The sequence below is a fragment of the Moschus berezovskii genome, chromosome 21 (assembly GCF_049115385.1).
Source record: "Moschus berezovskii isolate FMDL1 chromosome 21, NW_MosBer_1.0, whole genome shotgun sequence".
NCBI classification, from domain to species: Eukaryota; Metazoa; Chordata; class Mammalia; order Artiodactyla; family Moschidae; genus Moschus; species Moschus berezovskii.
The window spans coordinates 46,675,871-46,747,788 of record NC_142480.1 but is presented as its reverse complement, the minus strand read 5'-3'; the positions used below and the strand labels follow the sequence as shown (position 1 = coordinate 46,747,788).

At 42.5% G+C, this 71,918-nt stretch overlaps 2 protein-coding genes and 1 non-coding gene across 5 annotated transcripts; 1 reads left to right on the top strand and 2 right to left on the bottom strand.

Moving 5' to 3' along the window:
- Positions 1–4,246: 4,246 nt before the first annotated feature.
- Positions 4,247–4,319, bottom strand: TRNAG-CCC (transfer RNA glycine (anticodon CCC)). The gene has a single exon. It is a non-coding gene; the product is annotated as a tRNA-Gly (tRNA).
- A 20,992-nt stretch (positions 4,320–25,311) lies between these two features.
- On the top strand, positions 25,312–31,293 carry RAMAC (RNA guanine-7 methyltransferase activating subunit). 2 transcript variants are annotated; one of them, XM_088829601.1, is made up of 4 exons: positions 25,312–25,458; positions 26,181–26,215; positions 29,564–29,742; positions 30,464–31,293. In XM_088829601.1, exons 3-4 carry the CDS (start codon positions 29,573–29,575, stop codon positions 30,648–30,650), a joined length of 357 nt encoding a protein of 118 aa, XP_088685727.1. In that variant the 5' UTR covers positions 25,312–25,458; positions 26,181–26,215; positions 29,564–29,572; the 3' UTR covers positions 30,651–31,293. The 2 variants fall into 2 exon arrangements, with proteins under 2 accessions (XP_088685727.1, XP_088685726.1); XM_088829600.1 differs by lacking the exon at positions 26,181–26,215.
- A 6,241-nt stretch (positions 31,294–37,534) lies between these two features.
- C21H15orf40 (chromosome 21 C15orf40 homolog) lies at positions 37,535–49,039 on the bottom strand. Of its 2 annotated transcripts, XM_088829599.1 has the most exons (5): positions 48,882–49,019; positions 48,319–48,473; positions 46,855–46,981; positions 44,424–44,551; positions 37,535–43,092 (listed from the first exon to the last, which is right to left on the bottom strand). In XM_088829599.1, exons 2-5 carry the CDS (start codon positions 48,367–48,369, stop codon positions 42,997–42,999), a joined length of 402 nt encoding a protein of 133 aa, XP_088685725.1. In that variant the 5' UTR covers positions 48,370–48,473; positions 48,882–49,019; the 3' UTR covers positions 37,535–42,996. The 2 variants fall into 2 exon arrangements, with proteins under 2 accessions (XP_088685725.1, XP_055273875.2); XM_055417900.2 differs by lacking the exon at positions 48,319–48,473 and having other exon boundaries at positions 48,882–49,039.
- Positions 49,040–71,918: the final 22,879 nt, after the last annotated feature.

Here is a 71,918-nt window from a genome sequence, read left to right as displayed (position 1 = left end):
CACATGCTGCAACTAAGGATCCCGCATACTGCAATGAAGATTAAAGATCCTCTGTGCTGCAACTAACATCCGGCAATCCAAATAAACTAACTCACTCAAAGGACAGTCACCAGCCACCTGCGGAGATTTCTTTCACTGCTTTCTTTGCAATTTCTTATCACTGCATCCCCGCAGAGGACACTTCCCATGCCCAGGGTGGTCGGTAGTGTGAGGGCTGCCTCTGTGACAGACCCTTCCCTTTAGACACTTGATTTCTACTAGATCTGATCTATTGTTCTCTTTGCACATGCCACGTCTTTCATTGTTGTTAAGTCTCCAATCTACCAATTCTTGTACCTCCTTCAAAACTAACACAAAAGCTGTTTCAGTATTTGGTCTACTTCAGGCCAGTATCCCTTTAAATTACATGCTCCTTCACATTTACTGGCTTATCATTTCGTAAATATCTTCCTCAGTTGGTTTTAGGGTGTACTGTCTGAATAAGATTTTTTTACCCAATTATGATAAAATATACACAACATAAAATTTACCATTTTCATAATTTTTTATTGAAGTATAGTTGATTTACAATATTCTGTTTATTTCAGGTATACAGCAAAGTGATTCAGTGATACATGTTTATATATGTATATGTACATATATATATTTTTTCTTTTCCATTATAGGTTATTACAACATATTGAATATAGTTCCCCGTGCTATACAGTAAATCCTTGTTACTTATCTATTTTATATATGGTAATGTATATGTTAATCCCATGCTCCTAATTTATCCCCACTCTTCCCCTTTGGTAACCGTTAAGTTTGTTTTCTATGTCTGTGAGTCTGTTTTAATGTGAGTCTGTAAATAAGTTTATCTGTACAATTATTTATATTCCACATATAAGTGATATCATGTAATATTTGTCTTTCTCTGACTTAGTATGATAATCTCTAGATTCATCCATTCTGCTACTAATGGCATTATTTAACCCTTTTATGGCTGAGTAATACTCCACTGTGTGTGTATATATATATCCACACACACACACGCATATACATACACACATATATACACACATATACCACATCCTCTTTATCCATTCATCTGTTTATGGACATTTAGTTTCCATGTTTTGGTTATTATAAATAGTGCTGATGAACATTGAGTGTCTGTATCTTTTCATCTTAGAGTTTTCGTCTTCTCCAGATATATGCCCAAAAGTGGGACTTCTGGTCACATGGAAACTCTATTTTTAGTTTTTTAAGAAATGTCCATACTGTTTTCCATAGTGGCTATACCCATTTGCATTCCCACCAGCAGTACAAGAGGGTTCCTTTTCCTCCATACCTTCTCCAGCATTTGTTATTTGGAGACTTCTTGGTGATGGCCATTCTGACTGGTGTGAGTGGATGCCTCATTGTAGCATTTTCATAATTTTTAAGTGTAGAATTACGTACAGTAGAATTTTAAAGTTCAGTAGAATTACGTACATTAACACTGCTGTGCAACCATCACCACCATCCATTTCCAGCATTTTTTTCTTTATCCCAAATCCAAACATGTCCCACAAAGTTGAGACATTTTGAACTCATTTTTTATTCCTAGTTCTGCACATAGTATGTGTTCCAAAAATCCCCTTGGCTAATTAGAGATAATATAAAAGAATAGATTTAATATAAAAGTCACCAAAAGGGCACCAATAGTCCACCCAATCACCTCTTCTAAAATGATTCTTATTAAAACAAGCAGGGGAACAATAACCCAAGAAAAGGGAGAAAACATGAACTTATTCTAGCTGGAGGCCAAGCCACAGGCCTCAGTCAGAGGGGCTAGAAGTCCAAAGCCCCTGAAGAAGATGAGGATGAGGAGGGTAAGATCCTCGCCATCTCTTCTGGGATAACACAAGACCCTAGTGGGGTCCCAAGACAGACCAAACAATGAATTGACAGTATAGGGACAGAAAGTTTTTCCCTTCTTCCCCTCTAGGTTCTTTGACTGGTCTAATGTTTGTTGTTGTTCAGTCACTCAGTCATGTCTGACTCTTTGCGACCCCAAGGACTGCAGCATGCCAGGCTTCCCTGACCTTCACCGTCTCCTGGAGCTTGCTCAAACTCATGTCCATTGAGTTGGTGATGCCATCCAACCATCTCATCCTCTATTGCCCCCTTCTCCTCCTGCCTTCAATCTTTCCCAGAATCAGGGTCTTTTCTAATGAGTTGGCTCTTTGCATCAGGTGGCCAAAGAATTGGAGCTTCAGCAATAGTCCTTCCAATGAATATTCAGGGTTGATTTCCTTTAGGGTTGACTGGTTTTATCTCCTTGCTGTCCAAGGGGCTCTCAAGAGTCTTCTCCAGCACCACAATTTGAAAGCACCAATTTTTTAGTGCTCAGCATTCTTTATGGTTCAAGTCTCATATACGTACATACTACTGGAAAAACTATAGCTTTGACTACATGGATCTTTCTTGACAAAGTGAGGCTCTGCTTTTTAATATGTTGTCTAGGTTTATCTTCCTGGTACATGCCCTCTATTTAAATTCTTTTAGTCAGGTAAGGGAAGGTGAAAAGCTCTTTGTGAGTCTGTTGGATCCTGACTGTTCTCAGCCCAAAATAATCCACATGCCAAAGTGGAATATTTGGGGTGGCATCTTCTGTTCCTCCAAGGAAACAAAATTACTTGAAGGAATGGACTGAGCCTGGAATAACTAGGGTAGTGTTTCCCAAACTCATCATATAGATCACTCAGGGTATAGATTAAATGGACCAATTTAATATTTCGGGGGTGGGGTGTGGAAAGCTGCATGTTTAGTGCCTGGAGTAGTTCCTATGAAAGGCAAATTTGGGAAGAGAATTCCATCAGCAAGGGTTGTGGTGGGGGGACGAGGAAACTCCTGCCTGCAACTGTGTAGGTGAAGGCTTTCAGCCAGACTGACTTCCTGTTTCTAGAAGCTACTCAGACTACTTTCTCAAACCCTTGCCAAGTCCGGTGGGCCCCAGGACCCCCATAGGCCTTCTATACACGAGGCCCATATGCTGCCTCTTACTTCTATTCTACTGCCGAAGACCTCGGATGACCCCAAATTTCTGGCAGCACTGGCCCTATGCCCTGCTTGGTTCCCCAGAGTTGAGGGATAACAGTGACATGCAGTCCCAATTTAGAACAAAGAGTCAGGTAGTCACTGGCCAGGTATTAATTAGGGAGTGACTATAGATAGCTGGCGACATCATAGCCTATCTTTAGAGCCAGCTGGGTCATTGTATGGAAATAAGTTGGGACGTTTATATCTACCAAATCCAAGTCAGGGTTTACAGAGGGAGACACTGGATACTAACTACACTGTGTGAGCTGAAATTTCACCTTGAGGCCCTTGTGATACAAGCCTGGGAGGCTCATGCACATTCAGGTGGCTCCAATGGGCCCCTGCTTACATAATATGACGCCCCCCACCCCCAACAACTACCCCATGGCACAAGGAATCATTACAAAGGTTGGTATAGTCAAAGCTATGGTTTTTCCAGTAGTCATGTACGGATGTGGGAGTTGGACTACAAAGAAAGCTGAGTGCCAAAGAATTGATGCTTTCGAATTGTGGTGCTGAAGAAGACTCTTGAGAGTCCCATGGACTGCAAGGAGATCAAATGAGTCAATCCTAAAGGAAATCAACCCTGAATATTCACTGGAAGGATTGATGCTGAAGCTGAAACTCCAATACTTTGGCCACCTGATGCGAAGAGCTGACTCACTGGAAAAAGACCCTGAGGCTGGGAAAGATTGAGGGCAAGAGGAGAAGGGGCTGACAGAAAATGAGATGGTTGGATGGCATCACCAACTGAATGCACAGGAGTCTGAGCAAACTCTGGGAGGCAGTGAAGGACAGGGAAGCCTGGCGTGCCAACCCCAGTTCATGGGGTCACAAAGACTTGGACACGACTTAAGAGACTGAACAACAACAAAAACGAGCCAGAGATGTTTTGATGAAAAACAGGCTAGAAACTCAGAGGTGTCATTCTCTTAATGAAGCCAGTGAAGCTGTAACGAAAATACAGTGTCTGAGACAGCTCCTTGTTATCATCCCTTCAGACAGTTACATATAGCAGTGTCTCCACGGGATATCAACAGGTGTGAAGCATCAGAAAAAGGTTCCATATTCCATAGGTTTGGGAAATACTTGGCTAACCAAACTGAAATAGGTTTCTTTACTGGTGCTTTTTAAAATATTTACTTGGCTGCACTGGGTCTTAGTCATGGCATGAAGGATTTAGTTCCCTGACCAGGGATCAAACCTGGGCCCCCTGCATTGGGAGTGCAGAATCTTAGCCACTGGACCACCAGGGATATCCCTGGCTTTTTTTTTTTAAAGAACTTTTAATATTTTAATGTAGACTCAGGAAACTCTAATAAGTGAATACAGTGCACTGTACTTCCTAAATTAAAGGAACTTAACAATGAAACTTTAAGTAGTTTTCCAAAGGACACATTTTGGGGAAATGTTAAAATAAAGGATCATGTCAGAATACACAGAAAACAAACTTATGGTTACCAAAAGGGAAAAGGGGTGGAGAGGAATAAATTAGGAGTTTGGGACTTACATACACACACTACTATACATAAAATAGATAACCAACAAGAACCTACTGTATAGCACAGGGAACTCTACTCAATATTTTATAATAACCTATTAGGAAAAATAATCTGAAAAATATGTATATGTATATATATAACTGAATCACTGTGCTATACACCTGAAACACAATACTGTAAATCAACTATACTTCAATAAAAAAATTAGAAAAAAGAAAAAAATTAAGAAAAAATAATAAAATAAAGGATACAACTTGACCTGTAAGAAATAAGCAGTTGCTACTTTTTTCATCTCAGGTGAATCTCTCCTCCCTCTGAGGTACTGTTCCACATAACCACAAAAATCTTGTCTTGGAGTTCAGCAGCAGAGCACAGCGGTTAGGTGAGCACGTGACTGGAGTTGAATCTGGACCCCTCCACTTATTAACTTGAGGCGCCTTGGAGTAGGAAATGGCAACCCGGTTCCAGTATGCTTGCTTGCAAAATCCCATGGATAGAGGAGCCTGGTGGGCTACAGTTCACGGGGTCGCAAAAGAGTTGGACATGACTGAGCAAATCAACAACAACAATAAACCAGTGGTCACTTTAGAGGGTACAGCACTTGTGGTATTAGGAGTATGGGAGAATTGAGGAGGCAAATGAAAAGATGGGAGTAAACTGAAGAGAGCAATTATGCTAAAATATCATAATATATTATGCCTCATTTGGAAGGCAACATAGGGGAACAGGTTGGGGTGATGTGCCCGGGATGAAGGGGAGGGTCCACTGAAATGTAGGGCAAAGGAAAATTAAAAAATCAAATCACTTGTCTACAAAACAGAAATAGAGTCACAGATGCAGAAAACAAACTTATGGTTACCAGGAGGTAAGGAGGGGGAGGGATAAATCGAGAGATTGGGACTGACATACACATGCTGCTGCTGCTGCGTCACGTCAGTCGTGTCCGACTCTGTGTGACCCCATAGACGGAAGCCCACCAGGCTCCCCCATCCCTGGGATTCTCCAGGCAAGAACACTGGAGTGGGTTGCCATTTCCTTCTCCAATGTGTGAAAGTGAAAAGTGAAAGTGAAGTCGCTCAGTCGTGTCCGACCCTTAGCGACCCCACAGATTGCAGCCTACCAGGCTCTTCCATCCATGGGATTTTCTAGGCAAGAGTACTGGAGTGGCTTCCCATTGCCTTCTCATACACATGCTACTATATATAAAATAGATAACTAATGAGGATCTACTGTATAGCACAGGGAACTCTGCTCAGTGATCTGTGATGACCAGTATGGAAGAGAATCTTCAAAAGAGTGGCTATAGGTATATGAATAAATGATTCACTTTGCTGTACACCTGAAACTAACACAACATTGTAAATAAACTATACGCCCAAAAAAATTATTTAAAAAATCAAATAAACCTTCAAACAGGTCATATAGAAATATGTACTTCTGTGGGTTAATCAATACATTATAAATATACACAAAAAGAGAAGACAGTGGAGGAGGAGAACGAAAACAGTCAAACCTCAGTTTCCTTTAAGACAGTGCTGGCTGTAACCTGTGATCCCCTAGGGGAGGTACCCCATCAGCACTTGACCCTCTGATACTAGTTTGGACAATGTGGAAAACTAAAGGAGTCTCCAGAGCGAGAAGGAGGGTCACCCAGAATTCTATTAAATAAAGATATGAACGGGCTTCCCTGATAGCTCAGTTTGTAAAGAATCTGCCTGCGATGCAGGAGACCCTGGTTCGATTCCTGGGTCAGGACAATCTGCTGGAGAAGGGATAGGCTACCTACTCCAGTATTCTTGGGCTTCCCTTGTGGCTCAGCCTTTCCCTTCTTCAGGGGATCTTTCACCTAGGGATCGAACCCAGGTCTCCCACAGATTCCTTAGCAGGCAGATTGTAGGCAGATTCTTTACTGGCTGAGCCACAAGGGAAACCCAACAACACTTGAGTGGGTAGCCTAGCCCCTCTCCAGTGAATCTTCCTGACCCAGGAATCGAACCAGGGTCTCTGGCATTGCAGGAGGATTCTTTACAACTGAGCTATCAGGGAAGCCCATGATATCAGGTCATAGTGGAGAGTTCTGACAAAACGTGGTCCACTGGGGAAGGGAATGACAAATCACTTCAGTATTCTTGCCTTGAGAACCCCATGAAAAGTATGAAAAGGCAGAGAGATGACAGTGAAAAATGGACTTCCCAGGTCAGTAGGTGCCCAATATGCTACTGGAGAAGAGTGGAAAAATAGGTCCAGAAAGAATGAAGAGGCTGAGCCAAAATGAAAACAATACCTAGTTGTGGATGTGACTGGTGATAGAAATCAAGTCCTATGCTATAAAGACCAAGACTGCATACCAACCTGGAATGTTAGGTCCATGAATCAAGGTAAATTGGAAGTGGTCAAACAGGAGATGGCAAGAATGAACATTGACATTTTAGGAATCAGTGAACTAAAATGGACTAGAATGGGTGAATTTAATTCACATGACCATTATATCTATGACTGTGGGCAAAAATCCCTCAGAAGAAATGGAGTAGCCCTCGTAGTCAACAAAAGAGTCCAGAATGTAGTACTTGGGTGCAATATCAAAAGTGACAGAATGATCTCTTTTTGTTTCCAAGGCAAACCATTCAATATAACAGTAATCCAAGTCTATGCCCCAACCATTAATACCAAAGAAGTTGAAGTTGAACAGTTCTATGATGACCTACAAGACCTTCTAGGACTAACACCAAAAAAAGATGTCCTTTTCATCATAAGGTACTGGAATGCAAGAGTAGGAAGTCAAGAGATACCTTGAGTAACTAGCAAATTTGGCTTTGGAGTACAAAATGAAGCAGGGGAAAGGCTAACAGAGTTTTGCAAGAGAACACACTGATCATAACAAACACCCTCTTCCAACAACACAAGAGAAGACTCTACATGTGGACATCACCAGATGGTCAATACCAAAATCAGACTGATTATATTTTTTGCAGACAAAGATGGAGAAACTCTATACAGTCAGCAAAAACAAGACCCGGAGCTGACTGTGGCTCCAATCATGAACACCTTATTGCCGAATTCAGACTTAAATTGAAGAAAGTAGGGAAAACCACTAGACCATTCGGGTATGACCTAAAGTAAATCCCTTACGATTGTACAGTGGAAGTGACAAATAGATTCAAGGGATTAGATCTGATAGACAGAGTGCCTGAAGAACTATGGACAGAGGTTTGTGATATTGTACAGGATTCAGGGATCAAGACCATCCCCAAGAAATACAAATGCAAAAAGGCAAAATGGTTGTCTGAGGAGGCCTTACAAATAGCTGAGAAAAGGAGGGAAGCAAAAGGCAAAGACGAAAAGGAAAGATACACCCATCTGAATGCAGAGTTCCAAAGAAAAGCAAGGAAAATAAGAAAGCCTTCCTCAGTGATCAATGAAAAGATGTAGGGGAAAACAATAGAATGGGAAAGACTAGAAATCTCTTCAAGAAAATTAGAGATACTAAGGGAATATTGCATGCAAAGATGGGCACAATAAAAGGCAGAAATGGTATGGACCTAACAGAAGCAGAAGATATTAAGAAGAGGTGGCAAGAATACACAGAAGAACTGTACAGAAAAGATCTTCATGACCCAGATAACCACAATGGTGTGATCACTCACCTAGAGCCAGACATCCTGGAGTTTGAAGTCAAGTGGGCCTTAGGAAGCATCACAATGAACAAAACTAGTGGATGTGATGGAATTCCAACTTAGCTATTTCAAATCCTAAAAGATGATGTTGTGAAAGTGCTGCACTCAATATGCCAGTGGCCACAGGACTGGAAAAGGTCAGTTTTCATTCCAATACCAAAGAAAGGCAATATCAGAGAATGTTCAAACTATCGCACAATTGTACTCATCTCCCACACTAGCAAAGTAATGCTCAAAATTCTCCAAGTGAAGCATCAACAGTAACTGAACTTAGAACTTCCAGATGTTCAAGCTGGATTTAGAAAAGGGAAAGGAACCAGAGATCAAATTACCAATATCCACTGGATCATAGAAAGCAAGAGAGTTCCAGAAAAACATCTACTTCTGCTTTATTGACTATGCCAAAGCCTTTGATTGTGTGCATCACAACAAACTGTGGAAAATTCTTAAAGAGATGGGAATACCAGACCACCTGACCTGCCTCTTGAGAAACCTGTATGCAGGTAAGGAAGCAACAGTTAAAACTGGACATGGAACAAAGGACTGGTTCCAAATTGGGAAAGGAGTATGTCAAGGCTGTAAATTGTCACCCAGCTTATTTAACTTATATGCAGAGTACACAATGCAAAATGCCGGGCTGGATGAAGCACAAGTGGAATCAAGATTGCTGGGAGAAATATCAATAACCTCAGATATGCAGATGACACCATCTTTATGGCAGAAAGCAAAGAGGAACTGAGGAGCCCCATGATGAAAGTGAAAGAGGAGAGTGTAAAAGCTGGCTTAAAACTCAACATTCAAAAAATGAAGATCATGGCATCCAGTCCAGACTTCCTGGCAAAACAGATGGGGAAACAATGGAAACAGTGACAGTCTTTATTTTCTTCGACTCTAAAAATCACTGCAGATGGTGACTGCAGCCATGAAATTAAAAGACGTTTGCTCCTTGGAAGAAAAGCTATGACCAAACTAGACTGAATGTTAAAAAGCAGACATTACTTTGCCGACAAAGGTCCATCTAGTCAAAGCTATGGTTTTTCCAGTAGTCATGTATGGATATGAGAGTTGGACCATAAAGAAAGCTGAGTGCCGAAGACTTGATGGTTTTGAAGTATGGTGTTGGAGAAGACTCTTGAGAGTTCCTTGGACTGCAAGGAGATCAAGTCAGTCAATCCTAAAGGAAATCAGTCCTGAATATTCATTGGAAGGACATGCTGAACTTGAAACTCCAATACTTTGGCCACCTGATGCGAAGAACTGACTCATTAGAAAAGACCCTGATGCTGGGAAAGATTGAAGGCAGGAGGAGAAGGGGATGACAGAGAATAAGTTGGTTGGATGGCATCACCAACCTGATGGACATGAGTTTGAGCAAGCTCTGGGAGTTGGTGATGAACAGGGAAGCCTGGCATGCTGCAGTCCGTGGGGTTGCAAAGAGTCGGATACTACTGAGTCACTGAACTGAAATGTGGCTCAGCTGGTAAAGAATCCATGTGCAATGCAAGAGACCTGGGTTTGATGCCTGGTTTGGGAAGATTCCCTGGAGAAGGGAACAGTTACACACTCCAGTATTCTGGCCTGGAGAATTCCATGGTCTGTATAGTCCATGTGGTCGCAAAGTGTCAGACACAATTGAGCAACTTTCACTTGCACTTTCAGTTCAGTTCAGTTCAGTCTCTCAGTCGTGTCCGACTCATTGCAACCCCATGAACTGCAGCACGCCAGGCTTCCCTGTTCATCACCAACTCCTGGAGTCCACCAAAACCCATGTCCATCGAGTCAGTGATACCATCTAACCATCTCATCCTCTGTTGTCCCCTTTTCTTTCTGCCCTCAATCTTTCCCAGCATCAAGGTCTTTTCAAATGAGTCAGCTCTTCGCATCAGGTGGCCAAAGGATCAGAGTTTCAGCTTCAACATCAGTCCTACCAATGAACACCCAGGACTGATCTCTTTTAGGATGGACTGGTTGGATCTCCTTACAGTCCAAGGGACTCTCAAGAGTTTTCTCCAACACCACAGTTCAAAAGCATCAATTCTTCAGAATTCAGCTTTCTTTGCAGTTCAACTCTAACATCCATACATGACTACTGGAAAAACCATAGCCTTGACTAGACGGACCTTTGTTGACAAAGTAATGTCTCTGCTTGTTAATATGCTGTCTAGGTTGGTCACAACTTTTCTTCCAAGGAGCAAGTGTCTTTTAATTTCATGGTTGCAGTCACCATCTGCAGTGATTTTGGAGCCCCCCAAAATAAAGTCAGCCACTGTTTCCCCATCTATTTGCCATGAAGTGATGGGACAGGATGCCATGATCTTTGTTTTCTGAATGTTGAGCTTCAAGCCAACTTTTTCACTCTCCTCTTTTACTTTCATCAAGAGGCTCTTTGGTTCTTCTTCACTTTCTGCCATAAGGGTGGTGTCATCTGCATATCTGAGGTTATTGATATTTCTCCTGGCAATCTTGTTCCAGCTTGTGCTTCCTCCAGCCCAGCATTTCTAATGATATACTCCACATATAAGTTAAACAAGAACCACAGCCTTGTGTAATTCAATGAAACTAAGCCATGCCATGTGTGGCCACCCAAGATGGACAGGTCATGGTGGAGAGGTCTGACAGAAGGCGGTCCACTGGAGAAGGAAATGGCAAACCACTTCAGTATTCTTGCCTTGAGAACCCCATGAACAGTATGAAAAGGCAAAAAGATAGGACACTGAAAGGTGAACTCCTCAGGCTGGTAGGTGCCCAATATGCTACTGGTGATCAGTGGAGAAATAACTCCAGAAAGAATGAAGGGATGCAGCCAAAGACAAAACAACACCCAGTTGTGGATGGGACTGGTGATAGAAGCAAGGTTCGATGCTGTAAAGAGCAATATTGCACAGGAACCTGAAATGTTAGGTCCATGAATCAAGGCAAATTGGAAGTGGTCCAACAGGAGATGACAAGAGTCAACATCGACATTCTAGGAATCAGCAAATTAAGATGGACTGGAATGGGTGAATTTAACTCAGATGACCATTATATCTACTACTGTCGGCAGGAATCCCTTAGAAGAAATGGAGTAGCCATCATAGTCAACAAAAGAGTCCGAAATGCAGTACTTGGATGCAATCTCAAAAATGACAGAAAGATCTCTGGATGTTTCCAAGGCAAACCATTCAATATCACAGTAATCCAAGTCTATGCCCTGACCAGTAATGCTGAAGAAGCTGAAATTGAACACATGAAGACCTACAAGAACTTCTAGAACTAACACCCAAAACAGATGTCCTTTTCATTATAGGGGACTGGAATGCAAAAGTAGGAAGTCAAGAAACACCTAGAGTAACAGGCAAATTTGGCCTTGGAGTACAGAATGAAGCAGGACAAAGGCTAATAGAGTTCTGCCAAGAGAACACACTGGTCATAGGAAACTTGCACTTTCAGGAATGGTTAAGTTACTAATCAAGAGCGAGAATAAAGAGGTTCTTGCTGGTGAGTTCCAGTGCCCAACTGGGGCCTCTCAAATTCGGATTTCAGTCATTACATTGGCATTTCATGACTGACATCTGCTGCCATATAGCACTGTGGGCCCTAACAGGCAAAAGAGCTCATCAGAAACTCTTTAGAAAATGTTTGTGTAGAAATAGAACTTTAATAGCATTTTGTCCAACTTCAAGATGTACGGATAAGAAACTTTAAATTCCTCCAGATCTCATTATGGCTAAGAATGAACTGACCCGGTCAGTTCTGGGAAAAGGAGATTGATCACTTTAAAACCACAGAGCAACAAGTCAGCCCTAAGGAGGATGTTTGTGAGGCAATCAGGAAAATATAAATACTGCTCTTTGATGACCTTAGGGAATAACTTAATTTTTTTAGGTTGATAAGGCACTGTAAGCTTTTTTTTTTTTTAAAGAGTCAATAGCTTTTATGAGATGCATACTGAAATATGTACAATTTACTTCAAAATAATCCAGTAGGTATGGAGGACAAGTGTTCAGGTATAAATGGAGTCAGATTTGCCATGAATTGCTAACTGTTGAAGCTGAGTGCTAGGTAAGTGGGGTCCATGACACTGTCCTACTTTTGTATACATTTGGAATTTTCCACTGAAAACTTCACAAAACAGAGATACCTCATCACACAGATATCTCATTGATATCTAATATAAATCTGTAAATAGGCATTTTATTCATTCATTCACTCATTAAGAATATATATACACACACACATATATATTGGCTGAAGCGACTTAAGTGACTTAGTATATATATAAAATTACGGTAAAATTCCTGTAACAAAATTCACCACTTTAATCACTTTAAAGTGTACAATTCATTTTGTACATTCATAATGTTGTGCAACTATGACCACAATTCAGTTTCAGAGGTATTTTATTATTCTGAAAGGACCCAACGAAGCCATCCCTCTCTATTCCCTCTTCCTCCTAGCCTGCCATTAATCTGCTTTCTTTCTGCATATTTGCTTATTCTGGATACTTCAAATACATTCAACATATTTTTTTAAAATTAAATTTTACTTATTTTTTATCATGAAAAATTCAACAGGGTTAGATTTCAAAAGGTACAGAAGGGTTTGCAGTGAAAAGTTTCCCTCCCACCATTCTTCCTCCAGCACACAGTCCCCTCTTCGGAGGCATTCCGGTTCTCATACATCCTTTCAAAGAGTGAAAGTTCCTTTTCCCCGTCTTTACTTAAATGGAGTACTCTATACTCGCTGATTTGCAGTCAGCCTTTTTTTTGTCCTATAACAGAACAGAAAGACCTTCCTCCTTTCTACAACTGCATGCTCTTCTACTATTTGGGGTTATAGAAGTGAATGGTTCTTTTCTCAGGCAGCTCACAGTCTTAAAAGTACTCTGTTTGGAGAAGGGCAGAAAGGCAAATTAAAGGTTCAACTTCAAGGCAGCTCTCATCACAGTCGTGCACTTGGAAGGGAGAGGAGAGAACGAAACTGAAGGGTTCTGAGAAATCTTTGGGGATTCACTAGGTGTGGTTGCAAGGTGACAGCAAACTGTTGTCTCTCTTCCACCTTCCCCTGCGAGACATAACTGATCATCTCACTCCCTTACTTCTTTTCTGATTAGAAAACAAAGGGATTCTCCTTGAGGGAGTTAAGAAAGTGAATAGAGAAGCAGTAATTATCCATAGTTGTTTGTAAGCATTTTAAATAGAGGCGAAAAGCTGCACTGCACTGACACGTTGCAACTTACTAAATTATCTCCCCATTCACTTCTGCATTTTAGAGATTCAGAAATCAAAGCCACAACAGGTGTTTAAGGACCCAAAGGGACATCTAAGTGCATACATTAAATGAGACAGGTAAGATAGCTGGAATCAGATATGGATATTTGAAAATTATCTCTATGAAATTGAAACTGTACTAACAAATAATCTTAGGGAGGATGCAGGGAGTAAAAGAAAACAGTAGCTGATAGTTAAGACTTCAGGCATTACTACAGTGACTGACAGTTAAAATAAAGAACCCTGCAAATTAATGAGACGAATATTCACTTAAATAGAAAGGAACCTCGGTATCCTCGACAACTACAGAAGAACTCCGCCAAACATACGCAGTAAATGTTGAACTGAACTGAACAGGCAGCCTAATGAAAAGGGATATGGGATATCCAATGAGGGATGGAAGAGGATTCGTGCACAGAAGATACTGATGTCTAAATACAGTCAGAACCGTACACCATAACCGAGGGTCAAGGGTACCAGCAATACAACTGGCAGTGGAAGCCACAGGAATAAATACAATTCACATGAAGAGCATGCATGGAGAATGAGAAGAGGTCAAGGGCTGAGTCCTAGACACACTGACCTCAGAGAGAGGTCATGGCAGCCAACAGTTTTGAACAAAACCTCCTAAACTTCAGATCAGAAACTCTACCTGCCATGACCTCTGTGGATAGAGCTGTCACATGGGTATGGAAACCTTTAGGAGTACTTATTAATATATCAGGGGCTTCCCTGATGGCTGACAGTATATAATCTGCCTATAATGCAGGAAACCCGGGTTCAATCCCTCAGTCAGGAAGATCCCTTGGAAAAGGAAATGGCAACTCACTCCAGTATTCTTGCCTAGAGAATTTCATGGACAGAGGAGCCTGGTGGGCTATAGTTCATGGGGTCTGTAGAACCAAGAAAAGGGAAAGCCTGTTTGGGGGTCTGAGAAGAGGTCCTTATCCCCAGGGACCTTAGTGACAGGGCTTGACAAATGGACAGGACTCTTCTTTACAACAATATAATTTTCCCTGAAAATGGATCTAATAATGTGCCTTGTGCTTCCATCAAGACTAAATTGGACTCCACTGACTCATAAGTCTTTTTGTGTCTTCGGCTCCAATCCTTGCTTCCTGTAGCACTCACTAAATGACAGTGCTGTTGTTCCTTCTACCCGAGAATCTATTTCAGGGACACAGTGGACAGTCTATAGTTGCCTGTGCTATTATTACCTGGGGCACAGTGGGATCCTTTATTGCATTCACTTCTGGATGTAAAGGAAAAGAGGAAACGCAAAATGAAGTAGAATGATATCTTGCTAGGTAAATCCCCTGAGATGAATGTTCTTTATGATGAAGTCAGCTGTGTGGAAAAAAAAAATTTAAAAATGGCTACTTCATAAATCTTGCCTTGAAGTGTTTGCAAGAATCTTTGTGGCTCAGAAACATTTGACTAAACTAATATGTGGGGTAAAAATATCTCCAGGTTCTGTTTGACTAAAAATGGCTTAAGATACACACATCTTATACCTGGCAAAATTCAATTCAGTCTGGCAAATATTTATGGAGCACCAACTGTGTTCCAGGGATGCAGAGGCGCAAGGCCAGAGTCCATGGCCCCAGGTGGTGCCCAGATACTGAGACACCGGGGAATGGGCACCCTGAGTAACTGATGGAAAGGAAGGTGTATTTCTCATTGTGAATTAACAAGCTGGTATCTGATCTAATGAGAAACCAGTATGGTGGTTTGGTTAAATAAGCTTGGTTAGCAGAGCCAATCCTTGGTAACAAGCAACTCTGATTTCTGGATTTTTTGGCTGAGGCCTGGGCTCAGGATCACACTGCAGGTGTAGGTAATTAAAATCATTCTGGGAGGGGAGAGGGCACTCGAGTGCTTCCTCCTGCTGTGCCAGCTTCCTAAAGGGCACCAGGGCACGGTTTCCTGTTTCTAATGCTGGGGACTCCTGTCCTTCCTCTCTTAAGAATTCTGAACTAGGTGAGGGAAGAAGTGGTGGTCAGAGGCAGGAGGGACAAGGGAGGGGGGTGGAGGAGAGAAAGTGGGAGACAGAGACAAGCAGACACACATACACATAACAGAGAGAAAGAGAGCGGGAGGGGATGGGGAGAGGCTGTTGGGAAGGCAAAACCACTAAAGGTATCTTTTTGTTTTACTTTGACACCATTTTTAAATAAATGTCAGTAATTCTGGCACTGAGAACTCTGAGCCTGGGTGGCTAGCCAGCCCACACCTGACAGTTTAAATGCAACAACTTGCTGTGAGGAATTGATTTTAAAATTCCAATAGACTGTAAAGTGTTCCTGGAATAAAAAACTGATGGCTCTTGCTGTTAAACTCTAACTCTGTCAGTGCAGGTCTGAACCAGTGCCTGAAAACTCACTCTCTTCTGCCGAAGAGGACGACTGATACAAGGGCGACAGAGAACCAGCTGTTTCTGCACAGCCATTATTCATGTCAGGATTGTCACCTTTCCCAGGGGTATGTCAAGCAGGCAGATTACCCAGAGTTAGGTGTTTGAACATAGAGATTTTAATTATTCACCCCTACTCTTCACATTTTCTAGGCTGAAATCTTCTCTTCTGTGATCCATGGCCAGTTACCCCAGGTCTTCACTGAAATGCTAGCCATATATTCAAGCAGGTTCAAAGCTGGTTTCATCATTTCTCTTCCCCCCACTCCCCTACATAATTGACATATCACAAGAGTCACTTTTTGTAAGAGTACGATTCATGACTGTTAGCAACGATTCACGACTTTTAGCAACTTTTGGTGCCACTGAACATCTGCATTCTATTCTCTCCTCACAGAGCTTGTCACACAGCTACTTCTCAAAAAAAACTCCAGCTCAAATATGTTGTTCTTCAGGTTCTCTGGCGTCCCTTCTATGGAAATAGGAGAGTTGAGGTCAAACTTCATTTCTTGTTTGCTTGTGTAGCCTTGGACAAATTACCTGTCATCTCTAAGCCTTGCTTTTTTAAAAAAAAAAAAAAAAAGAAGATAGGGTCTTCTCTGGTTCCACTGGTTAAGACATTGTTCTTCCACTGAAGGGAGCACAGGTTCAATTCCTGGTAAGGGAACTAAGATCTCACAAGCTACACAGCAAAAAAATAAATATGTAATAAACATTTTTAAAAAAGAGTATCTACCTTGGTATGTTATTGTGAGGATAAAATGAGGTAACATAAAAGGGTTGCCCAGCTGGTTGACCTGTAGTAAACACTCAATAAATAGTAGCAGTAGAGGTGTCCACATTTTGACAGGGCTGTTTTCACAGGACTATTGTGAAATGTTTGCATCAGAACATTTGCACTCCTACTATTCAAATCAGCCAAGTCAGAGTGTTCTCCTTTGGTCTGGAAAAGTGACGAAAAAATGACATTTGTTCATTCTTACATTGTAGGTGTAGAAATGATTATCATAACTGTATTTTAGAAATTAGGAAACTGATCCTCTCTCTTGGCTAAAGTCTCCCCACCTGCAGATGCTGACAACCTGTGGGTGGGGGCCAACTCCTGTTTGCCCTGGGGAAACCGGAGTCGGTCCTTGACAATGTCTAACTGGAACATGCAAAATTCTGAAGGGAGACGTGCATTTCCCCAAGTAAGCCAGGATCACAACTCATACCCCAAATATGACAGTGGGTCAGGGGTCCCCTGAGGGGACTTGGGAGAGAGGAGTAGTACGAGGTGGACTGAAGGGGAAGATGGAGCAGTCTCACAGAAAGACGGCCAGTCTCCATCCTCTCTACCCCTCAACTCCAAATTACACACAGGTGCTACTGCTAGCAATCTATGTACTGTGTGTTTATGTGCTTACTGGAGATTCACCACCTTCAGTAAATTTCTCCTGGTTGATTTCCCTTTGAGCTGATACTGTCTCCACTCTGAGGCCTCTCGTACTTGGATATCCAGTTGGAATTACCTTTTCCTGCACTCCATCAGGTTACCATGCACTCTTTTACATTATGCATATCTACATCCATATCCTCTGCTTGATTTTTCAATTAGATCTTAAGATTTGTATTTTACATTTAAAAAAAATCTTTTCATTCCCCCAACATTGAGCCTAGAAATATATATTGGGTGTTAATAAATGCTTGTGGAGTGAAAAAATAAGTCGCAAATCTTAAGAGTCTTTAGGGATTTTTCCTAGAGTTCTAACTGAACAGAAACAAATATTAAATAAGTAAAGTTTGAGTTTAGTTTACAAAAATGAGCAAATTAAAATGCTGAAGAAAAAAATTAATTTTGTTCCAGAGAAATAACACACTTTCAGCTCATTTCTAGCCAGTGGGGGTTTAGTCATCAGTAGGTTGTCGCCCACCCTCCTGAGAAGCTCTCAAGGCGTATGTGTCACATGCCTCGAGAGTAACATATGGAACCCACCATCAGATGCAAAGGGGGTGCCTGTGACTACATGGAGACACTGTTTTGCCAATGTTCTCACTCCTTTTGGAGGATTCACCTTCATTCTGACTCACTTTCTTAAATGTTTGCCTTTGTATTTGCCAACTGTTTGAATTGGTGTTTTGAGTGTTCTGACCATCTGTTGGGAGAAAACTTTGAGATTATGTCAGTTTTTGTGTCAAACCGTGTAGGTTTGGAGTTGGAGAACCTGAAGCTCAGCAAGTCTAACTCCTTCATTCATATAGTTGCACGGCTTCTTCACTGCCCTGTGTGTGTCAGTCCTGGGGCTAGGTGTTGGCAAGGCAGAGACTCCTGGCACTGATACTCACCGGGAAGATGGACATGAAAACAGACTCAATGAGGTGATGCAGGTACCGTGATAAACGGGTGTTTGGGGAACATGTGCTATGCTCAGGAGGTGAGCTGAATCTTTACCTAGGTAGAGTGTGCACTAAGAGGGGAGGAAGTAGGAAAAGATTAGTCTAACATACAATGGAGAAGAAAGTAGGGGCTAGATCAATAAACATTTATTGAACATTATTCATATAATGTTCATATATATGGGCTGCCAGACTCTATTAATTGCTAAAGGCATGAAAGATACAGCCTTCCTCTCAAGGAGCTTATCATTAAGTGCACATAAACAAATTACAATACACTGTGATAAATGCACTGACTATATGTGGGGACCAGTTAGAGGCCATCACCTGGTCTGCATGAGAAGGGATGAGGGTCAGAACTAAGAGAATGATGGAAGAAAAGAGGAGTGAATAAACAGAAGAGATGTCAGGAGCTGAAGTCCACAGGACTTGGGAGGGCCTGGGTGGGTAGGATGGGAGAGGAGGAGTCCTGGGTGACTTCCAGGTTTCTGATGTTGGTAACTGGAAAGAATCATTCTCTGAAAACAGAGATAGAGGCACATGAACAGGTTCAGGAAGAAAGATGAATTCACATTAAGATATGTGCTGGAGATGTCTGCTGGACATCCAGATAGAAATTTCTAGCATGCGGCAATACTTTCAAGTCTAGAGCTCAGATATGATGGATATGGGAATATCCATTATTGAGTCATCAGCACAGAGCAGGAACCTGAAGTCATACAAGAGTCTGAGTCTCCAAGGGCAACACTAGGAGAGTAGAGTCAGGGCCATGGGTAGGGGAATGAAGGGGCAGCCAAGAAGAAAGAAACAGCAATCCAGGGCAGAGAAGAATCATGAGAGATCTGAAAACAGAGTGAGAAGAAGGTTTAAGGGAGGGAGGAGATAAAAGTGTCAAATGCTTCCCAGATATTAAACAAACTGAAGATTTTAAACCAACAGCAGCTGAATTTGGCTCTAGGTCAACTTTGTCTGGGGAACTTGGCCAGTGTGGTTTCAGTGGTGTGTCTGTGGGCAGAAACCTGACTGCAGTGGACAGAAAAGAGGGGAGAGTAGAATGCTAAGGCTGTGGGCACTCTTTGTAAGATGTGAGGGGGAAAGGAGATCCGAGATCTTTATAGGAGGACACAGGATTGAGTCAGGGTATCAGTTTTGTTTTGAGACTGGAGAAACTTGAGCAAGTTTACACAGTGTGGTGGGGGTGGGAGGAGCCATTACAGAAGGAGAGTTGAAAACAGAGAAGGGAAGGAATAACTACAGGAGTGATGCTCAGCAGAGCTGAGGGGACACTGATCAAAGACACAGCAGCAAGAGACTGGAAGACAAAAGGTGAAACGGGGCAGAAAGAGGTCACCCGGCAGCAGAGGTCTTTCCCTGTGAGATCTGAAAATCAAGGGAATTGATATTGAAGCTTCAATATTATCTGCAAAATAAGAAAATGAGAAAACCAAGGCCCAGAGAGGTGGTGATCTGCATGATAATCCACAGAGAGTAATAGTTTGATTTAGTCAAGTTTCTTGACTCCTTGCCTGGTCCTCTTTCTACTCCCTAGAATATACTCACTTGTTTTGAAGATATTTGCATTGCCTGAACATCTGTTTGAAAATGGGGCTTTTTCTGTACTTTTCTTTTGAAAGACGACCAGGCAAGGCTGGCTTCACAAAATGGAAGATTATGTCACCTGTCACCAAGGACAGTGAGCCTACCAAAACCCCAAGGGACCTAGAGATTTTCCCTCTTGAAATGAGTAAGGGACTTTCCGGGTGGTCCCGTGGCTAGGACTCCACACTCCCGAAGCAGGGGGCCTGGGTTCAGTCCCTGGTCAGGGAGACAGATCCCATATTATGCAATTAAAAAATCTGTATGCCACAACTAAAGATCCCATGTGCTGCAATGAAGACCCGGCACAGCCAAATAAATAAATATTTAAAAATAACTTTTTAAATGGGTAAGATAGCAGCAGTTCACCCTCGAACAGAGATCCTGACTTACTCATGCCTCTTTCCAGTGCTTGGAAAGTGCACTGAACACTCAAACTGTGAGCAACACTTCACTGGAAAACATTCTAGAAAAGTACCTGGAGGGAGAGTATGGTGTTACGGGGGAAGGAGTGGCTGAGAGTAAACTATGGACAAGCCTCTTGGCCTCTCCACACACTTCCAAGGTCCTTTCTAAGGGTAACACACACATCTGAGGAAGAGGTGGACAGGACCAAGCACTGATGACTAGAGCTAGCCAGTGGAGCACACAGAGAAAACAATCACCAAAAATACAAAGGAAGGATAACGAAGATTAGAGCCATCACTTAGCCATGGATGGGCCTGTCAAATGGAATAGAAATAGGCAGATACTAAGCAACTTTTCCAAATTATGTCTACTTGGAAAACATAGCTTGTGTCCTTAACTCATATAACATTAGGGAAAAGGAGAAAAAAACACCTTCATATCACAACCACACACTTTAGAATTGGAAAAGACTTAAATCCAATCTATTAAGACCAATTCATAGTTCTGTCATCCCCAAGATTGCTTATCTCTCCTGTGATTTAACAATATCAACTGGCTTCTAGGGTAAAGAGAAATACTCAGATAGCAAACAAACTTGCAACAAGCACTGGCTTGCTTTCTGCAGTGTCCTGAATAAAGGCACCTAGACAAAGAACTCTGGACACGGGAGGATGACCCTGAGGTGGAGAATTGGATGAAGATCCTATAATCTCTGATCAAAACCATTCCATGTAATTAAAGCCACAGGAGTACAAATGTGGCTCTAAACCAATGCCTCCTATAACTTGAAATGTTTCCCTCTTGGAGATTAAACATTATTTAATATTTATGTTAAACATTATTTAACATTATTTTATATTTATGTAACATATAATAACTTTATCATTAAAATTTACATAGCATTTTTCTTCATTGGCACCTAAAGTGCTTTATACATGCAATGATTAATTCTTACAAGAATCTTATAAAGCAGACAATCAGCAAGGATTATTATTCCCATTTTGCAGAAGATAAAATCAGAGCAGGGAAACATGATGAGATTTTTTGCAGGTCAGAAAAAATGAGTGGAAGATTATCATTTTTAAATTCTCTTTTAGGAACTTATTTATTGAGTTCAACCCTCGTGCTCTGGTGTGTTTATGATGCAGTAGAGTGGGTGGGGTGGAAAGGGGGAAATGGTTTGAATAACACAATATAAAGATGAAAGAAGATTTAGGAGCCCGTAATTCCAACTCAAGCTATAGAAACAGAAGTTAAATTGTGCCACTGGGCACAGTCTATGAAACTACAAACTCACCAAATCTGCCTTGTCCCAGAAATGAGAGATTTTTTTACTCCCTTGTGAATGGTATGGATGTCAAAAATTGTTCAATTTTTACATTCACGATAGGAGAGAAAAGAGGGACTCCACCATATAAGGAAATGGGCTGAGATGAAAACTATCATGCACACATTCCCTGACCATGCTAACCAAAGCGGCAGCCTGTTACCCTCTGTTTTCTTACTCTGCTTAATTACTCTTCATGGTACATACATATTCATTTTTTAAATTGTCTATCTCCCCGACTAGAAATAGAAGCTCCATGAGGGCAGGGCTTTTATCCTGATTCATTGATGTTTTCAGGGCCTAAAACAGTACCTGGCATCTAACACTCAAAAGGATGTCAAACTAATGAAGAATGCCTGTAGGTTATAGGTCTAGTTCTGTCACTGATCAATTCTGTGATCTTGGAGAAGTCATTTAATCTCTTAGGGGTGTTTATTAAGAGGAAAAAAAAAAGCATTCAACCAGATGATCCTTTCACCATTTCAATATTGTGATTTTATATATATAATGAACCATAATACAAAGCAAAGTGTGATTAAGCTAAAGTGGAAAATGTCATATTTCTGGGCTGCCCAGCGTCTTTTGAATATCTTTCTGTTCAGACAATTTACTACCTAATGAGCACTCTCTCTCCAAGGGTGATACCAGAAGTTCACTGGTCCAGTCTTCCTCTAAGCCAGGGACAAGCCATTTGACTTGGGTTCTGCTTATGAAATACAACTTCAAGAGATTTTTTTTTTTTAAGGTAAGCAATGTGAGAAAACAGGTACCATGTGGAGTTCACTTTTTGGTGGGGAGGTTGCAAGAGTTCCAGTTTCCTGGAGCCCCACATCAACTGTGGAGAGGAAGAGTCTGGGTTGTGTTGCAGCAGCAAAGTTGTTTAATGTGGCTCAAGACTTGTACAGTAGAGAATGAAAAGGTGAAAACAGTGTTTCACTGAGGAAAAAGCAAGGCCTTCTTAAGTATCACAGACTTGATCCAAATCCTGTTCTGCCACTAACTGGCTGTTCCTTTGAATAAATTATATAGCCTCTTCAGTTCCAGTTTAATCATTTTACAAATGATTATTGTCTTAAATTCACTCACAGCCACAGAAAACTCTTTGCTGCTACGATTCCCCCGGGACTTCTGCTAGAGTGTTTACCTCTAGATCTCTGGGTCAAAGTGAGGCTTCAAATCAGGTCAATCTATAAAGCTATGAGAAGATAAAACACTGAGCTACAACAACAGAAACAGCAAAGTCAACTAATAAAAGGTAATTTTTTCCGTATGTATTAACAGGCCCAAAACACATTACTACCCAGCAGAACAGAATTGTTATTACTGTGGTTATTTAATTGTTAAGTCATGTCTGACTCTGTGACCCCACAGACTATAGTCAGGCTCCTCTGACCACTGGGATTTTCGAGGCAATACTGGAGTGGGTTGCTATTTCCTTCTACATAGGATCTTCCATGACTCAGGGATTAAACTCTTACCTCTTGCATTGGTAGGTGGATTCTTTACCACTGAGCCACTGGGCAAGCAGCTGATACTGTAACAATTATCCTTAATTGCCAAGCAAAGATTAAATTATGGCCCACTTACTCTGGTTACGGTACAGAAGTAAGTACTATATTTTACGTATATTTCTAGAAAAGTGGTTCCAGTGAACAAGTTTTGGTGCTTAAAGGCTGTCAGTTATCTGGAAAATTCCCTCTCATGGAACAGATTATTTCTCAGTGATGCCAGAAAGTGAAATATAGTAACTGACAAGATAGCAGAATATGAGAAAATATTATGTGCATAAATAGTTTCATTTGAAAATTGGTTGGCATCCCCAGTTTTTCATAGAAACTCTCTGAAGCCTAGGAACTCCTCAGTGCAGTTCTGGAATTTAAAGAAAAGAAATATACTTTTTTTATGTAAGCTCTCATTACCTAGAAATAACACTATAATAAAGTCACAAGGAAATCAGAAAGCTGGACTCAAAAACTGATTTCCCAAATAAGGTCTCTGACTGCTGATACCAACCAGGCAAGAATTTGCCTGAGTTTTTCAACTGTTACATTGCTACCCATCTTTATTCCAATTTCCCCTTCAAGTTTATTTTTTCCTATTCCCCCTTCCTAAATATGAGTTATTTCCTGAGCTGTAGGTTTTGGCCTTCTGCTTTTCTCTATAAATACTTTCTCCTTCGGAAAGATCATATACACTGATGTTTTCAACTGTTGTTTCTTCACGGATGACTCACACATTTACCTATTTAGGTATAGCCTCTCTTTCATCAACTTTAGTCCTGTATTTCTAAAATGCCCCTAAGATTTTTCTTCTGAATATTTCACTACTATCTCAAATTAAAAAAAATTTTTTTGAGCTCTGAGCTTATTTTTGTTTTAAAACCAACACATGCTATGCGCATCCCTTCCTTTACAATTTCCAAGACTTAAAGAATTGAAGTCTTTTCTGATTCCTCCTGATCCTTTTCTCCCATCATCCACTTGGCTACTATACCACTCAATTATTGTAATCTTGATCTTTCTGCTCTCACCTGTATTACCCAACAACAAGATTATCCTATCTTCCCATCCATACTATCTTTCACACTTGAGCTAGGATAATGTCTCCAAAACGTGGATTGGAACACTCACAGTTCATCATTCATTCCACAAACACTTACTGAGTGCTTATTTTATACAAAGCACTACAGTACAAACTCAGGACGCAGAAATGAATGATTATGGTCTAGTAGGGAGAAAAGATGGAGAAGGCAATGGCAACCCACTCCAGTACTCTCGCCTGGAAAATCCCATGGAAGGAGGAGCCTGGTAGGGTGCAGTCCATAGGGTCGCTAAGAGTCGGACACGACTGAGCGACTTCACTTTCACTTTTCCTTTCATGCACTGGAGAAGGAAATGGCAACCCACTCCAGTATTCTTGCCTGGAGAATCCCAGGGACGGGGGAGCCTGGTGGGCTGCCGTCTATGGGGTCGCACAGAGTCGGACACGACTGAAGCGACTTAGCAGCAGCAGCAGCAGTCGATTTCTATTGACTGAGAAAGGCCAAAAACGCTGGTCAGTATCAATGGGGAAAACAGAAATGGTATCAAATAAAAATATTGATGTTTCCAAGCTGGAAACTCATGAAAGTATTAACGAAATGAGGGAGCCACTCTGGAAAGCAGTTCTGGAGGAAGAAGGCCAAAATACACTGCGGAATAGTCAGCGTTTACACATCTACGAACATTCCAGAAAAAACAGACAAGACTCCTGAAGGGAGCTGGGTACTGACGACTTAAGCTGGAGCAGAGCGGGGCCGTGTTTCGGCAAAAACAGGTACAAAACGGACTAGAGAAATCTTACTACTGAGGTTCGCCCGAGCAGGAGTGAAGGGTGTAGTATCGCTGAAGGGATCCCCTCGCGCCTACTCGACCGGCAACCGCCTCAAGTTCCTCACGCAGACTCGGCGCAAGCGGCCGAAAGCAGCTTTTCCCGCCCTTCTCAGCTGAGAAGTTTCAGAACTTTCGTCCCTGCCCGTCGCCGGCACCAAATCAAGAGGGCTCAAGATACAGCGATGCGTCTCTTCCTGCCAGTCACCAGGCCGGTTGGAAGCGCACGGAAAGAGCATCAACACTTTCAGCCCGACCTGACTACTCTCGCAGAGCCCAGCCCGAGCCAGCAGCATTGAGAAAACTGGGGAAAATGTACAGGGAGAGCTGGAGATCCCGCGAGACTTCACAGGCCTGCCTCGGCCTTAGCGCGCCGGAAGCGGAAATCAGGAGGCGGTGGGATTCTGGCCGAAGTGGCTCTGTTACCTGGAGGAGCTGAAGGAGTGTACACAGAAGTCCCGTGCCAGCGCCCTGAACCGAAGGTAGGTTTCCCTGCGCATCCGGATCCCCGAGCGGGATAGACACAGTCCTGGACGGAGGAGTCCATTCGGGCCGCAGGGAGGAGGGAGTCGGGCGGGCAGGCCGAACTGAGTGGCCGGCGAGGTGTCTTCGGGCTCTGCAGTTCTGGGACCGGACGTTTTGGCGAAACCAGAAGCAGCTTCCCCCTCACGGCCTCTAATTTCCCTCGCGCCTGGGGCCGAGGTGTTTTAGAAGGAGCCCAACAGTCAAAGCTGCGAGAGAGAACAGAAACGCAGCGGTTCTCAGTCGGTTTCTTCGTCGGTTAATTCTCTGGGTTCATCTCTCGGGGCATGACTCCCATTCTGTATAGTCCTTTCCGATGTTGGTGACCCACAACGAAAATTCCGTGTGGTTTTTTTTAGGGCCTAAAAACTAGCCGTCTTCGAGCACACATCTGTACCTTGTTTGTTGTGGTGGTTGTTTTTAACAGAAAAGAACATACTTTGTCAAGTTATTATTCACGCTCGAATTGATTATGAAGGCCCAGAGGACAAGTCTTGTAGCATCTTCTAGCTAGCTCTTTGGTAGCACTTTCAGCTCCAATTTCCTCTTTCAAATTAGCGTCGGAAGTCTTTTAATCCTACCAGTTAATTAACTTAAGACCCTTACGGTTCCCGACCCCGCGGCACACACCTTTTGAGGGTTTCTTTCAAGGGGGTCAAGTTTTTTGTTTTTCTTCCCACAGATCTACACAATCTAAACATTAATCAAATCCCTGAGGTGAGTAAAGCATGGATCAATGAAAATCCTATTTAAGTTTCATCCTCACCAGTAATGGTAAAGGTGATAAACATTTGCTTACTTGTGGCAGGGGGATCCTGGGAGAACATAAAAATACAGTAGCACATTTGCCTTGCCTTATGACTTTTATCACCCCTCTGGTTAGGTATGGGTCATCTTTCTGGTGATTCCAGTGATTCCTATAGAAATTAAGGCACGGTTTTAATTTGCTTAATCTAAACTATACCTTGGATTTGAGAATTTGACAGCTGTTTGCCAATCTCAGACACATTGGTATTTAATAAGACATACTCTAATGTCTAGAAATTAAAACATCTAGATACTGTTTCTTTAATCCAAATAATAATCTGTTTAATTTCGTTGGGACAACAGTAGTATTATAAATATTCGCATGAGTTTTGAGGAGTTTGGAGGAAAGACAAACTAATGAAAAAGCTGTCTTCTAATATCACATCTCTTTGACAAAAGCTTTTTATTATAAATTGAATTCATACAGGAAGAAAAATAATTCTAGGATGTCAAGAGAGATTTGGTTTTAAAGTTTTAACATGATGTCACATATGCCCCACATCATAAAACAAGTCTTGAGGCAAAGAACAGAAAGATAGGGTTTACGTTAGGAAAGGCAGGGGATGGGACTGCATCAAGGAAGGACTGGGCATTGGGTGAAGTGAAAGTCGCTCAGTCCTCTCCGACTCTTTGCAACCCCATGGACTATACAGTCCATGGAATTCTCCAGGCTGGAATATTGGAGTGGGTAGCCTTTCCCTTCTCCAAGGGATCTTCCTGACCCAGGAATTGAACTGGGGTCTCCTGCATTGCAGGTGGACTCTTTACCAGCTTAGCTATCAGGGAAGCCCCAAGGCACTGGGGGCTACCTCCAAAATACTTCTAGGGCTGGCTTCCAGATCTTGGTTAGTTCCTCAAGGATTAGGCTTTCTGCAGCCTAAGTCAAATCTTTTCTCAGAGGTAGGGGGCTCTCTGAAAATTTGGGTAAATACTGCTTCAAATGTGAATCCATAATTGCCCTGGAAAACTCAGCTGAAAAAAAATTCTGTTTTCATAGCCATTAGATAATATTTATAGTACTTCTTTTCATGTGTCAGAACACCTAGAAAAAGAATGTATTAGAGAAAAAAAGAAAATATATTAGATACCATTCTATAGTAATTACCCTCAACTTTAATAGCAGTGTGTTTAAAGGCCTTTTTGTCTTTCCATTTTTATGTCTTTATTGTATTTTCAGTCTTTTTCTTTCTTTGTTGGCTTTTTTATTTTCCTATCACCAACCTTCAGGTGTTTAAGTCTGGGGAAAAAAAGAGATTATCTTCCAGTAAGCCCTTAGCTACTGCCCTTTGGGTTTCCTCCAGCCAGGCCTCTTGAAAGCTTAGTATAGACTAATCGGTGTAGATTTCTATTTCCTTACCTTCCAATTACTTCTTAATTAATTGTAGTCCTGCTTTAATCCCTGCTAATCAGCTCCTAATGGCTAAATCAAATTAATTTTCTCTTCTTGGATCTAGAAGATCCAAGTAACTATTCCAGTTACTACTCAACACTGATGACCTTTCACTCTTTAATCTTTTGCTTTCTGTGATAATCTCTTTTGGTTCTCTTATCCCTTCTTTATCTTCTTTATATGCTGATGTTCTCTAGGATTCTGTTTTTTGATAATCTTTCTTTTTCCATAGGCTTCCTGAGGAGTCTCATTCTTTCTCACAGCATTCAGTTCAGTCGCTCAGTCGTGTCCGACTCTCCACGACCCCATGAATCACAGCACGCCAGGCCTCCCTATCCATCACCAACTCCCGGAGTTCACTCAAACTCATGTCCACAGAGTCGGTGATGCCATCCAGCCATCTCATTCTCTGTCGTCCCCTTCTCCTTCCGCCCCCAACCTTTCCCAGCATCAGAGTCTTTTCCAGTGAGTCAACTCGTCACATGAGGTGGCCAAAGTATTGCAGTTTCAGCTTTAGTATCAGTCCTTCCAATGAACACCCAGCATTGATCTCCTTTAGAATGGACTGGTTGGATCTCCTTGCAGTACAAGGGACTCTCAAGAGTCTTCTCCAACACCACAGTTCAAAAGCATCGATTCTTTGGCGATCAGCTTTCTTCACAGTCCAACTCTCACATCCATACATGACCACGGGAAAAACCATTGCCTTGACTAGATGGACTTTGGTTGGCAAAGTAATGTCTCTGCTTTTTAATATACTTTCAAGGTTGGTCATAACTTTCCTTCCAAGGAGCAAGCGTCTTTTAATTTCATGGTTGCAATCAGCATCTGCAGTGATTTTGGAGCCCAAAAAAATAAAGTCTGACACTGTTTCCACTGTTTTTCCATCTATTTCCCATGAAGTGATGGGACCAGATGCCATGATCTTTGTTTTCTGAATGTTGAGCTTCAAAGCCAACCTTTTCACTCTCCTCTTTCACTTTCATCAAGAGGCTTTTGAGTTCCTCTTCATTTTCTGCCATTATCCACCAGCAAAACTGATGTCTCCCATTGCATTCATTGTCCACCCAGTTCTCCATCCCAGATAGTTAAACTGTGAACTGACTCTTCATATGGATATACATACCATAACTAACTTAACCTCAGTGTGGCTCTTCGCCCACCTTCACTCTCTAGTTCCTGTGATACCATAACCTGACCAATTATTTGGCCAGAAACCTAGGAGTTATCCTTTATCCCCTCCTCTCTTCATAGCATCTACTCAGTGACTGATTCCTCTTGGAATTCTTTTAAAACTGTTTTCACAGTCTGTGCCACAGATTAAATCCTCAGCATGTCACCTGTGTTATTGTAGTAATCGGACACGACTGAAGTGACCTAGCAGCAGCAGCAGCAGCCCTTAAACTCACTAATCTGTTATTAATCTGTTCTTAATAGAAAAGTGATCCTTCTAAATGGTAAATTTGCTCTTGAGACTTCCCTGTTTAAACCAGAGTTGTTTACATTAAATACAAAGTATTTCATTATTTGACTCTTGCCCACTTTTACAGCTTCATTTCTTGACATTTGCTGCTCCTCCCTTTATATTTACACCACAACTGTCTATTCTACCAGACTGAGAGCTCTTTGTGGGCAAGGTTCATGATACATTGTTCATCTTTGTATCCCAGGCTCCTAGTTAGCACAGTGCCTCTATTATAGTAATGTAGAAACACTGAATTGAATCTAGTCTGTCTTAGGTTTAAAAGTACACAAGGACTTTACACATACTCTGCCTAAAAGTGTTTATTTCCTATTTTCTATCTGGTAAAGATGGTGTTAATTAAAAAAAAAAAATTCTAACAGAAACATATTAAAAACCTGTACAGAATTTCAGAATGACTGACACTTCTGAAGCTGTTCCAAATTTTGAAGAGATGTTTGCCAGTAGATTCACAGAAGATGACAAAGAATACCAAGAATACTTAAAACGCCCTCCTGAGTCTCCTCCAATTGTTGAGGAATGGAATAGCAGAGCTGGTGGCAGCCTGAGAAATAGAGGCAATCGGTATGTATTACTTCAGAAGAGTAAATGCAGATGACTGATCTGGGAGAGGACAGCTCGAATCATCTAGGCCCCAAGGCCCGTGAGGGCAGGCATCAGTGTTTTTGTTCAGTATGCTATACTGAGTGCCTAGTAACTGCTTAAGTGCCTGATAAATATTTGCTTTAATATTTTGTCAGCACCATATTTTTTTTCCCCTTGCTATGCAGTTGTGTGTATGTGTAAAGGTTTTTTTTTTTTAAAAATATTCTTTCTCTGGACTAATATTTTCTTTGCAAATATGCTTTAAAAACCTAGGGTCTTCTACAAAATGTTTACATTAAATTCCATAAAGAAGATATTGTTTTGGTTTCCATTTAGAAAGAAGTTTATACAATGGAAATTACTTCCATTTAATACCTCAAAATAGATAAAAGGAATATTACCATACTGCTTTTGAACAACTGAATAGGTTTAGTTTGCTTCAGAACCATCCTATTGTTTTGAGTCTGGTGCTATAGTTTACCTCTTCTCTGCAAACTCTATCCAGTATAATACTGGATCTGAATTTTAGGAAAGTTTTGAATACCTGGTGCAATAACACTCTCTAAAGAAAACTGGTTTTTACTCTCTTGTTTACTAAGTATTAGATTGAGAAGTGAAATGTACCAGGCTAGATTTCTCATGTGTGTGTGTTTTTTTTTTTTAAGGGAAGTATAAAAATCTTTCTGTTTTGTTGTTGTAGGTTGCAAGATAACAGACAGTTTAGAGGTAGGGATGGCAGACGGGGGTGGCCAAGTGACAATCGATCCAATCAATGGCATGGACGATCCTGGGGTAACAATTACCCGCAGCACAGACAAGAACCTTACTACCCCCATCAATATGGACACTATGGTTACAACCAAAGGCCTCCCTATGGCTACTACTGATAGAAGTGTCAGCAACTTTTAGTAAAATTATTTACTCTGTTAACATGACAAAAGTTTACATTGTATCTTTTGTTGGTCATAGTTTTACATCTGTTTGTAGAAAATGGATTATTAATTTTTTGGAACTTGGGACTTTTTAAAAATTAGATCTTACTGGAAAGACATGATGGTTGCTGGAAATAAATACTCCCCTAAAAAGGTTGTGGGTTATATTGCTTGACTTCTACCTCAGATTCGTCTTTGTTTCATGACTTAATAGCGCTTTGAATGTTGTATATAATTTTCTTTGTTAGACCTTCAGGAGTTGTCTTTGTTTTACACAGAAATAAAAATTTTATGTAGAAAATGCTTGCTTTTAATTTGTAAGATGTGGAAGTATCCCTACACTTGGATGTGCGCATTCCTAAAATTTTACACAGGGAGTACAGTCAGCTCCTAAATGCACCACTATGCCTACTTATGATGTATTGTACACAGTAGTAATTGAAAAAAACAATTGTAGTATATTTCATTTGGCTTTTGTTGTTATGTGAATGTGGAACTTTGTGATTACTCTACAGGTATGAGTCATTTTCACAATCATTTTGTGATATCCCTCTTTTTAGAGGGATATCAAGAATAAAGCTGTAAAATCAGGAAGGAATCAGTCTCAGTTTCAGTGTCTTATTTAACCTAGTGGTGGGTGGGATTAAGGCACACAGTCATTTTACACAAACTCTAAGGCTTTTGCTAACGTAAACATTACACGTTATGCAAAAATTTATGCATAAAGTTTATGTAATGTTCCCTTTTCAGTTATATGTAAATAATGCTGTATTTTCACTCTATTTACTTTTATAGTATTTAATGTAGGTTGAGTTTACCATGTTATTTCACCTCCAGATGTGCATTTTTTGCTGCCTTCTCTTCTGTAAATCCAGTGATGCTGAAACTTCCTTTCAGAATGAGCACCATATTTCCCATCATTCTAATGGCCATTATAATGGTTTTATTCAAATAAAATACTTGTAAGTATTCTCCCTTAAATTTTGGTAGTTAGTCCATTCATTAATATGGTGAGATGAGCTTTATTGCTCTGTCCTCATATCTCTTGAAAAAAGTTAATTTGGTTTAAGAGTAATATTAAAAGCACAAGTTTCATGATAGGTCAAAGATATTAAAAGGCAACTTCCTGAATCTGCCTTCTGCTGCCTTCTTTCTTAGCACTCTGCTCTAAAGGTTGACATCTCCAGATACTGCTTTTCCTACATGCTCTGGATCTAACTCTCTTCTCCACACCCCCTTCCTGCAAAGCCATCCTTTCAGGTAACTGTTTTATTAGAAAGGATTTGATAAACCAAGTACTGCTGCTGCTGCTGCTAAGTCGCTTCAGTCGTGTCCGACTCCGTGCAACCCCATAGATGGCAGCCGACCAGGCTCCACCGTCCCTGGGATTCTCCAGGCGAGAACACTGGAGTGGGTTGCCATTTCCTTCTCCAAGTACACTCAGCTGTAAATAAAACGTTAACAATAAGATAAAGGTTTTCCCTGTACCCCTCTTAATTACATCAGTAGGAAACAAGCCAGTGCTGGTATACTAAGATAGGTCTTTATACTACAGAGTACTTAGCCCAGAGAGTTAAGAATGGCTTGGCTATATCCCAAGATCCTTTGAAAGCAGGTATGAAAGTGTTAGTCACTCAGTTGTGTCCAACTCTTTGTGACCCCATGGGTCACAATCCACCAGCCGCCTCCATCCATGAAATTCTCCAGGCAAGAATCCTGGCGTGGGTAGCCATTCCCTTCTCCAGCGGATCTTCCTGACCCAGGGATCAAACCTGGGTCTCCCACGTTGCAGGCAGATTCTTTACCATCTGAGCCACCAGGGAACCCCAAAAGCAGATGGGCTATTAAAAATACCTGTCAACTGATAAAGCATAGCCACTGACCTGTTGGGCCACACCTCTGGAGCAGGGTCATGGAGGCTGTCTGCTGTGCCAGCTATTGACACTAGTTAGATCTCTGGATCCAAGGGACCAGGGAGGATGACTCAGAAAGCTCGGAAGAAAAGTGTTTTCCAACAGTACTTAAATATTTTCACACTGATACAATAGGGCATATATGGCCTGAATATCAACTCTTCTTGGAAATATTATGAGTTCTCCTTTTAACATGGGTTATTTCTGCATTCAGCATGGGTAATTTATATGGTGGTGGTTTTTTTTTTTTTGTAAATAGCAGTTACATCAGACTGCTCCCTGTGTATTTAAAATCAGGAAGAAATAAAAGATGGTTCCTGCTTGTGGGAGAGACAGAAAAGAACATCAAAGCAACTTAAGGATCATTGAAAAGTGGAGAAGAAAAGTGTCAAGTGAAATTCATCTCAAATAGGTAGTCTCTTGTAATAGCATATAGACTAAGCATAAGGAATCTTGGCTCCAAGTTTGTCTTACAAGGTATCTGACCTTGAGAAAAGTAAGCACTTAAACTTTGAGCTTATTTGTTCACCTGCAAAAATGGGGGTAACAAGGTGATACCCTTGTTGCTCTCACAGGGTTATCATAAAAACAAGTGACCAGACATAAGAGCTTGAGAATAGAAATGAAAGCCTGTGACCATTAAAACCTCAGTTCAGTTCAGTTCAGTCGCTCAGTCGTGTCTGACTCTCCGCGACCCCATGAATCACAGCACGCCAGGCCTCCCTGTCCATCACCAACTCCTGGAGTTCACTCAAACTCATGTCCACAGAGTCGGTGATGCCATCCAGCCATCTCATTCTCTGTCGTCCCCCTTCTCCTCCTGCCCCCAATCCCTCCCAGCATCAGAGTCTTTTCCAGTGAGTCAACTCGTCACATGAGGTGGCCAAAGTATTGCAGTTTCAGCTTTAGCATCAGTTCTTCCAATGAACACCCAGGATTGATCTCCTTTAGAATGGACTGGTTGGATCTCCTTGCAGTACAAGGGATTCTCAAGAGTCTTCTCCAACACCTCAGTTGTATATAATTGGTGCTGCATAAATATTTGTTTAATCAGTGAGAGGGAAGGATTTGATAAACTGTAAAGCATAGTGTTGATATAAAGGATGTGGTAGTGGTTTAGTCGCTAAATCCTATCCGACTTGCAACCCTGTGGACTGTAGCCCACCAGGCTTCTCTGTTCATGGGATTCTCCAGGCAAGAATACTGGAGTATGTTGCCATTTCCTTCTCCAGGGGTTGTTTCCCACCCAGGAATTGAACTCAGGCCTCCTGCATTACAGGTGGATTCTTTACTAACTAAACTACGAGGGAATCCCAAATGAGGTAGGCCGATTGAGAACTAAAGATGTGTGATTGTTTCCTTAGATGTATTATTATACAGATTAGCAGAAGAACAAAACATTGTATCCTTCAGAAAATAACAAACGCTTCAAATATGGAAGACAGAGAGGAATTCCCTGGCAGTCCAGTGGTTCAGTTCAGTCACTCAGTCATGTCCGACTCTTTGCAACCCCACACAGCACACCAGGCCTCCCTGTCCATCACCAACTCCCAGAGTTCACTCAAAACTCATGTCCATCGAGTCGGTGATGAGATCCAGCCATCTCATTCTTTGTCGTCCCCTTCTCCTGCCCCCAATCCCTCCCAGCATCAGAGTCTCTTCCAGTGAGTCAACCCTTTGCATGAGGTGGCCAAAGTAAGTAAATGGCTTGGGTGCAGTCCCTGGTTGGGGAACTGAGATCCCGTGGTGTGGCCAAAAAGAAGAAAGTAAGTTTATATCAAAGTTGAACCAAAGTTTACTGGCATTTGCTGTTTGGAAATTGACACTGGCTTTACAATGTTGATTATGGAACATGTCAAATTAATATCCTTTTGAGATCAGTTTACTAGAGATTTAAGACAGGAAAAAAAAATATTTATTTTTCTTGAGTGCTAGAAGGATTTGCCCTGAAGGAGGAAATGGCAACCCATTCCAGTATTCTTGCCTAGGAAATCCCATGGACAGAGAAGCCTGGCAGGCTACAGTCCATGGGGTCACAAAGAGTCAGACACGACTGAGCAACTAAGCACAGCACAGAGTATAATAACCTTGGGTTACTGCTCTAAGAATAGTTTTTAGGTTCTTGAAACCATATAGGAAAAAGCCAGTAAGATTCCCAGCATAGTTTTGGTTTCCAAAGCTGCATTGCTTATAACATAATGCCCAACAGACAAGGATGTAATGTTCCCTTTATGTTTTATTCCCCTAAAGGAAATATAAAACTTTAGGGTAATGAAATGTCAGTTTAGAATCCCAAAAAGGAAGGAAATGATCTTTTACCCTGAGGATTACTGATATCACTGATTTTGAACTCTATTGAAAGCACTACACTTTGTTTCTAAATAGTTTTTTAACACCTTAAAAATTTCCCTAGACTTTGTATTCTGTTTGATTCAGTCAACTCAAATACAGATTTCGCTACGTATGGAAGTCTATGCTCTGGACCTTTGACTTCTTTTAATTAGCACTACCGTTTATAGTGAAAGAATTTTTGTTCTTTTTTAGGAAATAAATATTCCCCGTTTGAAGTGGCTTGCTAGAGAACTTCAGTTAGCTGTAAATGCTCTGTGAAAGCACTGACTCTGGTAGTATTAGATAAATTGATGTATTTTATATATATATATATATGTATAAATTCACTGAAAATTTTGAGTTTTTTCTTTAACCAAAGAAGCTTATTTGGTATCAATTCAGTCACTCAGTCGTATCTGACTCTGTAACCCCATGGACTGCTGCACGCCAGGCTTCCCTATCAGCCACTCCCGGAGCTTGCTCAAACTCATGTCCATCAAGTTGGTGATGCCATCCAACCATCTCATCCTCTATTGCCCCCTTCTCTTCCTGCCTTTAATCTTTCCCAGCATCAGGGTCTTTTCTAAGGAGTCAGTTCTTTGCATCAGGTGGCCAAAGTATTGGGGCTTCAGCATCAGTCCTTCTAATGAATATTCAGGACTGATTTCCTTTAGGATTGACTGGTTTGATCTCCTTGCAGTCGAAGGGACTGTCAAGAGTCTTCTCTAGCACAATAGTTCAAAAGCATCAATTCTTCAGCACTCAGCTTTCTTTATGGTCCAACTCTCACATCCATACATGACTACTGGAAAAACCAGAGCTTTGACAAGACGGACCTTTGTCTGCAAAGTAATGTTTCTGCTTTTTAATACGCTCTCTAGGTTTGTCATAGCTTTTCTCCCAAGGAGCAAGCATCTTTTAATTTCATGGCTGCATTCACCATCTGCCATGATTTTGGAGCCCAATAAAACACATATCAAATACATATTATATTTGATATAAATGGGAACTTTGAAATACATTCAGTTCAGTTCAGTTCAGTTGCTCAATCGTGTCCAACTCTTTGCAACCTCATGAATCACAGCACACCAGGCCTCCCTGTCCATCACCAACTCCCGGAGTTCACTCAAACTCATGTCCATCGAGTTGGTGATGCCACCCAGCCATCTCATTCTCTGTCGTCCCCTTCTCCTCCTGCCCCTAATCCTTCCCAGCATCAGAATCTTTTCCAGTGAGTAGGCTTTGGTTAATTGTGTGAAAAATCTAATTATACAGGTCACTCAGAGAATGTTTCCTCTGTTTAGATTTATAAACTTAGATATGCTTTTAAAATTTTCCAGTTTTGAACTTAGAATGAATTAAGACCAACAGCAGTAAATATTCTTGACATCTGTATAAATGATGTTAATTTTTAGATTAATACTTAAGAATTCAGACCTATTCAGTTTGACATGCTATAATAGCTAAACATATTTTCCTGGGTCTTGCTACATCAAATTATTTTGGGGCCTGTTCTTGCCTGGAGAATCCTAGGGATGGGGGAGCCTGGTGGGCTGCTGTCTATGGGGTTGCACAAAGTTGGACATGACTGAAGCGACTTAGCAGCAGCAACTAGATTCAAGTGGTAGACTATACCATTCAGCTGTAAGGTAGCCTTCTAGTCTGACACCTTTACTGGGACCAGCTCTTGGGGAAAATAGGGATGGTAGCAGAGATCCCATGAGCTGTGGAGATGGTGGGAGAGGGCCATGCTGGCTGCATGGGTCTCAGTTGGACTGCTGTAGAGAATATACCAGGGTTGAAGAGGAAGTGACCTCAGCAGCTGGTAACACTGCTGAGGACTGCAAGTGCCAGAGACACATGCTTATCTGAGTAGTTTGTTAACAGTGCTGTCAGGTTGGAAAATGGGATGAGCTGTGGATAACACCCCTTAGATTTTAAGATTATGGGATGGCATGGGAGGAGGTTAATGAGGACAAGTTGTTCCTCATCAAAATTGCTCATAAGTGATTTGACCGCCCCCTCGAAGGATTAAGTGAAAGCATTTGTGCAAAGTAAACATCAGTGGGTGGGGCACAGACTCAGTGCCCAGTCAGCATCAGGTTTGTGCCTCCAGAAGTAGAGTGGGTACCTCTGGGCCGACGTGAGTACAAAAAGTGCACCTCACAGATCTCCAGTGTCTCTGTGTACTTACAGGCTAATTCAGTTGTTTTCAGTCCTGGCCCCAGGGGGTATGGAGAGCCCCATGTATTAATTACCAGTTAGGTTTTCTCTGGGTTTCAGTGACTTCTCCTGAGATGCCTTCAGGGGACGATGTGATGATGATCTCATGGTTTTTTTATACTGCCAGTGCTTTTAACTCACTAAAGGATCTCCAGCCTCTTTGAAAGAGGTAAATAAAACTGCTCTGCTAAAATCCAGAGCTTTTTTTGTGTTTGTGTGTTTCTCTTTTTAAAGTTTCCTTCACTAATGTGTTTTGTGTGTATACAAAATAATACTGTAAAAAGTAAAACTAGACAAATGAATAATCTGCACCTAACCAGTGATTCTGCCCTGTTGTAAATGCTTCTGTCTCTTTTACCAGGCCAACACAAATTTATATAAATTTGGTATATGTGTTTTTCCTTTATTAAACAGGTTACATATATATATATATATTAATCCACACATGTATTATTCTTTATTCATACAACAGATTATAACAGCCATCACACCAGGTAAGTAGCCATAGATTAAAAATTAACGACTTAATTTTAATAATATGACATGGTATGATATGGCTATACCATTGATTATATGACCATTCTCCTATAGGTAGACACTTCGGTTTCCTTTTTTGCCTCAACTAACTATGCCACCTTGCTTTTGTGTGTTCTGTTGGGGTGGTCTCAAAAGTAGAACTGTTGGGTTAAAAAACCTGTATTATTTCATTTTAATAAATGCCACATTTCCTAAAGAACTGTAGCAATTTACATTCTCATCAGCAACATGTGAGTTTGCAGGTGTGTTTTCTCTCTTCCTCCCTGTGACTTCAACTTTTTATCTAGATGGCCAAGGCTTTTGTACCTTCAGAGAACTTTACTGGGTTGTTTCACTGCTGATCACTGTCAGTATTTTACCTGGGACACCTTCATTCTGTAAAATTATCTTATTTCTCCAGTATTTTGATTATATCTTCAAATCTTTGTTCCGTTTCTTTGGTTCTCTTCTGCTGCTATGTGTTGGTTTTCCTGTGTCTGACTTCTGGATCTGTCATTTTCCTTTGCTCACTTTTATCCTGCCCTCTAAACTCCATATTTTCAGCCTCTTCTCTGTTGTGCTGTTTTCAATAGGACCTTTATTTCTGTGTTTTTTAGATTTGATTACCCACATTTCAGGTGCTAAGGACCCACATGTGACCAGCAGCAACTGTCCTGGCCATCACAGTTCTAGAATCGGACTAAACGCTTGGGGTTCTGTGGGCTTGACTTGATCCCTTATTCTCCACGGTGCTCCAATTCCTCAGGTATGTCTGGGAAAACCTAAGGTTCTGAAGAGATTTCCCAGAGGGACAGAAGCTACTCACTAGAGGATCCCACTACACAGTCTATTTGGCAGGTGTGTTCTTCACTCCAGTTAATAAACTGGCATCCTTTTAATTCCTTGTCAGTTGTCCAGCCCAATTCTGTTTTCAAAGACAGTGACTAGATGGGATATCTGAAAGCTGCAAAGTTAAGGGAGGTACTTGGGACCTTGCTGGCTCCACCAAAGTGCTGATCCATACGCTTGAGTACTCAGCCAGCCCTGGTCAATGACACACTCTGGTCTGTGCTAAACCTAGAATGTGAGGGGATTAAGTCTAAGGAATGTCTCTGAGGAGACCAGACAAGAAGGACCAGAGATTCTGATACTGGTACTCAGGCACAACAGAAAGGGATTCCTAAGAGTACTCATTTCAGAAGGAATTGAGAGTCCGTTCCCGTCTTTAAACTGTGTGTGGGTTTCCGCTGTTGCATTATGGCGCCACCTCTTGGATGTAAACTGAAAATCTAGCCTTATAAACTTTGTCTTTAGTCACAGGCATTAAGAAAATCTGAAGTGGGGCCCATGATGGGGGCCCACATTTCTATTCTACCTGATGGTTAAGGAACTGCCTAACTGAATGTCCACAATCTATAAGAGGGGGATGCTGGCAGCCTGAAGCCCAGAAAAGTACTGCCTCCTAAAGTGAGTTTCAGTTCAGTTGCTCAGTCGTGTCCGACTCTGCGACCCCATGAACTGCAGCACATCAGGCCTCCCTGTCATCAACTCCTGGAGTTTACCTAAACTCATGTCCATTGAGTCGGTGATGCCATCCAACCATCTCATCCTCTGTCGTCCCCTTCTCCTCCTGCCCTCAATCTCCCAATATCAGGGTCTTTTCAAATGAGTCAGCTCTTCGCGTCAGGTGGCCAAAATACTGGAGTTTCAGCTTTAACATCAGTCCTTCCAATGAACACCCAGGACCGATTTCCCTTAGGATGGACTGGTTGGATCTCCTCATAGTCCAAGGGACTCTCAAGAGTCTTCTCCAGCACCACAGTTCAAAAGCATCAATTCTTCGGCACTCAGCCCTCTTTATAGTTCAACTGTCACATCCATACATGACCACTGGAAAAATCATAGCCTTGCCTAGACAGACCTTTGTTGACAAAGTAATGTCTCTGCTTTTAAATATGCTGTCTAGGTTGGTCATAACTTTCCTTCCAAGGAGTAAGTGTCCTTTAATTTCATGGCTGAAATCACCATATGCAGTGATTTTGGAGCCCCCCCAAAAATAAAGTTAGCCACTGTTTCTCCATCTATTTGCCATGAAGTGATGGGACCGGATGCTGTGATCTTAGTTTTCTGAATGTTGAGCTTTAAGCCAACTTTTTCACTCTCCTCTTTCACTTTCCATCAAAAGGGTCTTTAGTGGGTCTTTAGCTCTTTGGAATTTTAAGCACTGTAAAGGTGCCACCCGCGTGCTCTGGTTCTCTCCATCCCCCAGCTGGCAAACTAGTGAGGAGGAGCTCATGGCCATCGGGAGTTCAAGCTCCCTGTTTCTGCCTCCAATTTGGTCAGTGTAGACAAAGCACCTAGCAGTGTCTGGCAAACAGCAGGCACCCAAGTTACTAATTTACTATTCTTAATTAAATCATTATTGCAAGAGTAATTATGTATTAAAGTGGGGATGATAGATTACATATGCACTGCTAGACCACCACCATGATATTATCACCAGAGTTGGATAAGTATCTTTCAGACCTTGTTCATGGGCTGCCTGAAAGGCTGCACCCTCAGGACAACAGATAGGACAAGAAACACACCAGTTAACTTAAATTTAATGGGGGGAAGGCAGAGCTATAATCATATTATCTGACACATGTTATAGGGGTTGGGGGTTTTGTATCCTTGTCCCAGGTCACTGGGCCTGTCTTAATGTTCTTGGAGGAAGAACAGGGCCCAGCTGAAGAAAGCTGCATTAACTACACTTTCACATCAGGTCAAGGTGTCCAGGACTTAGCTGTGATTGTTATTAATGGGGAACAGCCCTGTGCAGGACAGGAGAGCACAGACTGCTAAAGGCAACCTTGTTCGCTGAGGAAGAAAGGGAAATCATGTCCCCTAACACAGCACCTGAACCAGTTCCTACCGCTGGCAACCACTTTTGATGACTGAATGTTCTTTTTTCAAAAGATATTGTGCGTTTCTCAAAAAAAAGTGACTAGGCAAAAACATTCCTATGTTAAAATATGGCTATGTAAATAGATGATTGTGGTGGATATCTGTTACTCCTATCCAGACTCCTATTGCTGTGACTTTTCCTAATGTGTATGCAAGTACTTCCCTCTCTCGCTCTCTCCTGTTTCTGTTTAGGCTGAGCCCAACTCCAGTTCTAGGATGGACCTTGATGAGTGCAAAACAGTGAGAGTAACTCTCCTCATTAGTCACTGGTTTAGGCACCTTGTGTTACAATCTAGCATTCCCTGACAATAGGGGCTGGTTGAGAAACTTCCTGTGACTTGATCTGGGTTGAGATACGAGGAAAATCTGATGGAGAGCTTTTGGAAAAGAAATACCAAAGCTCTTATGAGAGGCCCTTTTTCCTACTGGAGGGGGTGATAGGTGGATGAGAAGCCCGAAACTGCTGCCTTTTTGCCTCCAAGAAGGAAGTGGGCCTGAGGGTAAAGCTGGCACTGCTGAAGTAAGTCAGGAAGGAAAGTAGGTGGGTCCTTTATGACATCACTGAGCTGCTGATGAGTCAAACCAACCCCCAAGTAAACCCTGCCTCTGAGACTTTTCAGGTATGTGAGCTAATAAATCCCTTCACTGCTTAAGCTAGATGAGTTAGGTTTCTGTTACTTATTAGGGAAAGCATCCTAACAAACAAGGATTCATTTAAAGACCACAAGTAAAAAAATGCCTGTAGCGCATACACCAGAATAGTGTTGAAAAAGAAGAGAAAGGATTCTGAAGCCAAGACCACGTAAAGCAGAGCATATCTGAGGGCAGATGGCATAAGAGAAGGCAGCTGAGTGCAACCTGTGTTCTGCCCTTTACTCTGATTTCGGATGAGCCACCTCCCTGATTGTCCTTGGTTCCTCTCAACAAAATAAGTTGTACTGGATGAGCGGCTCCCAGTTCTTTTACCATCCATCATTTTTATTATTGGTCCTTTTAATGGATTTTATATTTTTAAAAACTTGTCTATCAGATTTTTCTCATGTACTTATTAGACAAAGCATACAACTGCAAATCAACTCTTCCATCAGCAAAGTTAGTAATTATTTAGATTACCTTAATTACTATAGTTGGTACTGAACATTTAAAAACAAGATATTTATTATGTTTTTGAAGCCTCAATATAGATATGACTTCTGACAGGACAGGCTTTCACAAGTATTGAAAACAGTTTCCAGATCTTCTGTCTTCTTTTGAAGATCTTAGGAGATTCATAAGGACAACAGATTTGATAACTGGAGTTATCATCCAAGAGGAAAATTAACATGAAATTACAAATCTTTCTTTTTTTTTGCTTGGTACTGTTCCGCTCATGAGATCTGAGTTTCCTGACCAGGGATTGAGCCTGGGCTGTGGCAGTGAAAGTGCTGAGTCCTAACCACTGGACTGCCAGGGAACTCTCTAAATTGCAAGTCTTGATTGTTCTAACAAAATGCTCAACAGAATTATAAAAGACAAAAAAATGTTGCATTTACATAAAAGTGAAAGTCTCTCAATCGTGTTTGACTCTTTGTGACCCCATGGACTACACAATCCATGGAATTCTCTAGGCCAGAATACTGGAGTAGGTAGCTATTCCCGTCTCCAGGTATCTTCCCAACCCAGGGATCCAACCCAGGTCTCCTGCATTGCAGGCAGATTCTTTACCAGCTGAGCCACCAGGAAAGCCCAAGAATACTGGAGTGGGTAGCCTATCCCTTCTCCAGTGGATTTGCCTGACCCAGGAATTGAACCAAGGTCTTCTGCATTGTAGGTGGATTCTTTACCAGGTAAGATACCAGGGAAGCTATTTACATAAGCATTTTAAAATATAAAGTGACACTATGAAGCAGTGCAACAGGTTTCCTCTGTCACTTTTAAACTGGCTTAGAAGGCAGTCCCCAGAATTCCAGTAATTGTTGTGGAAATATTACCATTTTAATTTACAACCAGTATAAATTGCATTCAGCTAGAAGCCAAAGAATCTAAGTTCTAGTTGCCATCTTGCACCAAGTGATCCTGAATACTCTCAACTTCTGAAGTCAGAAGCCTCATCACAAAATGAAAGGGGCTGAATCAGGTCATCCTAAATATCCTTTCTAGCTCTGTACTCTGTAATTCTGTGAAAACAGAGTAACATGTCCTGAGCTGTTTGGGATCAGGGATTTGAGAACCTAAGTTCCATGTCCAGTACTTTTAATCTTCATACTTCTTTTTTGAGTCCTGTTCTTATTAACTATATCTACACATTCTGTGTATTTAAGTGTATTTTAACAGTCTCTCCATCATTAGCAATAAAAAAAGTTTCTCAAGGACGTACTTTTCGTTTCTTGCTTTTATTTCTTTTCAACTTGCTTTTTCAATTTCTCCAAGATCTCTTCCGGAGGTGTGGAAGTCAAAAGCTTCACCACTTTTTCACGAGATTTACCACCCTGAACCAAAAGGAAAAATCAGTGTCAGGACAACACACTAGACTTTCTAATGCTATTAGTGACAGCAGACTTCAACTGCTGAGGATACACCACCATGTCCTTGTGGGGCTGTCACAGGTGGGCTAGTTTTCCTGGTAGCTTAGTGCTGCTTTCTCCTAGCTATTTCTGGTCCATCCAAAGACAGATTCCGGTTCAGTACTTTCTTTTTTTACAATTCCCCAGAGGTTTTACCTTCATACATCAATTTCTGTAGTGCTAAAAATTAGGCATTTTCAAAATGAGTATGGAATCTGGATGTACAATATTCTGTTTTCAAGTAATACTTCTGTTTAAATTACCAGAACAAATATTGCAATTTAATATAAACTTTGATTAAAAATAACTCTAAATATAGGGCTGCTATTCTCTATACTGTTACACATTTCTGAAAAATTCCAAACAAAAACTGACCACATATCCAAGTGCTATGATCCCACAACTGATTAAGAGAACTATAAGAAAGATTTGTTTAGAAACATCCTTTGAAGAAAGTAAATTTTTATCAGGTATTTATCTAGATGGGTAGAAGCTGCACAGATGGAAGCATGGGGAGGGCTTTTAGGCAGATGTCAGAGCATGCGTGCTGGCAAAAAATCAGAAATGAGCTGCTGTGCAGGAGATATGGAGGGGTATGGCCTGATCATATGGATGCTTCAGTTCAGTCGCTCAGTCATGTGCTTAGGGGCAGCCTACTAATCAATGAGTCAGTGCCCACTGGATCCTGGATGGGAGCTACAGAACATAGCACTGGAAAACAAGCAGAGTTGTAAGAAATATAAGATTGGTTGGGTCTTACTCCTGCAGATTCTATTTGAGTAAGTCTGGGGTAATGCCAGGAACCCGTGTTTTAGAAATCATTCCCAGGTGATTTTGATCACCACCTCTAGTGCAGACCCTTCTAGGGCAAAGTAGTAATGACTTCATAGGAGCCATCTCTTTAATGAGCGTCTCCCAGTGAGCGAGGACAGGCTGGACCAGATGTGCTTGATGGACTCACTAACGGAGATTACAAACAACAGGAACCATTTTAGATGTTTCTACTAAGGTGATGAGTTGAGGGAAGAGACAAGCAAGTTTAATCTGACAGAGCAGGTACAGGCATGAATTCAGAAGGACTAAGGCATTTGGGAGGAAGGGGACTAGGAAGAATTATAGACTTTTGGTGATTAAATGCATACGAGAGTTAAAAACAACTGGTTTTTCAATGATTTTGAAAAGAAAAAAACTGGTGTTTTAAAAGTAACGACTGATGTAGTACTCAAAGATGCTGAGAGAGAGAAAGAGAGGCCTACCTTTTCCAAAACCACATCACTCTTCCTGAGTTCTAAGACTTTGGAAAGATAGCGACACAGCTCCGCGTTAGCCTCTCCCTCCGTCGGAGGCGCTGCAATGGCTACACTCACAGCCTCGGTTGTCACATCTGGAATGAGAACAGATCCTCATAAAGTTCCTTTTTCATGAAGTGGGGATATTTTGTAAAAGCGTTTGCATTTGTCTGGCATGTAGTAGGTATTCAGTGAATAACTGCTGAATGAAGAATGACGAAGCTCATCACAGTTAAGGAAACATAAACATCCCACTACCATTATAGAAATCCAGAGAAGAAAATTGGTTTTTGCCTGCTGACCAAGGCGGGCCCACAGAGTCCTGGGCAATAATCTGGAATTAGGAGCTGGAAACTGCGCCTGGTCTGATAGGAAGAGCCCCAGGAAGGGAGTCAGGGGAGCTGGGCTTTTGCCCAGCAGTCACTGAGAAGTGAGTGAACGAGGTAGCTCACAGATCGTACAGGGCTGTTCAGAGTTTCCTCATCAGGGAAGTGGGAGCACTGCATTAGGTTCATCTCAGTGAAATGCCTCTCTGATGTTTTTAAAATGTATTTATTTAGTTAACAGCTACATAGCACTTACACCAAGTTTAAGGGCACACAAACATATTTTAAGGGCTTTACAAATAATAGCTTTATTTCTATAGTTTATCCTCTCCATTTTACAAATGAGGAAACTGGAACCAAAAAGTAACGTGTTCAGGGTCACATGGCTAGGAAGTTATGTTGTGATTCAAAAATAAATTTGAATTCATGCTTTGAAATCCAGGGACAATGAGCACTGCTTTCAGAAGTGGTTCAGGCTTCCTCATCAATACCACCTTCATTGCTCTTTATTTATTGCTCTTTAGAGCCTTTATTGCTCTTCTACAATAAAGAGCAACCTGGGAGAAGGAAATGGCAACCCACTCCAGTATTCTTGCCTGGAAAATTTCACGGACAGAAGAGCCTGGTGGGCTGCAGTCCATGGTGTCACATGACCAGAGCACGCATGCATGAGGGGTTGGAGGGAGATGGCTGGTAGCAATAAACAGAACTAAAAAAAAATAAAGAGCAACCTGCCTGCAGTCCTCCATGTCATTTCTGAGAGGAGTACATTCAAAGCAGTTTGCAAATGAACTTGAGCTGGTCCTACATTTGGGGTTACCTGGGCATTTCCACACTCATTCATCTCGCCTGTGTAAACATGGCCACAGTCCACAGGAATGAGACAGTAGAACAACCCTTCTCCTATCCTGTCACTGATTTTATGATGCAGTTTTTCACATTTTAGTATCTTTGAAATCCAGGTGTATCTTGTAATAGATGAGAAAGAAAACGTTTAGTTGATGTGGATTTTGTCTATCTTTCTGGTACATAAAGTACTGTGTGTACCTTACAGTTGATAGCCAATAATATCTGATGAAACATGGTATTCCAACAGTGTGTAGAGAGAGTGTCCACAGCGACTACTTAGAAAATGCTGGCTAAGGAGGGGACAGCCAACACACAACTATGCTAACATGGCCATCAGCACAAACCAGGCCCAGCACCCCAATTCTGAGCTCTTGTTTTCAAAATATTTTAAAAACTGGAATACAGAGCTTTAGTGGGTGACAAAGACCATCAAGAATACTCAGATCAATGCTTTTCAAACTTTTTTCCCCACTCAGAATCCCCCACCTCCACCCAATTTCCCCTGAAATTCCAACATTTGAAGCAAATATCAATAGTTCCTCAGGAGTCCTATCTGCTTACCTCACCTGTGCCCACCACAGAGAACCCTGAGGCAACTTTAGGGGTCCAGAGAATAGCTTAAAAGCTTCTAATGGGCCAACTATCTCATCTGACAGATGAAAGAACTGGACCCAGAAATATTTTGTATAGCTTGGACTGAAAACAAGCTCACACAGGTGTTGATCATCAGGTTCTCTCCCTCCTTGGACCAATGATCATTAAAAAATAATCGAAACATCTTTCTCTGAACGTTTCTACTTTCGGAATAGCTCAAACTAAGAATCATCTAGGCTACTTATGTTTCTGTATAAGTTCTTTCTAAAATACCTTTTTTAAAATTGAGGTATGATTGATATAGAACAGGTGTACAACATAATGATTCAATATTTGTATTTTGAACTGATCACCACAATATTGGCTAATAAAATACAAAAAAGGACAGTGTTCAGTGGTTTTTCATCTAACTTGGTATGCTTTAAATATGATATACGGATTCAGTTTTAAGCACTAGATTATACCTTTAAATTAGAATTCAGAGTTTAAAAATGGAGGAGCCTCTAAGCGCAGACATGAAAAATACACTTGACCATACAGAATAAATTTTCAGCAAACTAAGGCAAAAGAAGGATGGAGCAGGGGATAACTGATTCATACAAGAGCCCTACCCCAGGGTCCAAGTATACCTGTCACAGAATTTTGTTTGGAACCAGGTTTGGCATGGATGGCTATGCTGACACCGCCTTTAGGATCAACTGTCACAGGACCTAAGGGAGGAAGTGGTCTCTCTGGTTCCTTGCTCTGGCTTTTACCCTAAAACGACAAGAAAAACCACACTACAGCTTCACAGTTTACAAAATACTTTCCCACGCATTTGATCCTTCCAGGATTCCTTTTCACCTTTAACCAAGGCAAATTAGGCTGATTAGTCATGTCCAGGGATTTCTGGTCATCTAGAATGGTCTTCCAACATCTTTAACGGCTCAAATCAATTCTTCCACAAAGCCTCCCCATCAACCCCACTGTTTTTTTCCTCCCTTGGTAACACCTTAGAGCCGGTTCCTTTGCATTTCCCATTCCTCAGGGAGAGCGACTATTCATTATTTTTGTATTTCAATCAGCACAAGTTAAACGTTTGTGAACAACCACGGCTGGAAGTGTTTATATGGGGGGAGGAGTGGAGAAAAGAGGAACAAAAGTGGTATTTAAAGGACTTATTGTTATTTAGCCGCTAAGTCGTGTCTGACTCTTTCCGATCCCATGGACTGTAGCCCGCCAGGCTCCTCTGTTCATAGGATTTCCCAGGCAAGAATACTGGAGTGGGTTGCCACTTCCTCCTCCAGGGGATCTTCCCGACCCAGGGATCGGATCTCTGTCTCCTGCACTGGCAGGCGGACTTGTTGCCGCTGAGCCACCCGGGAAGCTGATTATTTTTTTGGGCTCCAAAATCACTGCGGATGCTGACTGCAGCCATGAAATTAAAAGACGCTTACTCCTTGGAAGGAAAGTTATGACCAGCCTTGATAATATATTAAAAAGCAGAGACATTACTTTGCCAACAAAGGTCCGTCTAGTCAAGGCTATGGTTTTTCCCGTGGTCATGTATGGATGTGAGAGTTGGACTGTGAAGAAAGCTGATCGCCGAAGAATTGATGCTTTTGAACTGCGGTGCTGGAGAAGCCTCTTAAGAGTCCCTTGTACTGCAAGGAAATCCAACTAGTCCATTCTAAAGGAGATCAATCCTGGGCGTTCATTGGAAGGACTGATGCTAAAGCTGAAACTTCAATACTTTGGCCACCTCATGCGATGAGTTGACTCACTGGAAAAGACTCTGATGCTGGGAAAGGTTGGGGGCGGGAGGAGAAGGGGACGACAGAGAATGAGATGGCTGGATGGCATCACCGACTCTGTGGACATGAGTTTGAGTGAACTCCAGGAGTTGGTGATGGACAGGGAGGCCTGGCGTGCTGTGATTCATGGGGTCGCGGAGAGTCGGACACGACTGAGCGACTGAACTGACTGATGTGCCAGAAGCTGTACTAGGAACTTTCCACTCAACAAACATAGACTGCGCACCAGTGGGGTATAGAGGCAAAGGATGAGTAAAGATGAATAAGGACACATGGCCCTTGCCCTCAGGGAGCCCGTACTGTGGACTGGTACACGATGCTAGGAGCGCCAACCACACACCCACGGGGCATCGCCGCGCAGCGAAGGAGGAGGCAGTTCGGCCTCGGGGCGCCAGGGAAGCTCCCAGCAGGAAGCAAATTTAGAGCCGAGTCTTAGGAACCAACCGGAGTCGGGCCTGCAGAAACAGCGGAAGGGAAATGGGAAGTGGTGGGTTCCCGACGGAGGGGTGGGAAGACAGTCGAGGAAGGGAAAGGGGCTGAACGCTGGCGAGAGCCTCCCAGGGAAGTACAGGCCACACCGCGCTGCCGGAACACGAAGCGCGAGCCTGGGAGTGCGGGAGTGAGGCCGGAGGGGCGGCAGTCACCGCTCGGGGAGAGGCACGCGCGACGCCGGCCCAGGTGCTCGACCTCCCCGGGTGGGCGGCGGCGCAGCCGAGTGGGGTGGGGAGAAGGAGGCCTGGGACTCGGAGACAACAAGCGGTTAGCGGCGCTTCTACCCACCCGCGGGTCCCGCTTCTCTCCCGCGCTCCTCAACCAGCATTGCTGCGGCCCACCCTCCCGCGGCCACGGGAATTGCCACTGGCCTTGTTCGTCGCACCAGCTTTCTTAGGCATGTCGGCGCCCAAAGGGAGCCGGCTGACAGCCCGAGAACCAGACCCAGCTTCCAGTAGCCTCAACCCGTAGCCTAACAGCTGCATCCCGGCCAGGGAGGCGCCGCGGAGAGCGGCCTGGCGCCGGAAGAGCCCGCTGCGCCTGCGCACGCAGCAGCGGGGAGCGGCCCCGTTGGCCTGAGCCTCCGCTCGGGCACAAGGGCGCCGCCTTCCGGCTGGCGGGAAGAAGACTCCTTTTTCCTGAAAAGACCTGAAGAACTACCGCATGCATGCTCAGTCGTTAAGTCGTGTCCGACTCTTCCGAGACCCCACGGACTGTAGCCCACCAAGCTCCACAGTCCACGCAGTTTTCTAGGCAAGAATGGAGTGGGTTACCATTTCATCTTCAAGGGGTTCTTCCCCACCCAGGAATCGAACCCACGACTCTTGGGTCTCCTGTATTGGCAGGCAGATTATTTACCACTGTACTTCATGGGAAGCCATGAAGCGATACTGCAAATGGTTAAAATAATAATAATAACAATAATAAAAAGTGGGGGTGGTCTATGATCCAAATGGCAGAAAACCCATTATAAATGTTTAAACTGGTTCCTATTTTCTCTTTAATTTCTTTCAGGTTTTAGTAAAGTTGAATTTAAAAACTCAATATTGTCTTAGCTTTTGCCAACAGAGAAGACGGAAAATGGATTTTTCAAGTGTACAAACTAGGCAAGAGTAACGAGCCGTGTAGCTTTTGGAGCTGGGATACTATAGCACCATGCTGTCTTAGGAATGATGCATTGTCTAGTCAAGCGACAGTTTTCAGGTTTTGAATCTCGATGACTGGAACAGGGAAGCAAAAAGGAAAGGGTTTGGAGCAGATAGGACTTGAAAGGGAAAAGACTTGTCTAAAACATACTGCATTTGAAGATCTCTTTAATATCCTATAAGGTAGTCTATTTCCAAGTAAAGTCTTTTCTTGCAAATTAAAGTACTACTTATGTGGGCCTAAAAGAAGGACCATTTGATAACTCAAATTATCACAATTTGTTGGATAAATCACACTTTTTAAAAAATAGAAAATGCTCATATTTTTCAGTAAATACAGATTGGCCAAGTATCTTTCAGGGTCTCATTGTAAAGTTTGAAAATGGTGACATGTATTTTGGGACCCATCAAAATATTTTCCCAATTTTATGGCTTGGGAGATAGACCTGGGTTTAAATTCGACTTCCCACCACTTACTGACCTTTTAAAACATGAATTTCTTGGCCTGTGAAATGAGTGTTATAATAGTACTTTTCTCATCTGATGACGAGAGAAGCAAATGAGAATGTGTGCCAAGTGCTCAGTGCAGATCCTCGTGCACGGGAGTCACTCGGGAAGCTCTTTTAATAGGAAATGATAGCGCGATGTTCCTTACCCTCTATCAGTAGAAATAACAAGAATAGTTCTCTCTCTCTCTCACCTGCTGAGCAAACAGGGGAGAAAAGCCCAAGACTGCAAAAAACTGGTAAAGGGGCAGATGGCAGCACTTGTTTCCACTGTAGATGTTTAAGTAAGTTGAGTTGCATAATGTCCATAAATAAAAAGAGCTTCCAGAGTGGCACTAGTGATAAAGAATCCGCCTGCCATTGCAGGAGAGGCAGGAGAAGTGGGTTCGATCCTTGGGTCAGGAATATCCCACGGACAGAGGAGTCTGGCGGGCTACAATCCATGGGGTCAAAAAGAGTCGGACACAACTGAGCGACTAACACACCTAAGTAAAAATCAAACTACTAGAAGATCTTGCAGAACAACTCCAAGGAATATTTGAGAAGAAAACGTTTTGAAATACATGTGCAACCAAGCATGCACTGGACTACACTTTACAACAGCCAAAAAATGGAAATAAACATATTGTTTATGGGGAGATAAATGGATAAAGAAAGAGACTTATGTACACAATGGAACATAACTTCCAGAAGAAAAGGACATAATGTGATTTTCAGGAACACTGATAAAACTAGGGATGATCAAACAACGTGAAGAAACTCAAAATCAGAAAAAGATATATATCTTTAGATATCATTTATAGCTGGAATTGATAAACACCCACCAATTTATTCACTGAGAAACATGAAGACTCAGAGACCTGGAAAACAATCTTCTGATTACTAAGGAGAAAGCAAGTGGAAAGGGATAAGATAGAAGGTTAGAGTAAGCAAATATAATCATTCCATGTAAAAAAGGTAATCATCAAAGACCTAGGTATAACAAAGGATTTCTGTGAACACACTGTAATGAACTCCATGGGGAAAAACTGAAAACATATATAAAACTGAAAACATATCTGTTCACCTGACACCCACAACACATTGTATATCACTGTTACAATATAAAATAAAGGTTAATTTAAAAAAGAAAGCTAGGGAAGAACACACAAGCTTTTGGATATTTGTTCAGGTACATTCCACATTAAATTACAGCCCTGAATGAAAACTCTCATAAAGCTTTCATTTCCAGAGTAACCACAGTTGGGCATTAGAAAATCCAGCAGCCTTGTGGCCATTCCCAGCAACAGTTACCATAAAAGTTTTGCTTATGAGTACCATGTTGTTCAGTCGCTAAGATATGTTCAACTCTTTGCAACCCCATGAACTGTAGCACGCCAAGGCATCTCTATCCTTCACTATCTCCCAGAGTTTGCTCAGATTTGTGTCCACTGAGTCAGTGATGCTACCTAACCATCTCTTCCACTGCCTCCTCCTTCTCCTTTTCCTTTCAGTTTTTCCCAACATCAGGGCCTTTTTTATGAGTCAGCTCTTCACACCAGGTGGCCAAAGTAATGGAGCTTCAGCTTCAGCAACAGTCCGTCTAGTGAATATTCAGGGTTAATTTTCTTTAGGATTGACTGGTTATATCTCCTTGCTGTCTGACGGACTCTCAAGAGTCTTCTCCAGCACCACAATTTAAAAACATTAATTCTTTGGTGCTCTGCCTTCTTTACCATCCAGCTCTCACATCCGTACGTGACTACTGAAAAGATCATCAGTTCAATCACTCAGTCGTATCCGACTTTTTGCGACCCCATGAACCGTAGCACGCTAGGCCTCCCTGTCCATCACCAACTCCCGGAGTCCGCCCAAACCCATGTCCATTGAATCGGTGATGCCATCCAACCATCTCATCCTCTATTGCCCCCTTCTGCTCCTGCCCTCAATCTTTCCCAGAATCAGGGTCTTTTCAAATGAGTTAGCTCTTCCCATCAGGTGGCCAAAGTATTGGAACTTCAGCTTCAACATTAGTCCTACCAGTGAACACCCAGGATTGATCTCCTTCAGGATGGACTGGTTGGATTTCCTCGCAGTCCAAGGGACTCTCAAGAGTCTTCTCCAACACCACAGTTCAAAAGCATTAATATTTCCATGCTCAGCTTTCTTTATAGTCCAACTCTCACATCCATACATGACCACTGGAAAAACCATAGCCTTGGCTAGACGGATCTTTGTTGACAAAGTAATGTCTCTGCTTTTTAATATGCTGTCTGGGTTGGTCATAACTTTCCTTCCAAGGAGTACACATCTTTTAATTTCATGGCTGCAATCAGCATCCGCATTGATTTTGGAGCCCCAAAAAATAAAGTCTGTCACTGTTTCCACTGTTTCCCCATCTATTTGCCATGAAGTGATGGGACAGGATGCCATGATCTTAGTTTTCTGAATGTTGAGCTTTAAGCCAACTTTTTCACTCTCCTCTTTCACTTTCATCAAGAGGCTCTTTAGTTATTCTTCATTTTCTGCCATAAGGGTGGTGTCATCTGCATATCTGAGGTTATTGATATTTCTCCCGGCAATCTTGATTCCAGTTTGTGCTTCTTCCAGCCCAGCGTTTCTCATGATGTACTCTGCATATAAGTTAAATGAGCAGGGTACAGCCTTGACGTACTCCTTTTCCTATTTGGAACCAGTCTGTTGCTCCATGACCAGTTCTAACTGTTGCTTCCTGAACTGCATACAGGTTTCTCAAGAGGCAGGTCAGGTGGTCTGGTATTCCCATCTCTTTCAGAATTTTCCACAGTTCCTTGTGATCCACACAGTCAAAGGCTTTGGCATAGTCAAAAAAGAAGAAATAGATGTTTCTCTGGAACTCTCTTGCTTTTTCCACGATCCAGCGGATGTTGGCAATTTGATCTCTGGTTCCTCTGCCTTTTCTAAAACCAGCTTAAACATCTGGAAGTTCACAGTTCATGTATTGCTGAAGCCTGGCTTGGAGAATTTTAAGCATTACTTTACTAGCGTGTGAGATGAGTGCAATCGTGCGATAGTTTGAGCATTCTTTGGCATTGCCTTTCTTTGGGATTGGAATGAAAACTGACCTTTTCCAATCCTGTGGCCACTGCTGAGTTTTTCAAATCTGCTGGCATATTGAGTGCAGCACTTTCACAGCATCATCTTTCAGTATTTGAAATAGCTCAAATGGAATTCCATCACCTCCACTAGCTTTGTTCGTAGTGATGCTTCCTATGGCCCACTTGACTTCGCATTCCAGGATGTCTGGAATCGACGTCCTGGAATGGAAAAATCATAGCCTTGACTATATGGACCTTTGTCGGCAAAGTGATATTTTTGCTTTTTAATACACCGTCTAGGTTTCTCATAGCTTTCCTGCCAAGAAGCAATTGTCTTCTAATTTTATGGCTGCAGTCACCATCTGGAGTGATTTTAGAGCCCAAGAAGAAGAAATCTGTCACTGCTTTCACCTTTTCCCTTCTACTTGCCATGAAGTAACGGGACCGGATGCCACGATCTTTGTTGTTGTTGTTGAGTCGCTCAGTCGTGTCTGATTTTGTGACCCCATGGACTGTAGCACACCAGGCTTCCATGTCCTTCACCATTTCCCAGGGTTTGCTCAAACTCACATCCATTGAGTCAGTGATGCCATCCAACCATCTCTTGCTCTGTCATCCTCTTCTCCTCCTGTCTTCTACTTTTCCCATCATCAGGTTCTTTTCCAGTGACTTGTGTCTCTGCATCAGATGACCAAAGTATTGGAGGTTCAGCGTCAGCTTCAGTTCTTCCAATGAATATTCAGTGTTGATTTCCTTAGGATTGACTGGTTTGTTCTCTTTGCAGTCCAAGGGACTGTCAAGAGTCTTCTCCAGCACCACAGTTTGAAAGCATCAATTCCTTGGCGCTCAGCCTTCATTATGGTCCAACTATCATTATCCATATGTGACTACGGGAAAAACCATAGCTTTGACTATATGAACCTTTGTCGGCAAAATAATGTCTCTGCTTTCTAATATGCTGTCTAGGTTTGTCATAGCTTTTCTTTCAAGGAGCAAGTATCTTTTCGTTTCATGGCTACAATCACTGTGATCTTAGTTTTTTGTTTACTTTTAATGTTGAGTTTTAAGCTGGCTTTTTCACTTTCCTCCTTCACCCTCATCAAGAGGCTCTTTCGTTCCCCTTTGCTTTCTGCCATTAGAGTGGTATCATCTGCATATCTGAGGTTGTTTATATTTCTCCCAGCAATCTTGATTCCAGCTTGTAACTCATCCAGCTTGGCATTTTTCACGATGTGATCAGCATATAGGTTAAATAAACAGGGTGACAGCAGACAGCTGTGTGTTACCCCATTCTCAATCCTGAACCAATTGGTTGTTCCATATAGTGTTCTAACTGTTGCTTCTTGACCTGCATACAGGTTTCTCAGGAGACAGGTAAGGCGGTCTGGTATTCTCATCTCTTTAAGAATTTTCCACAGTTTGTTATGATCCACACAGTCAAAGGCTCTAGCATAGTCAGTGAAACAGAAGTAGATGTTTTTCTGGAATTCCCTTGCTTTCTCTATGATCTAGCAAATGTTGGCAATTTGATTTCTGGTTCCCCCACCTTTTCTAAACCCAGCTTGAATATCTGGAAGTTCTTGGTTCATGTACTGCTGCAGCCTAGCTTGGAGGATTTTGAGCATAACCTTACTAGCATGGGAGATGAGTGCAATTGTCCAGTGGTTTGAAAATTCCTTAGTACTGCCCTTCTTGGGGATTGGGATGAGGATTGACCTTTGCCAGTCCTGTGGCCTCTGCTAGGTTTTCCAAATTTGCTGACATATTGAGTGCAGCACTTTAATAGCATCATCTTTTCAGTTAAGTTCAGTTCAGTCGCTCAGTCGTGTCCGACTCTCTGCGACCCCATGAATCACAGCACACCAGGCCTCCCTGTCCATCACCAACTCCTGGAGTTCACTCAAACTCATGTCCATCGAGTCGGTGATGCCATCCAGCCATCTCATTCTCTGTCGTCCCCTTCTCCTCCTGCCCCCAGTCCTTCCCAGCATCAGAGTATTTTCCAGTGAGTCAACTTGTCGCATGAGGTGGCCAAAGTATTGGAGCTTCAGCTTTAGCATCAGTCCTTCCAATGAACACCCAGGACTGATCTCCTTTAGAATGGACTGGTTGGATCTTCTTGCAGTCCAAGGGACTCTCAAGAGTCTTCTCCAACACCGCAGTTCAAAAGCATCAATTCTTCGGCGATCAGCTTTCTTCACAGTCCAGCTCTCACATCCATACATGACGTTATGGCAGAAAGCGAAGAGGAACTTAAAAACCTCTTGATGAAAGTGAAAGAGGAGAGTGAAAAAGTTGGCTTAAAGCTCAACATTCAGAAAACTAAGATCATGGCATCTGGTCCCATCACTTCATGGGAAATAGATGGGGAAACAGTGGAAACAGTGTCAGACTTTATTTTTTTGGGCTCCAAAATCACTGCAGATGCTGATTGCAACCATGAAATTAAAAGACACTTACTCCTTGGAAGGAAAGTTATGACCAACCTAGATAGCATATTAAAAGAAGCAGAGACATAACTTTGCCAACCAAGGTCCGTCTAATCAAGCATCATCTTTTAGGATTTTAAATAACTCTCCTGGAATTCCATTCCCTCCACTAGATTTATTGGCAGCATTGTTTCCTAAGGCCCACTTGACTTCACACTCCAGGATGCCTGTCTCTGAGTGAGAGACTGCACCATTGTGGTTATCCAGATCATTCAGATCTTTTTTGTACATTTCTTCAGTGTATTCTTTCCATCTCTTCTTGATCTCTTCTGCTTCTATTAGGTCATTACCAGTTCTGTCTGTCCTTTATTGTGGCCATCTTTGAATGAAATGTTCCACTGATATTTCCAATTTTCTATGGCTACCAACTTAAAAAAAATTACTGATCTATGCGCCCACTAGATTAGGCACCAAGTTTGCCACAAAACCTCCTGTTCATAATCCAGCACTAGCCCCCAAAATAAGGAAATTGTGAACATGCGCTGCTGCAGAAGAACAAAAATTCTGAGGTAAAGACTCCTTATCCTTAAATAGTTTGCTCTAAAAAAACTCTCCCTAACATCGTTAGGAAGCCCTTGTTCCAGATACGTGGCCACGCAGCTGTCAGGTGTCCTCTATGTCTCCATCCTGCACCCCCCTCCACACAGCAGACACACTGTACTCAATCACCCCATTTCAGAACAGGAATAATTTGCTTCTATGAATATGATTTTAATAATATCCCATAAGTATTCAGTAATCAAAGTTTTCTCCAAATCAGGAAAAAATCTAAAGTAATCAGCAAATATTTTGTGTGTATATATACACATATAATTAAAAAAAAAAATCCCTTTCCGTAATTTAGTTCTGACTTCTCAGTGCCGGAAGCAGGGAAGGACTCTGTCAAAGCACACTGTGATAAGACTTTTTCAGGGCAATCAGTTTCCTGTGAATTGTTCATCAGGCTTGCTCCAATTCCACAAGGACTCCACCACAGTCACTAGGAGGAGAAAGATCACTGGTTTTCCATGTGCTCCTATTTTGGCCTCTTCACTTAGAATACAAATCTTTTCTTTCAAATTAATCAGAGCTGCATTTATATCATCCATCCTAAGAAAAGAAAATAAACAAGAACACATCTGAAATCGTAAAAACACCAAATGATAGTATCGTAAGACTTAGAAGAAACTTTGTGAACTCATGCGTCTAACTCCTCTGCCTTTGGGCAGAACCATTCTTTAACCATCGCAAAAACAAGCTTAGTACTTCTGGAGACCAAAAAAGAGGTTGCTGAATTTTCCTAGGTGAGGAACCACATGCTTAAGAATTTTCTCCATTAGTAAACATTTCTCCTTAGGGCCTAAATGATGTCTGCTCCACTTCATAGTATGTTCTTGTGGCAACACTATCGATGATTCCTCACAAATTGTTTTTCCTAAGAGCCCTGGGTTCCTCGTTTATAAGAGCGAGATGAAGCCTGCCATATAAATGGCCAAGAGATCAAAATGAGATAACAGATAAGCAGCTCTTAGCACAGTTTATAGAAGGTACTCAACAAATACGGAGAAGGCAATGGCAAGCCACTCCAGTACTCTTGCCTAGAAAATCCCATGGACGGAGGAGCCTGGTGGGCTGCAGTCCATGGAGTCGCTACGAGTCTCACATGACTGAGCGACTTCACTTTCACCTTTCACTTTCACACACTGGAGAAGGAAATGCCAACCCACTCCAGTGTTCTTGCCTGGAGAATCCCAGAGACGGGGGAGCCTGGTGGGCTGCCGTCTATGGGGTCACACAGAGTCGGACACGACTGAAGTGACTTAGCAGCAGCAGCAGCAACAAATACGAGTGCTTCCCTGATCTCCAAACCGCCCATCTGCCAAACTGTCTGTTTGGCAGACAGTTTGACATCATATGTAAATATGATAAACTATAAATAAAAATTTACTTTTATTTTGGCCATGCATTGTGGCATGTGGGATCTTAGTTCCCCGACCAGGGAACTGTTAGCATTTCCAGGGAGTTACTGAGCATGAGGGTGGGTTTGTGCTGTTCTGTGCTTAGTCACTCAGTCGTTTCCAACTCTTTGTGACCCCATGGACTGCAGCACGCCAGACTTCCCTGTCCTTCACTGTCTCCCAGGGTTTGCTCAAGCTCATGTCCATCGAGTCAATGATGCTATCCAGCCATCTCCTCCTTTGTTGTCCCTTCTCCTCCGGGCTTCAATCTTTCCCAGCATCGGGGTCTTTTTCAGCGAGTCAGCTTTTGACATCAGGTGGCCAAATATTGGAACTTCAGCTTCAGCATCAGTCCTTCCAATGAATATTCAGGGTTAATTTCCTTTAAGATTGACTAGTTTGATCTCCTTTCAGTCCAATGGACTCTCAAGAGTCTTCTCCAGCACCACAATTTGAAAACATCAATTCTCCGGTGATGGCTGGCTCTAAACTTTGCAGTCTAATAAGCATATCAATTAAAGTTTATATATACATACACATATATATATATGCATGCTAAGTCACTTCACTCGGGTCCAACTCTTTGCGACCCTATGGGCTGTAGCCTGCCAGGCTCCTCAGTCCATGGGATTCTCCAGGCAAGAGGACTGCAGTGGGTTGCCATGCCCTCCTCCACATATGTATATACACATACACATACATTGTGGGTGTGTATAGGTGCACACGATGTCTGTTGTTTGCTTATTGTATTTGCTTTTTTATTTAAGATGTCTTAGCAATTTTTCCATGTCAGTACATAGAGGTCAACAACTTTTAATCTACTACATAGTATCCTAAATAATTATTTCATAGAAATACAAAAGGTGATCTAATCCTTCCAGTAGCAATAAACATTTGGACTATAAGAAGGGAAGTGGGCTCTTCTCAATGGTTTGGTGATAAACTATGCTTCCCTGGTGTTGCCTGTTGAACAAAAGAGTTTGGTGCAAGTTTGTAGACACCACTCCACTGGCATCTGAGACCACATGCACACAGCAGGGACAGGCAAAGACAGATATAAATATTCTAGAGTGAAACTAAGAGATATGGAGGACAGCTTCATATATTCTAACAAACCTGAACTAAAGAAAAAGAGACCAGCTGGAGTAAGAGTAGAAATATTTGAAGAGATATCTGATAATCTTACATAATTGAAGAGAAATATGAGTTCTCAAAAGTACACTTGAGAATGAAGCAGCATTAAGATAAACCAATACTGATACATGTAACAGAGAAACTGAGTAACATCAATGATACAAAGATTATCTTAAGAGCTTTGCGAGGCAGGAACAGAGGCCCAGACATAGAGAATGGGCTTGTGGACACAGTTGGGGTAGGGGAGGGTGGGACGAACTGAGAGAGTAGCATTGACATATATACACTACCATATGTAAAGTAAATAGCTAGTGTGAAGCTGCTGTATAACACAAGGAACTCTGCTCGGTGCTCTGTGATGATCTAGAGGGGTGGGATGGGTGTGGAGGGTGACAGGGAGGCTCAAGAGGGAAGGGATATACATATGCATACAGCTGATTAGCATTGTTGTACAGCAGAGATTAACACAGCATTGTAAAGCAATTACATTCCAATTAAAATAAGAAAAAAACTGTAATTAAAACAAACATTGTCCCAAATCCTGATGACAAAATATAACATGAGCTTGTTGTTCAGTCGCTCATTTGTGTCCGATTCTTTTCGACACAATGGACTGCAGCACGCCAGGCTTCCCTGTACTTCACTATCTCCTGGAGTTTGCTGAAACTCATGTCCATTGAGTCAGTGATGCTATCCAACCATCTCATCCTCTGTCTCCCCCTTCTCCTCCTGCTTTCAATCTTTCCTAGCATCAGGGTCTTTTCCAATGAGTCAGCTCTTTGCATCAGGTATACAAAGTATTGGAGTTTCAGCTTCAGTCTCAGTCCTTTCAATGAATATTCAGGGTTGATTTCTTTTAGGACTGATAGGTTTGATCTCCTTGCTGTCCAAGGAACTCTCAAGAGTCTTCTCTAGCACCACACTTTGAAAGCATAGTGATCAACCTTCGGTGCTCAGACTTCCTTATGGTCCAGTTATCACATCTGTGCGTGACTACTGGATAGCTTGAGCTGGCTCAACCAAATCTTTGTGTATCACTTCATGTTGTTCACATGTGTACCTGATCTCAAGCCCATCTTCAATATGCTTACTTGTATGCTCTGTATAACAGTAAAATGCTTTTAAAACTTTTTTTTTAAAATATTTAAATAATGTCATTAATCTTATGGGGATACAACAAATGATTACTAACTGGATTGATGTCTGACTATTCTCATTTTAAAGATGTAGAGTCTGATGTACAGAATGATTAATTTTCTTGAGGTCATATGGAATCCATGAGTATAATTTGTGAGACATTTTGAGTTTCCCAGATAAATAATATCATGAAAAAAAAGAGCCCTGCTTACACCACCCCCTCCCACACACAACTAAATGACAACAAAAAGGCTCAAAGGAGATATAACAAGCAAAGGCAATATGTGCCTATTATCCGGATTTTCATTCAAAGAAAGACCCTATAAAAACTACAGAAGAACAAATTTGAGTATCTACTAGATATTTCATGATATTAAAGGATTACCATAAATTTTGTCTTAGGAGCCATTATGATTTTGTATAAATATGTAAAAAATGCAATAAACACACATATACAACTGAACAATTTATGGATTAAATTACATAAGGTCTAGAAATGGCTTTACAGTAACATAGGAAGAGCGAAATGCAGAAACTAACACACATTGTAAGGCAACTATACTCCAATTTAAAAAAAATATGAAAGCAGTTCATTCTCATTTTCCATAGAATTAGTCAAATAGAAGTTCCTTCACATGCATCTTCTTTCTATATACATGTAAGTTTTTCTTTTTGAAAGGCAACTTTTCAAAAGTGTTTATTAGAACGCACACTTACTTTGCTATAAGTAAAAGAAAATACAGTTACGCTTAAATCTACTAGCCTCATTAGCATGCATTTCTGCTCAAAGACTGTCAAACTTTCAAATAATTATTTGCAAAATGGTTATTTACAGTGAATTGCCAATCATACAAAGGTCTTTCAGAGAAGTGTCACCAGATTCAACCACCCCTGTGAAATGCACTTGGGCTGCTGTCCCTCGCAGCTGGGCTGTCTCAACCACTGGCTGCAGCTGTCTGCACTTTCTAGCAGTACCAGATCCCTATGACTGACTGAAACCACCCGGGGAGGGGTGACAGTCTCAGGGACCACCCCAACACGAGCAGATCCAGAGCAAGCAGGTGAAGGACCCAAGCTCTGCTTGGGGGCTGGGTGTCTGCTGGGAGCCCTGGCTGCCAATCAGCCTCAGCAATATTTCCTCAGCATTTACTACGGCTGACGGGTGAACAGGAGTGGCCGGGACTTCCATGCATAACTGAATGCATGGAGAACAGACTCGCGCTCTGACTTGGGGGCTGCACGGATGCCTTTGCCCTCGGCCCCTCACTCCGCTTCCCCAGGGCCAGCCAGAATCCACTCGGGCCTCTCCTCCGAGGTCCTGGTCTTGGTCTTGAAGCTCCTCTGGGCGTCGGCAGGGTGCTTGGCCTCGGGAGGGAGGTTCAGAGACTTGGGCCTGCCCTTGTGTTTGGGCCTGCACTCGTGTCTGCTGGGGCCGCGGCCGGCCTCGGCGGGTGGGCAGGCCTTGGGGGAGTCGCCGGGCCCAGCTCCATCCACTCCTCCACTGCCTCCTGGCACTGGTCCATCCCCAGGTGGTGCGCGTCATGGGCCAGGTAGCCCTGCCCTCGCAGTCCGTGCCCTGCAAGTAGCTGTCATCCTCGGGGCAGTAGCGGATGTAGTAGGTGATGCCCGCCTCCTCTTCGGGCAGCCCAGAGTTGCAGTCCTTCTCCTCCAAGGTGCTGTTTGTAGTCAGAGCTGGAGTCCCTGTCGGGACTGTGGTCGGGGCTGCCCTGCTCAGAGAACGCAGGCTCTCGGGCCACAGGGCTGCCAGCTCCAGGCCAGTGGGCACGTACTGCTCCAGGGCCAGCTCAGGGTCCTTGCTTTCAGGATCCAGGCCCTCTCTTGCCCTGTGGTCCAGTAGGCTGCTCACAGCACTCTGATGCTTCAGGTGGGCCATTGCGGGGCTCACGCTGCCGTCATCACCAGGAGGCAGCCACTGCAGTCAGGAAGGGAGACAGGAGAGTCAGAACCGGGCCCCAAACAGCCAGCCCGAGGAGCACACCCAGGAGAAGTAACTCGTGTCTATTCAAATGAGAGGATACCCTTCCTCAGCTGACTCTGGTGTCAGGACCAGCACATGCCCTGCCAAAGAGACAGGAGAGCACCAGGGCTGGAGGAAGAAAAGGGGACCCTGGGGACTTCCCAGGACACCTGCTACTTCCCCCCAACTCCCTGCTCATGCATGTATTCTCTCTTTGATTTGATTAGCATATAGTTAATTTACAATGCTGCGTTAGTTTCTTGTGTACAGCAAAGTGCTTCAGCTATATACATCTATGTGTGTGTATGTATATATATATATATATATATATATATATATATACACATATTCTTTTTCAGATCCTTTTTGAATATAGTTCCGGTGCTGTACTGCAGGTGTTTGTTGACTGTCTAATTTATATAAAGCAGTGTGTATCTGTTTTAAACCAAACTCCCTATTTATTCCTCTCCCCAGCCTCTTTGGTAACCATGGTTTATTTTCTATGTCTGTGAATCTGTTTTGTAAATAAGTTCATTTATATCTTTTTTAGATATGATGATACTATATGATATTTGTTTTTGATTTATTTACTTCACTTAATATGATCATCTCTAGGTCCATCCATTGCTGCAAATGGCATTCTTTCATTTTTTATGGCAGAGTAATATTCCATAGTATATATGTACCACATTATCTTCATTCATTCATCTGTGGATAGACATTGAGGTTGTTTTTATGTTTTGGCTATTGTAAATAATGCTGCACTGAACATTGGGGTGCATGTATCTTATTTTGGATATATGCCCAGGAGTGGGGTTGCTGGATCATATAGTAGCTCTATTTGTAGTATTTTAAGGAACCTCCATACTGTTCTCCACAGTGGCGGCACCAATTGACATTCCCAGCGTCAATGTAGGAGGGTTCCCTTTTTACCACACCCTCTCCAGCATTCATTATTTGTAAACTGTCTAACAATGGCCTCTCTGGCTAGTGTGAGATGGTACCCCACTGTAGTTCTGATTTGCATATCCCTCATAATAAGTGATGCTGAGCATCTTTTCATGTGCCTGCTGACCATCACACTCATGACTTTGTGAAGATGGTTCCTGAGTTGAGGAGCCCAGGTGACTGAGACAATGGGTCGTAAAATCAGGTTATTTGCTCTCAAAAAGAAAAAAAGAAGCTTTCATCCCAAAGATATTATGAAGCCAAAGAGGAGGTGCCCTACCCCTTCCAAATCTAATCTGCTGCCCCTGAAGCCCATCTCCAATCTTCCCACCACTTGCCTCCAACTCCTGGCACACACAAGCTTCTGCTTCCTCCTCACTCCAAACAAAACCACTGACCGGATTTGTCAGGAACTGTCCAGGCTGAATGCCACAGAGAGACACTGGACATGAGCCCCAGCCTCACAGGCTTGATGGGGTGGGGCCTCAGGATGGGGCAGGGGGAACACCAGAGGGAGGATGGCCACCAGGAGAAGGGGGCACCTAGGAGGGTGCAAGGGATGTGGCTGTCATTTCAGGGGTACAGGTCATGATACCGCAGGGCACTGCAAAGATCCCACAGGCCCAAACCAGGGAGGTCCTGAACCCCACCATCCAGAACCCTATGTTTTATCCCACAAAACATACAGCGTCCCTGAGCAATTCTCAACAGGCACGTTGACTCACAAGATTTCTCTTTCAGCCCCTTGGGGAGACAGCCTTTTGGGGAAAGGGAGCTCAGTGGGAATCTCATTCCTGTCCTCTAGGGAACCTGAATGGCTCACGTGTGGCTGTGTCTCCACAGCATCACCAGACTCAGGCAGATCCACAGCGCTTCCCCAGAGCAGACCACAAACCAGATATGGTCCTACAGCAGCAAAACTGTCCCTGAGATGGACCCTGCAGGTCTGAGCATCCTTCTGTGTCACCCCATCCCCAAACCTGAAACTGATGGGCCCATTTCAGAGACCTGCTCCCAGGGAGAGGCAGGTGTCCAGTGTTTCCTAGAACACGGGTGACCACAGAGGATGCACCAAGAGCACCAGGCATCATTTTACAGCAGACTTCCCATGTTCACCTTGCTGTACAGCAGAAACTAACACAACATCATAAAGCAACTATAGTCCAACAAAAAGATGACAGAAGAGAAAAATAAAAGGGGCAATAATTTTAATTTTTAAAAAGCATAACCTTTCTGGAAACTGATTTGCAACTGGAAATCAAAAACCTTTCAAAAGACTGGCCTGGCAATTCCAAATCTAGGAATGTACACTGGATAAACAATGGTGGATATGTACAAAGTGAAAGTGAAAGTCACGCAGTCATGTCCGACTCTTTGCAACCCCATGGACTATAGAGTCCATGGAATTCTCCAGGCCAAAATACTGGAGTGGGTAGCCGTTCCCTTCTCCAGGGGATCTTCCCAACCCAGGAATCGAACCCAGGTCTCCCACATTGCAGGTGGATGCTTTACCAGCTGAGCCACCAGGGAAGCCCATATGTACAAAGGTATAGCCTAAAGTAATGCTCAAAATTCTTCAAGCCAGGCTTCAGCAATACGTGAACCATGAACTTCCAGATGTTCAAGCTGGTTTTAGAAAAGGCAGAGGAACCAGAGATCAAATTGCCAACATCCGCTGGATCGTGGAAAAAACAACAGAGTTCCAGGAAAACATCTATTTCTGCTTTATTGACTACCAAAGCCTTTGGCTGTGGATCACAATAAACTGTGGAAAATTCTGAAAGAGATGGGAATACCAGACCACCTGACCTGCCTCTTGAGAAAACTGTATGTAGGTCAGGAAGCAACAGTTAAAACTGGACATGGAACAACAGACTGGTTTCAAACAGGAAAAGGAGTACATCAAGGCTGTATATTGTCACTCTGCTTATTTAACTTATACGCAGAGTACATCATGAGGAACGCTGGGCTGGAAGAAAACAAGCTGGAATCAAGACTGCCAGGAGAGATATCAATAACCTCAGATATGCAGATGACACCACCCTTATGGCAGAAAGTGAAGAGGAACTAAAACGCCTCTTGATGAAAGTGAAAGAGGAGAATGAAAAAGTTGGCTTAAAGCTCAACATTCAGAAAACTAAGATCATGGCATCTGGTCCCATCACTTCATGGGAAATAGATGGGGAAACAGTGGAAACAGTGTCAGACTTTATTTTTTTGGGCTCCAAAATCACTGCAGATGCTGATTGCAGCCATGAAATTAAAAGATGCTTACTCCTTGGAAGGAAAGTTATGACCAACCTAGACAGCATATTTAAAAGCAGAGACATTACTTTGTCAACAAAGATCCATCTAGTCAAGGCTATGGCTTTTCCAGTAGTCATGTATGGATGTGAGAGTTGGATGATGAAGAAAGCTGAGCACCAAAGAATTGATGCTTTTGAAATGTGGTGCTGGAGAAGACTCTTGAGAGTCACTTGGACTGCAAGAAGATCCAACCAGTCCATCCTAAAGGAGATCAGCCCTGGGTGTTCATTGGAAAGACTGATGCTGAAGCTGAAACTCCAATACTTTGGCCACCTCATGCGACGAGTTGACTCACTGGAAAAGACTCTGATTCTGGGAGGGATTGGGGGCGGGAGGAGACGGGGATGACAGAGAATGAGATGGCTGGATGGCATCACCGACTCGATGGACATGAGTTTGAGTGAACTCTGGGAGTTGGTGATGGATAGGGAGGCCTGGCGTGCTGTGATTCATGGGGTCACAGAGTTGGACACGACTGAGTGACTGAACTGAAATGAACTGAACTGAAAGGTGACCAATTAGGTTGTTCTGTTTTCCTTAGTGTCATTCAGAAGTCACAGAAAACTCTAATTTGAAAAGATACACGCACCCCAGTGTTGAATGCAGCACTAGTTACAATAGCCAGAACATGGATGTCACTTAAATGTCCATAAACAGAGGAATGAGTGAATAAGATGTGGTGCATATATACAACAGAATATTCAGTTTAGTTCAGTTCAGTTCAGTCGCTCAGTCGTGTCCGACTCTTTGCGACCCCATGAATCACAGGTTTCATTTGAAACCTGAGATAAAGATGGGAAATAGGCAGCCATTTCTATGCGTTTCTATGAATAATAAATTAGCTAAGCAAGTTTACATGGGCAAATATTTCAGGATATTAGTTATCCTCTAAACAGAACAACTTTCCAACATGTAGCAATATTTATTCCCAGTGAAAATGAATACACTAATTCTAATGCAAATTTTTTTCTGTAATGTTACATATTATATATCTACTGGAATACAATTGCTTTACAATATTGTGTTAGTTCTGTAACCAGGAAGGGTTAATTTTGGATTTATGTTGGATCTGTTTCTGTGACTTTAACCCTTTTATGTTATTAAACAAACATAATGACCTGCCTCAGGGAGATAACCTGAGCTGCCCTCCCGCCTGTGAAGGACTGCTAGCAAGTGAAATATCCCCCTGCCTGAGGCTTCCCATTCCAGGGGACATTTGCAAGGACTGAATAGTCTTTTTACCTGGTTTCCTCTCCTCCCCCCACCCCCCAACTCTGATGTATGAAAGAACCTGGCAACCAGGCCCTGACAAGAAAGTTATTTTGAGGCACTAGCCTGGCATCTTCTCCGTCAGCTGGCTCCCCAACTAAAATCTGTTCCTTGCCTCAATGCTTCCTCTCTCGGATTCACTGTCCTGTCCTGTGGTGAACTGAGTCAGCCTGGACTCAGTAACAGTTTCTGCTGTACAGTGAAGTGAATTAGTTCTAAGTATACATATATCCCCTCCCCCTTGGACCTTCCTCCCTCCCCACCTCCCATCCACCCAACTAGGTCAACACAGAGCACCCGAGCTGAGCTTCCGGTGCTTAATTCAAAAGGACACAAGCACCCTAATACAACTTTTCAGGAGCGGATAAAGAGTATTGTGCTACGGCTATTTTGTTCAAGGAAGCACTTAAAGGTAAGGGGAAATAATTCCTTTGTTTTTTCTATTCAGGTTGTTTTACTTACTCCAAGGAGAATTTTTTCCATTTTCTCTAAATTTATGGAGGTTTTAATATACCTTTGTAAATGTTTAACAAATTCGAGTAACACTCCCCCACTTCTAACCACTCTATATTCCAACAGAAACCTCATATTTACGACAGATGTATCATCTGCTCTCTTGATATTGCTGATGGAGTAAAGAGAAGAGAAAACAGATAAAGCACGTCTGTGGGTTTGGCCAGCAAGAAAGGCAGGTTGGGGTGTAAGATTTTGGATGCCGATCAGAAGCAGATAGAGATACCACCCTCTTTGCATGTGGCTGAGGTTGCCTCTCTTGATGGATAAGGACCTAGAAAAAGGAGTTTCTGAGCTTATTCTGAAGGAGAACCCAGCAGGATGGGGACTTGATCCTCTGGTGAGATGCAAGCAAGGCGGACCCAGGCTTTCCCTCCTCACACACCTGCCTTCACTGCCTGGTGGATGGGCAGGATGGCTCACCTAAGCAGCAGGGACTCCTGATAGAAGTAGCACTGGTTGGCATTTCTCTGGATGCTTCTAAAATGCTGGGATGCCTTTGGTGGTTTCATGGGAGCCAGCTGGCTGTCAGGGATCAGGAGGGTAGACAGGGCGCTGAGAAGCAGGCAGGCAGGAGTCTGCTATGTGAGTTGCTCTGTCCTCCAGTTCTCAGGAGCAGGTCTGTGTGTGTCTGCAGAGATCCTCTGAGCAGAGGAGAAGCCAGGAAGCCACTCATGCATCTGCATGTTAAGGTGGCTGTGGCAGCAGAGACTGGCTGGAGTTGAGACAGCCAAAGGCAAGAGGCTTGGCCAGGTGATCTAGGACCACTTGGTGCTGCCCAAATAATCACATGGGTGACCCCTTGTGCCAGGAAGGGCTCTGCTGTTTGCAAAGCACTTTATATCTGTTACAATGACTGGTGTTCACAAAATAATTAGGGAAGGTGCAAGGCATAGCTTCTTCTTCTTTTTTACTTTTAACTATCAAGAAAGAAACTTAGAGACAGTAAGAATCTTGTCCCTGTCCATGAAGTAGGGAAGAATAAATCTCACTCCATAGTAGATCTGTTTCTTTAGTTTAGCCTTTGTGTTCTACTGCATGCAGTAAGAATGTTGCCATAGCCTGAAATACACAGGATAGCCCATTCTCAGAGCCGAAAGGCTCTGACCTTTAAGGGTATAACACTTTTCCTTTTGTATAGAGATAAAAAGTTGCAGAGCAGAGAATAACATTTGTCCTGTTGGAGATCTATATGAATACTGTGACTTGATCTACCTGGACAGCTGTGGGAACAAAGGACTCCTACACCAAGACATTTGCAACAATCAACCATCCCCCTCCCTCATGTGTGGGCTAAGTCACTTCAGTTGGACTGTAGCCCACCAGGCTCCTCTGTCCATGGGATTCTCCAGGCAAGAATACTGGAGTGGGTTGCCATGCCCACCTCCAGGGGATCTTCCTGACCCAGGGATTGAACCTGTGTCTCTTAAGTCTCCTGCATTGGCAGGCGGGTCCTTTACCACTAGCTTTATTTTACCACTATTTACCATTCTTTACCACTACCACTATTCCCAGTTTTATTTTTCTGTTTTGAAAAGATCAAACCTACAGAAATATTGATAGAACAATACAAAGCATGTAAGTACTGTACTCTTATAACCTAGATCTCCACCAGTTGCTAACATTTTGTCACATTTGCTTGGTTTTTTATCTATACATTCTCCCCACCCCCACCCCACCACCATATATTCTTTGCAGCCAAAGATGGAGAAGCTGTATACAGTTAGCGAAAACAAGACCAGGAGCTGACTGTGGCTCAGATCTGCTACTGCTAAGTCACTTCAGTCGTGTCCGACTCTGTGTGACCCCACAGATGGAAGCCCACCAGGCTCCCCCGTCCCTGGGATTCTCCAGGCAAGAACACTGGAGTGGGTTGCCATTTCCTTCTCCAATGTGTGAAAGTGAAAAGTGAAAGTGAAAGTGGCTCAGATCATGAACTCCTTATTGCCAAATTCAGACTTAAATTGAAGAAAGCAGGGAAAACCACTAGACCATTCAGATATGACCTCAATCAAATCCCTTATGATTATACAGTGGAAGTGAGAAATAGATTTAAGGGACTAGATCTGATAGATAGAGTGCCTGATGAACTGTGGACGGAGGTTCGTGACATTGTACAGGAGACAGGGACCAAGACCATCCCCATGGAAAAGAAATGCAAAAGAGCGAAATGGCTGTCTGAGAAGGCCTTACAAATAGCTGTGAAAAGAAGAGAGGCGAAAAGCAAAGGAGAAAAGGAAAGATATAAGCATCTGAATGCAGAGTTCCAAAGAACAGCAAGGAAAGATAAGAAAGACTTCCTCAGTGATCAATGCAAAGAAATAGAGGAAAACAACAGAATAGGAAAGACAAGAGACCTCTTCAAGAAAATTAGAGATTCCAAGGGAACATTTCATGCAAAGATGGGCTCGATAAAGGACAGAAATGGTATGGACCTAACAGAAGCAGAAGATATTAAGAAGAGGTGGCAGGAATACACAGAAGAACTGTACAAAAAAGATCTTCACAACCAAGATAGTCACGATAACGTGATCACTGACCTAGAGCCAGACATCTTGGAATGTGAAGTCAAGTGGGCCTTAGAAAGCATCACTACGAACAAAGCTAGTGGTGGTGATGGAATTCCAGTTGAGCTATTTCAAGTCTTGAAAGATGATGCTGTGAAAGTGCTACACTCAATATGCCAGCAGATTTGGAAAACTCAGCAGTGGCCACAGGACTGGAAAAGGTCAGTCTTCATTCCAATCCCAAAGAAAGGCAATACCAAAGAATGCTCAAACATTTGCACAATTGCACTCATCTCACACGCTAGTAAAGTCATGCTCAAAATTCTCCAAGCCAGGCTTCAGCAGTATGTAAACCGTGAACTCCCAGATGTTCAAGCAGGTTTTAGAAAAGGCAGAGGCACCAGAGATCAAATTGCCAACATCCGCTGGATCATGGAGAAAGCAAGAGAGTTCCAGAAAAACATCTATTTCTGCTTTATTGACTATGCCAAAGCCTTTGACTGTGTCGATCACAATAAACTGTGGAACATTCTGAAAGAGATGGGAATCCCAGACCACCTGACCTGCCTCTTGAGAAACCTGTATGCAGGTCAGGAAGCAACAGTTAGAACTGGACATGGAACAACAGACTGGTTCCAAATAGGAAAAGGTGTACGTCAAGGTTGTATATTGTCACCTTGCTTATTTAACTTATATGCAGAGTACATCATGAGGAACTCTGGGCTGGAAGAAGCACAAGCTGGAATCAAGATTGCCGGGAGAAATATCAATAACCTCAGATATGCAGATGACACCACCCTTATGGCAGAAAGTGAAGAGGAACTCAAAAGCCTCTTGATGAAAGTGAAAGAGGAGAGTGAAAAGGTTGGCTTGAAGCTCAACATTCAGAAAACAAAGATCATGGCATCTGGTCCCATCACTTCATGGGAAATAGATGGAAAAACAGTGGAAACAGTGTCAGACTTTGTTTTTTTGGGCTCCAAAATCACTGCAGATGCTGATTGCAGCCATGAAATTAAAAGACGCTTGCTCCTTGGAAGGAAAGTTATGACCAACCTTGATAGTATATTAAAAAGCAGAGACATTACTTTGCCAACCAAGGTCCGATTGGTCAAGGCTATGGTTTTTCCCGTGGTCATGTATGGATGTGAGAGTTGGACTGTGAAGAAGGCTGATCGCCGAAGAATCGATGCTTTTGAACTGTGGTGTTGGAGAAGACTCTTGAGAGTCCCTTATACTGCAAGGAGATCCAACCAGTCCATTCTAGAGGAGATCAATCCTGGATGTTCATTGGAGGGACTGATGCTAAAGCTGAAGCTGCAATACTTTGGCTACCTCATGCGACGAGTTGACTCACTGGAAAAGACTCTGATGCTGGGAAAGGTTGGGGGCGGGAGGAGAAGGGGATGATGGAGAATGAGATGGCTGGATGGCATCACCGACTCTGTGGACATGAGTTTGAGTGAACTCCGGGAGTTGGTGATGGACAGGGAGGCCTGGCGTGCTGTGATTCATGGGGTCGCGGCGAGTCGGACACGACTGAGCGACTGAACTGAACTGAATCTAGAGGGAACTTCCCTAGTGGTCCAGTGGTTAAGACTCTACACTTTCAGTGTAGGAGGCAGAGATTTGACCCCTGGTCAGAGAATCCCAGGGACGGGGGAGCCTGGTGGGCTGCTCTCTATGGGGTCACACAGAGTCAGACACGACTGAAGTGACTTAGCAGTAGCAGCAGCAGCAGCAGCAGCAGGAGGGAACTAGATCCCACATGCCATGAAGTGCAGCCAAAAAAAAAAAAGTAACTATCAGGAAAGTGGGCTTCCCAGGTGGTGCTAGTGGTGGAGAACCTGCCTGCCAATGCAGGAGACCTAAGAGATCCAGGTTTGATCTGGGTCAGGAAGATCCCCTGGAAAAGGAAATAGCAACCCACTCCAGTTTTCTTGCCTGAAGAATCTCATGGACAGAGGGGCCTTGTGAGCTACAGTCCAGAGAGTCACACAGAGCCAGACACAACTGAATTGACTTAGCACACACACACACATCAAGAAAATAACTTAGAGAGGGTAAGAAACTTGTCCATGTTCACGTAATAGGGAAGAATAAATCTAACTCCTTGGGAAAAAAAGCTATGACAAACCTAGACAGCATATTAAAAAGCAGAGACATTGCTTTGCCAACAAAGGTCAGTGTAGTCAAAACTATGGTTTTTCCCATAGTCATGTATGAATGTGAGAATTGGACCATAAAGAAGGCTGAGTGCCAAAGAATTGATGCTTTTGAACTGTGGTGTTGGAGAAGACTCTTCCAAGTCCCTTGGACTGCAAGGAGATCAAACCAGTCAGTCTTAAAGGAAATCTAGGGGAACCATGTTTTGCTGCTTTCTCAGAAATGTCTTCTGGAATTTAATCTTACTCATTCTCTCTTCCTTGCTTGCTCTTTCCCCTGCCCTTAAGTTAGAAGTTCTGGCTGACATGTCAGCATT

Coding starts and splice junctions, on each gene's coding strand:
- RAMAC (XM_088829600.1), top strand. CDS start 29,573: ATGACTGACACTTCTGAAGCTGTTCCAAATTTTGAAGAGATGTTTGCC. Junction 29,743..30,463: donor CTGAGAAATAGAGGCAATCG/GTATGTATTACT, acceptor TTGTTGTTGTAG/GTTGCAAGATAACAGACAGT.
- C21H15orf40 (XM_055417900.2), bottom strand. CDS start 48,995: ATGCAGCTGTTAGGCTACGGGTTGAGGCTACTGGAAGCTGGGTCTGGT. Junction 44,552..46,854: donor CAAACAAAATTCTGTGACAG/GTATACTTGGAC, acceptor TTCTCATTCCAG/ATGTGACAACCGAGGCTGTG. Junction 43,093..44,423: donor GTGATGTGGTTTTGGAAAAG/GTAGGCCTCTCT, acceptor CTTTTGGTTCAG/GGTGGTAAATCTCGTGAAAA.